This window comes from Schistocerca gregaria, chromosome 3 (assembly GCF_023897955.1).
Source record: "Schistocerca gregaria isolate iqSchGreg1 chromosome 3, iqSchGreg1.2, whole genome shotgun sequence".
Lineage (NCBI taxonomy): Eukaryota > Metazoa > Arthropoda > Insecta > Orthoptera > Acrididae > Schistocerca > Schistocerca gregaria.
The window spans coordinates 949,244,760-949,316,848 of NC_064922.1; the positions used below are offsets into that span (position 1 = coordinate 949,244,760).

General features: G+C 41.2%; 1 protein-coding gene across 1 annotated transcript; it reads left to right on the top strand.

Moving 5' to 3' along the window:
- The first annotated feature begins 10,686 nt into the window (after window positions 1-10,686).
- LOC126355891 (troponin C, isoallergen Bla g 6.0101-like) lies at window positions 10,687-46,904 on the top strand. The gene is made up of 6 exons (XM_050006396.1): window positions 10,687-10,780; window positions 16,082-16,109; window positions 20,752-20,895; window positions 26,551-26,670; window positions 31,538-31,669; window positions 46,650-46,904. The coding sequence occupies exons 1-6, from the start codon at window positions 10,778-10,780 to the stop codon at window positions 46,676-46,678; spliced, it is 456 nt and encodes a 151-aa protein (XP_049862353.1). The 5' UTR covers window positions 10,687-10,777; the 3' UTR covers window positions 46,679-46,904.
- The last annotated feature ends 25,185 nt before the right edge of the window (window positions 46,905-72,089 follow it).

A 72,089-nucleotide genomic window follows, 5' to 3' on the forward strand; every position in this document is an offset into this window, starting at 1 on the left:
GACAGAAGGAAAAGACAGGATTTGTTTCCAGTGTAACATTTGGTGCTGCACTCCAACGCAAAACTCCACTCCATATATCTTTCCTCTTATTTCAACATTTGTTCCCGCAAAAAAATCCTATCCAGGCATTCTTTTACTATTTATGTGTTCACATATTTCTTACCTAATTATTTATTTTCCATTATCTTACCTCATCATTTGTTTCTAAGTCTGTTGTCCCTAAACCCTACTTCTATGTTCATATCCTCTTTCAAAATAATTATTCTTCATTGTACACTACTTTTTTGGCCAAACCTTTGTGTTATAGCTTTTCAATGCATTTCTTCCAATTCATCACAGCTCATTCTCTTATATAGCCTACTCCCTCTTAAGCTAACTTAAATCTACTGAGCTCAGATACATATACTAGAGAACGAGTCAATGCAGCAGCACAAAACAGTTAACACAAACATCCATAACAAAAAATGAAAATTAGCAAAGCAAGCAGCAGTATATCTAAATTAGCAAAGTAAATGTAACATTACAACTAATATAAGGCAATGTGCAGCAACAAGAAAAATAAATCAGTAGTAAAACTGGCTTAACAGAGTAATACAAATTTCAACAGCACTATGCCTGGCAAACAGCAGCAGAAAATGCAATAACCTATACCTAAACATGATAAAGCTCAAACAGAAAAAATATTACAGCAAAGATAGGAAATGACTAACACCTATGTCATATCTTACCAGTAGAGTGATGCATCACAATAACTTATACTACCAAACAAGTTACCAAATCGTTGAAAAAATTATGTATGCAATTCCTGTGAAGGGAAATGTCTATTTGCGCTCCCTTCTTTTAAAGAAAGTATATCATAAATTTATTATTTAATGCACCTGTAGACAGAAAATAGTGATATTAGTACATCTATTAAATTTTATTTTAACCAATGCTGCAGTGCAACTAGAAACTAGACAGTAAACAAAATGAGCAAAAATATATATAAAGCAAAGCATGAAACGTCATTCACTATCCTTATGGCAATTCAATAAATATCAGCAATTACGAGCTCCAAAGTGTAATTATATGTCTGCAAGTATGAGTGTCGTATTTGCGGTGCTTTCTACAAAGAAATGTCAATAGCAAGGTTAATGGCCTCTTTTTTCTCCACCTGTCCCTCAGAAAGTCCCACGTTAATGACCTTCTTTTTTCAGGCGACTGTCGTGCCACTGCAGCTGGTCAGCTCCAGCGCATTACGTCAAGGTCACTTACCTTCCTTACTAAAATATGACAGCAGTTTCTGCTACAGTGACACTCGTATGTAAGAAAAAAATCACAGGTCGAAATAATACAGTAGAGATATGTAGAAACGAAATCTCATGAATTGCCATGTTGTGATACATTCACACATGTACACACATGTCACAACTCTTAAAGTACGATTCTTGGTTTCCAACATCCTTTCCACAAATCAGAGTCCCTAACCACTAGCCATCATTCCTTACCTTATTACGCATACACATATTCGTTGACACTTTTTCAATATTTCATCATAATAAATATATTGCATAATCAAATTCCTAATATATAATCATCTCATTGATCATAAACATACCTCAACAGCATAATACACATTATAATATCATCATAGCACATCAATCAAATCTCAAAATCGTTGTAGCTTCCTTCATTTAAAAAAAATGCACTCTGCTCGTTTCAATAAAGCCATCTACCTCAAATGTACTTCAAAAATCATAATCCCGTACCAAATACATCATTCAAAGCTCTCATAGTATCACAATGGTTCCGAAAAAATATGAAACGTTCACAAAGTATGGACAAAATACAATTTTGTAAGTGTGAATTCACTGACATAGTAAAAAAAAAGTTTGTCTCTTTTAAGTGATCAGATAGCTGTATAATTCTGTATTAGAGAAATATGGTATCGATGTGTAAAGTTGTATAGGCAAATACCATTTTAGCTACGGCTCCTGGCGCTTGCCACACGCTTAGTACACAAAGCAGGCGTGTGCCCCCCGAGGATTAATGTAATTATACCCTCAGTTGTTACAGATTACAGCAACAGAATGAAACGTCTCACCTAAAACCTTCTTTGTATCTTTGTAATTCAAGAATCTTTCTAAACATGTTTGAAGTACAAAAATTTAATCACTCAAATGCGTTTCCTGTAGTGCTAAACTGTGCGTCTTGCTGTAAGAAAATTTCTGTCATTACTTGACGGTAAAAATGTGCCAAGTGTCGTAGTTATCGTGCTCCGTAAGCAAAGTTCTGCAGAAGTCAATGCACTTACCTCATCATAAGCAAAAGTGAAATGCTATGCGTATGGATATCGTAGTTATTACGCTTATTGCCGTGATGAAGTAAGTACTGTACTGTAATGTATGGTTGTGCTACGAAAAAGGCTGTCTCATTGTAACTATACCATAAGAGTTACTACTAAAACATGTTTTACTTTCCAGAATAATACAGAAAAACTGTGCATATATAAAACAGATACAGCATAAAAGCACTAATATAAATTGTGTGACTCATTAGTAGCGTCGTGATATAATCGTGTAGCTGTCAAATAAACTAACTACTGTGTCATCTGGTATCTCTCAGAAAGTACTTTAAATCCAGAATGTCTTTTCAAGTAAACCAAAATGTTGTATTACAGTTTCATTATCAGTACATGCTCCAAATATGTAAGCCTTATAGTCATACATAATCGTGCAATGAACAAGCAAGAATGTACACACCATAACATTGTGTCTTCTGTTCACTATAACAATGCATTCGTAATTACTGTCTAAATAAGTTCCCTAGGTTCTTGCCTGGATAACTCCAAAACATTGTTGCATGTTAACAGTTTGAAAGTGTGATAAAGTGTACTAGTAACGTGGAGTGACTACTTTATGGCAAAGACTAAGTTAAAAAGCAGATTATCTCTCAATAAATGGTTTTACATGTGAAATGTGATGTAAACCTTTACTCTTCCTAGTACGCAGAGTTTCAACTTCAACGCAATTGTCATGTGGTACTCGTATATGTCGGATTCTGAGAGGTCCATTGTAAACTAGAAAGAATTTGTGACTCAAGTGTTTCTTCTTATGTGACAATGAATGAGCTTTAAAGAGAACTTTCTGATCAATATATAGTTTTTTGCATTTGCTTTACCGTGTAGTTTTCTCCCTTTGTCTGCAGCAGAATTTATATTTTTAATAGTCACATCAATTATGTCTTTGTGTCGAAGTTTACATGCATTCGGAATGATTCTGTTTGGTGGTTCTTCATTCTTCAGTACAAGAATAGGTTGTGAAGCAATGGAGTCATGAGGCATTTCATTCATCACGTTTTGAAATAAGTGTAAATATCTCTCCCAACACTGATGCTTTATGTGACAATAAAGTCTGCAAAGCTTATTGATTTCTTTGATAATCCGTTCAGACGAGTTTCAATGTGGTGAGTACAATGAAATAAAAACAGGTTTGATTTTATGATGCCGAAGCATGAGTGACCAAACAGCAGAGTTGAATTGCTGTGCGTTATCTGAAATGACTTTAGCAGCGTGTCCAACTTCACGTTGAATACGGACCGTCCAGTGGCTTTACGTAACGGAGTGACAGAAACCAACTATGAAGCAAGTTCAACAGCTACTAGAACGTACGAAAATCCAATCTATGTTCTGACAAGGGATCTCAAGAGATCAACAACAGCAAATTCTTTTAATTTTGAAGGAATGATAGGAAACAACGGAGGACGATGTGAGATGGTAGATAGTTTACCTTCTTGACAAAGTTTACAAATAAACAAGACTCTCCGAATTCTCTTTTCCATATTGTTAAAATAACAAGTCTTCCGAAAAATATGATAACATTTCCGTGGACTAAAACGTGCGTAGGTGAAATGAATGTATCAGATGAGCTTATTAACAAAATCGTCAGAAATGCAAAGTACCCATGGATTGTCATCAACAGTGCAACGTTTGAAGTGTATGTTGTTTCTAACCAGATAATAATGCCGAATATGTGTGTGTGTCTTTTCATGCCATTTACTTTTGATGGTGACGAAGTTTTCATAGCCCACTTTTTGAATGTAAGGAAAACCGAAATTTTTTTTCGAGGTTGCCTTCTGTGTTACTTTTCTCAAGCTCAGCCGGTGCACGTGACAGTGCGTCCGCAACAATGTTCTCCTTGACTGGAATGTAGACAATTTTCTTAAGATTCTTCCTATGAATCTCGGTTCAACATCAGTTTTTTGTTGGTTAGTTTTATGTCATTTAGCCACTATAGGAAAGTAGAAACGAAGACTTTGACATTTGCCAGTGATATCGTAATTCTGTCAGGGACTTGGAATTTCGCCCCGCTACACTCGTTCCCTCAGATATAAATTACACCGTCGCAGCTGTAGGAGCGCTCGATGGCAGAGAAAATATACAGTGTGAGTCACCTAACGTTACCGCTGGACATATTTCGTAAACCACATCAAATACTGACGAACCGATTCCACAGACCGAACGTGAGGAGAGGGGCTAGTGTAATTGTTTAATACAAACCATACAAAAATGCACCGAAGTTTGTTTTTTAACACAAACCTTCGTTTTTTTAATGGATCCACGTTAGTTTTGTCAGCACATGTGAACATATAAACAAATACGTATTCAGTGCCGTTTGTTGCATTGTAAAATGTTAATGACATCCGGAGATATTGTAACCTAAAGTTGACACTTTAAACCTCCGACGTTCAGTTGCGTGTTGTAACAAACACGGGCCACGGTCGGCGAACAGTGCCATGCGCATACTGCATCGTCACCGCTATCACCCTTTTCATGTGTCGCTACATCAGCAATTACATGGTGATGACTTTAATCATCGAGTGCAATTCTGTCAATGGGCATTAACAGAGAATGCGTTGCAGTTCTACCTGTTTACCGATGAAGCGGGTTTCACAAACCACGGGGCAGTGAATCTACGGAACATGCATTACTGGTCCGTGGAAAACCCTCACTGGCTCAGACAGGTAGAGCGACAGAGACCGTGGACCGTAAATGTATGGTGCGGAATCATTGGCAACCATCTCTTTGGTCCTCACTTCATTGCAGGGGGCCCAAACAGCTGCAACATACATCACGTTTCTACAGAACTATCTGCCAACGTTTCTCGAAAATGTCACACTCGAAACGCGTCGACGTATGTGGTATCAGCATGATGGTGCACCTGCACATTCCGCAATTAACAGTAGGCTGACCCTTGACCGGATGTTCGACGGGCGTTTCATAGGACGTGGAGGACGCATAAATTGGCCAGCCCGTTCTCCTGATCTTACACGTCTGGACTTCTTTCTGTGGGGTACGTTAAAGGAGAATGTGTACAGTGATGTGCCTACAACCCCAGAGGATATGAAACAACGTATTGTGGCAGCCTGCGGCGACATTACACCAGATGTACTGCGGCGTGTACGACATTCATTACGCCAGACATTGCAATTGTGTGCAGCAAATGATGGCCACCACATTGAACATCTATTGACCTGACATGTCGGGACACACTCTATTCCACTCCGTAATTGAAAATGGAAACCACGTGTATACGTGTACCTCACCCCTCATGGTAATGTACATGTGCGTCAGTGAAAAAGACCAATAAAAAGGTGTTAGCATGTAGGCGTAATGTGCTATTCCAGTCTCTTCTGTACCTAAGGTCCATCACCGTTGCCTTTGGATTCCTATGTAATTCGGTGCTCTCCGATACACACGATCGAACAGCGGAGGAGTGGTACTCAAGCGTCAACTTTAGGTTACTAGCCCCTCTCCTCACGTTCGGTCTGTGGAATCGATTCTTCAGTATTTGATGTGGTTTACGAAATATATCCAGCGGTAATATTAGGTGACTCACCCTGTATAAGAAAATGAAGGTACAAAAATTGTAACTTTTTTTGTAGTCTACCCGCACTTGTCTCTACAGAGCGGAAGCTTAACTTCACTTATTAGCTAGTCTTGGTCAGATTAAGACGAAAAAACTTATTCATGTGCAAACGTATTGTGGAAGTTTGTATGAAATTTGGAGGATGGAAGCAGCAACGTAAAATACATTGCAATCAATATCAAGATGGTTTTCATTTGTGTACATTAGCAATTCCTGGACGACTGCAAGATTTTGGAGCAGCTGCGACTTTTCATGCAGAAATGAAGCAAGAGATTTCTGGGGAACAAGACCTGGACGCCGCACGAGAGAAGACGTATTAAATTGGTAGTGAATGAACTCTTATCTACGCCATTTCCCCATGTTAATCACATTTTCTTATTCTATGTTCTCTTTCAAATAATTTTTGTAGTGGAAATTGGTTTGTCTTTTGCTCAGAAACGCCACGAGGACCACCCCAACAATAGCTTTTCCGAATCGCGAAGTCCGATTTGCATTTCATTCTTTCCCTTTTTCCAGGTCATTAACAATTTTAAAATCCACTTTTTACTCACCTTTTCTTCCCACATTTTCAACCTTTTCTTTTTTCCTTTTTTATTAACCACTGCACTTGGTATCGTCGGGAAAAGAGTTTATAAGGTTAATAAAACAAAGGCAATGGAATGTAGCTGAATTAAATGAGGCCATCGTCAGGAATAAGGTTACGGAATGATACACATCTGTATTTCTGGAGCAAAATATATGACGACGACCGAATCAGAGAGGAAAAACATGCGTATTTGCAGTAACAAGAAAATCGTTTCTGAACAAGAGAATTTTTTGACATCCAACAAAAAATATATATTTTATATAAGTGTGAGGAAGTATTATCCGTAAGTATTTATCCGCATTATAGACTTGTACGGAAGTGAAACGTGGAAGAGAAAGAGTTCAGGAAGAGAATAGGATCTTTTGAAATGTGGTGCTCCAGAAGAAAGGTGAAGATTAGGTCCTATAATTAATGAAGTGAAACTGAATGGAATGGGTGGTAAGAGAAATGCATGGTGTAACTTGACTTAAAGATGGAATCCGTTGACAGAATACTTCCTGCGCCATAAGGAAACAATCAGTTTGGTAACAGAGGTAAGGGTTGTGGATAAAAATTTACGAGAGAAACCCAAGCCTTGATTCCAGTAAGCTGGTTCAAAATAGTGTAGATTATAGAAGTTATCCAGAGGTGAAGAGACTCATACAGGTAGGCTGGCATGGAAAGCAGGGATGGCCGTTATCGTTGTAACGACAGTTTTCACTTATATCGATTTTTTTAAAGCCACTTTAACCTGCCTGATAAAATCGCTCAAAATAACTGGTTTCTGAAATAAACAATTCTCGGGTTTTTATTCTTACCTTTCCTGCAATAAATACGCAAATCGAACAAACAATGAAAAATTTTATCTCCCTCAGTTTCAAGATACATAGAACCAAAATATTAAATGAAATAGACAAATAAAAGAAAAATAGTTTGTTCGCCGTTCGTTGGTTTTCTTGAAAAGTAGTGAGTGGTCGTATACTACAAAAAATCAGCAGTATTCTTCCGCTGATTCTAACCTTTTGTAACGCTACTCAAAACTCTTGTTGTAATCGGGGCTCACTCCAATTTTGGCCATTAAAAATTGAGAGTGCCAAAGTGTGAAAAGTGAGGTTGAAACTCCGTGTTTTGTGTTAATTTGTCCTTTTTCAAGAACTACAAGCAGATGAAGCCACATGACGTAGGTACCGTCAGTATATCAGCTACACTCCGGTTTTATTGTAAATTATGAATTAATGGCAAAATTTTAAGTTTTCTGCTTGTATGACCACTCACGTTTGCTGTAGCTGCTCCCGTTTTTAATCTTTCAAAGCAAATGGAGCATTGTACATCGCCGACGCTGCACTTCGTGAAACACTTCTAGAGAAAGGACAATGCCACGTACCATCCAATAGGCAGCGCCACATGGTAAAAGGTACGTTATTTTTTTCAGCAATGCTGCTGAACCAATTCCTATGCCATTCGTTTGTTGCCCTTTTCTGTCTACGTTTTTATTAAAATGGCACTGATCGCTTTTCCGATTTACTGTAATAACGCAATATTTGAAAACAGTAAATATTTTACGAATAAAAATTACTTCTTTTTAAAATGTTTCATTTAAAAACCAAAAGTTTTAGCACTGCTGTTATGGCTTGTTGAATTTGGATTTGTTTCACCCAGTTATAAATTAAAAAAGTAAGAAACACCTGTTATAACCGAGACCAAACAAGTAACGAAAAATATCGGTTATCATGAACTGAAAAACCTTTGTCGGTTTTTACCAGCGGGTTTTACTCATCCCTAATTGGAGGGTTGTAACAAACCAGTCTTCAGAATGAGACCGTGGCAACAACATCTGGTCTTGTTATTTACATTCCCTTCGATACTCTCTTTCCATACACAAGGTTGGTCCATTGACAGTGACCGGATCAAATATCTCACGAAATAAGGATCAAACGAAAAAACTACAAAGAACGAAACGCGTCTAGCTTGAAGGGGGAAAGCAGATGGCGCTATGGTTGGCCCGCTAGATAGCCCTGTCATAGGTCACGCGGATATCAATTGAGTTTTTTTTAAAATAGGAACCCCATAATTTTTATTACATACTCGTGTAGTACGTAAAGAAATGTGAATGTAATTAGTTGAACCCCTTATTTCACTTTGTGATAGAATGCGCTGTAATAATGACAAACGTATAAGTACGTGGTATCATGTAACATTCCGCCAGTGCGGTCGGTATTTGCTTCGTGATACATTAGCCGTGTTAAAATGGACTGTTTACTAATTGCGGAAAAGGTCGATATCGTGTTGGTGTATGGCTACTGGGCTCAAAATGCCCAACGGGCGTGTGGTATGTATGCTGCTCGGTATCCAGGACGACATCATCCAAGTGTCCGGATACTTACGTTATTTAGGGAGCGGGAAGTGTTCAGTCACATGTGAAACGTCAACCACGACCTGAAACAAATGATGATGCCCAAGTAGGTGTTGTAGCTGCTGTCGCGGCTAATCCGCACATCAGTAGCAGACAAATTGCTCGAGAATCGGGAATCTCAAAAACGTCGGTGTTGAAAGTGCTACATGAACATCGATTGCACCCGTACCATATTTCTATGCAACAGGAATTGCATGGCGACGAATTTGAACGTCGTGTACATTTCTGCCACTGGTCACAAGAGAAATTACGGGACGATGACAGATTTTTTGCACGCGTTCTATTTAGCGACGAAGCATCATTCACCAACAGCGGTAACGTAAACCGGCATAATATGCACTATTGGGAAACAGAAAATCCACGATGGCTGCGACAAGTGGAACATCAACGACCTTGGCGGGTTAATGTATGGTGCGGCATTAAGGGAGGAAGGATAGTTGGTCCCCATTTTATCGATGGCAATCTAAATGGTGCAATGTATGCTGATTTCCTAGGTAATGTTCTACCGATGTTACTACAAGATGTTTCACTGCATGACAGAATGGCGATGTACTTCCAACATGATGGATGTCCGGCACATAGCTCGCGTGCGGTTGAAGGGGTATTGTTCTTTTTAATGGTTGTAGGGCGCAAAACTGCTACGGTCATTACCGCACAAAAAACGGTAGTGAATAGCATATTTCATGACAGGTGGATTGGTCGTCGAAGCAACCGTACCGTGGCCCGCACGTTCACCGGATCTGACGTGTCCGGATTTCTTTCTGTGCGGAAAGTTGAAGGATATTTGCTATCGTGATCCACCGACAACGCCTGACAACACGCGTCAACGCATCGTCAATACATGTGCGGACATTACAGAAGGCGAACTACTCGCTGTTCAGAGGAATGTCGTTACACGTGTTGCCAAATGCATTGAGGTTGATGGATATCATTTTGAACACTTATTGCATTAATGTGGTGTTTACAAACAATCACGCTGAAACAGCATGCGTTCTCAGAAATGATAAGTTCAGAAGGGTACATGTATCACACTGGAACAACCGAAATAAAATGATCAAACGTACCTACGTTCTGTATTTTAATTTAAAAAACCTACCTGTTACCAACTGTTCGTCTAAAACTGCGATCCATATTTTGAGACTATTACAGTGGCATCTATCACAAAGCGAAAAAAGTGGTGCAAATAAAACATTCATATTTCTTTACGCACTACATGAATATGTAATAAAAAATGGTGGTTCCTGTTTAAAAAAAAGACCAGTTGATATCCGTTTGACCTATGGCAGCGCTATCTAGCGGGCCAACGACAGCGCCACCTGGTTTCCCCCTTCAAGCTAGACAAATTTCGTTCTTTGTAGTTTTTTCGTTTGACTCTTATTTCGTGAGATATTTGGCCCGGTGACGATCAATGGAACATCCTGTATTTCAATTAGGTTGTGGCAGTAGAGACCGGAGGTATTCTACGTGGCTATTAAAATAACTTTGGATACAGGTAAACTGCTCAGCTGCATGCGGACGACTTTGTGGGCAATAGCAAGGCTAGATCTGCGGAGTGAGGAACGCTCGGAGAAGGCTCAGTCCGGAAAGCAGCAGTAGACGGTGTGTGGCGGCGCCTTCGCGCGGTCTGCACGCGGGAGGGGGAGCGACCGCGACGCGCCGTTGGCCACTTTCGCCGCCGTCAAATGTCACTCCGGCGGCCGCTAATTCGGGCGAAGGACGGGTCATAGGTACAATGCAGCCCATTGCAGCGCACGCGGACTCTTACTGCCGGTTCTCCTCCGCTAAATTGGAGCGTTGAGGAGTCGCCCGAGCCGCCCCCAGTAGTGAGACGACGCCGCAGGAGCCACCAGGACCACTGCCGCCGCCGCCGCCGCCGCCCCCGCAGCCGCCGCCATGGTACGTCTCCAGGCGGCTGACGTACCTGCCGCGGCCGTTAGCGGTTACTCGGCTGTTTACGTGGGGTTGTGGCTAGCGTTGGCATTGTATTGTAGATGCACCTATGTCTAATGACCACTCACCGTAATACGTGACTTAGTTCCGTGATAACAAAGAAGGCTGCGGTTCACAGCATGTCTACAGGGTAAACCAGAACTCCACGTACAAAATTTCGGAGGTTGTTCAGAAGAAATCCAAGGGGACCAGTGGCCCTTCACAGAAGATTGACGTAATGTGTTGCCTCATTTACCTTATTTACTAGCAACGGAAGACAGCAAAACGAAAGCTGAAATTTTAAATTTAGCATTTGAGAAATCTTTCACGCAGGAGGATCATACAAACATACCGCCGTTTGAGTCTCGTTCAGATTCCCGTATAGTGATAGACGTCCCTGGGGATGTGAATCAGCTGAATGGGTTGAAAATAAATAAATCGGCAGGGTCCTGATGGGATTCCAATTCGGTTTTACAGAGAGCACTCTACTGCATTGGCTCCTTACTTAGTTTGCATTTATCGCGAATCTCCTGCCCAACGTAAAGTCCCGAGCGACTGGAAAAAAGCGCAGGTGACGCCTGTATATAAGAAGCCTAGAAGGACGGATCCGCAAAATTACGGAACAATATAGTTAACGTCGGTTTTTTGCAGTATTCTAGAACATATTCTCAGTTCGAATATAATGAATTTCCTTGAGACAGGGAAGTTGCTGTCCATGCATGAGCACGGCTTTAGAAAGCATCGCTCCTACGAAACGCAACTCGCCCTTTTTTCACATGATATCCTTCGAACCATGAATGAAGGGTATCAGACGAATGCCATATTCCTTGACTTCCGGAAAGCGTTTGACTCGGTGCTCCACTGCACACTCCTAACTAAGGTACGAGCATATGGGATTGGTTCCCAAGTGTGTGAGTGGCTCGAAGACTTCTTAAGTAATGGAACCCAGTACGGTGTCCTCGATGGTGAGTGTTCATCGGAGGTGAGGGTAGCATCTGGAGTGCCCCAGGCAAGTGTGGTAGGTCCGCTGTTGTTTTCTATCTACATAAATGATCTTTTGGATAGAGTGGATAGCAATGTGCGGCTGTTTGCTGATGATGCTGTGGTGTACGGGAAGGTGTCGTCGTTGAGTGACTGTAGGACGATACAAGATGACTTGGACAGGATTTGTGATTGGTGTAAAGAATGGCAGCTAACTCTAAATATTGGTAAACGTAAATTAATACAGATGAATAGGAAAAAGAATCCCGTAATGTTTGAATACTCCATTAGTAGTGTAGTGCTTGACACAGTCATGTCGATTAAATATTTGGGCGTAACACTGCAGAGCGATATGAAGCGGGGCAAGCATGTAATGGCAGATGTGGAGAAGGCGGATAGTAGAATTTTGGGAAGATGTGGTTCATCTGTAAAGGAGACCGCTTATAAAACATTAATACGACTTATTCTTGACTACTGCTCGAGCGTTTGGGATCCCTATCAGATCGGATTGAGTGAGGACATAGAAGCAATTCAGAGGCGGGCTGCTAGATTTGTTACTGGTAGGTTTGATCATCACGCAAGTGTTACGGAAATGCTTCAGGAACTCGCGTGGGAGTCTCTAGAGGAAAGGAGGCGTTCATTTCGTGAATCGCTACTGAGGAAATTTAGAGGACCATCTTTTGAGGCTGACCGCACCACAATTTTACTGCCGCCATCTTACATTTCGTGGAAAGACCACAAAGATAAGATAAGAGAGATTAGGGCTCGTACAGAGGCATATAGGCAGTCATTTTTCCCTCGTTCTGTTTGGGAGTGGAACAGGGAGAGAAAATGCTAGTTGTGGTACGAGGTACTCTCCACCACGCACCCGGTGGATTGCGGAGTATGTATGTAGATATAGATGTCCACTAGAGTGACCGAGCGGTTCTAGGCACTTCAGTCTGGAACCGCGCTACTGCTACGGTCGCAGATTCGAATCCTGCCTCGGGCATAGATGTGTGTGGTGTCCTTAGGTTAGTTAGGTTTAAGTAGTTCTAAGTTCTAAGGGACTGATGACCTCAGTACTTAAGTCCCATAGTGTTCAGAGCCATTTGAACCATTTTTTGACTTAAATTGGAACAATCGCGTAGATAATGTTGTGGGTAGAGCCAACCAAAGACTGCGATTCATTGGCAGAACACTTAGAAGGTGCAACAGGTCTACTAAAGAGACTGCTTACACCACGCTTGTCCGTCCTATTCTGGAGTATTGCTGTGCGGTGTGGGATCCGCATCAGATGGGACTGATGGATGACATCGAAGAAGTACAAAGAAGGGCAGCTCGTTTTGTATTATCGCGAAGTAGGTGAGATAGTGCCACAGACATGATATATGAATTGGAGTGGCAGTCATTAAAACAAAGGCGTTTTTCGTTGCGACGGGATCTTCTCATGAAACTGCAACCCCCAGTTTTCTCCTCCGATTGCGAAAACATTCTATTGGCACCCACCGACATAGGGAGAAATGTTCATCGCGGTAACATCTACATCCATACTCCGCAAGCCACCTGACGGTGTGTGGCAGAATGTACCCTTAGTACCTCTATCGGTTCTCCCTTCTATTCCAGTCTCGTATTGTTCGTGGAAAGAAGGATTGTAGATATGCTTCTGTGTGGGCTCTAATCTCTCTGATTGTATCCTCATGGTCTCTTCGCGAGATATACGTAGGAGGGAGCAATATACTGCTTGACTCCTCGGTGAAGGTATGTTCTCGAAACTTAAACAAAAGCCCGTACCGAGCTACTGAGCGTCTCTCCTGCAGAGTCTTCCACTGGAGTTTATCTATCACCTCCGTAACGCTCTCGCGATTACCAAACGATCCTGTAACGAAGCGCGCTGCTCTCCGCTGGATCTTCTCTATCTCCATTATCAACTCTATCTGGAACGGATCCCACACTGCTGAGCAGTATTCAAGCAGTGGGCGAACAAGCGTACTGTAACCTACTTCCTTTATTTTCGGATTGCATTTCCTTAGGATTCTTCCAATGAATCTCAGTCTGGCATCTGCTTTACCCACGATCAACTTTATATTGTCATTCCATTTTAAATCACTACTAATGCCTACTCTCAGATAATTTATAGAATTAACTGCTTCCAGTTGCTGACGTGCTATTTTGTAGCTAAATGATAAGGGATCTTTCTTTCTATATATTCGCAGCGCACTACAATTGTCTACATTGAGATTCAATTGCCATTTCCTGCACCATGCGTCAATTCGCTGCAGATCCTCCTGCATTTCAGTACAATTTTCCATTGTAAGAGAAATCAGGGCTCGCATAGAAAAATTTAAGTGCTCGTTTACCCCGCGCGTCGTTCGAGAGTGGAACAGTAGAGAGACAGCCTGAAGGTGGTTCATTGAACCCTCTGCCAGGCACTTTATTGTAAATAGCAGCGTAATCACGTAGATGTAGATGGTTGGTTGGTTGATCTGCGGGAAGAGACCAAACAGCGAGGTTGTCGATCCCATTGCATAAGGGAAGGGTGGGGAAGGAAGCCGGCCGTGCCCTTTCAAGGGAACCATCCCGGCATTTGCCTGAAGTGATTTAGGGAAATTACTGAAAAGATAAATCAGGATGACCGGACGCACGTTTGAACCGTTGTCCTCCCGAATGCGAACCTCGTGTGCTAAACACTGCGACACCTCGGTCCTTTGGATTCACCTTGTATGATGTTGATGAGTGATACTTTATGTATATATACTTCTATGTAAACCAGGCTGCTTCGTCTGTGACACGACGAGGAAGTGGTAAAAAATGTTAAAGTAAAATTTTTAAATAGTTTACCGAAATTCTAGGAGCGCACAATAGTAAATTACACGAAGGCTGAAGACTGGCATGTAGCTCAATACCTGCTCGAGAAAAATAGAAATAAACAACAAAGCAAGCAGCCTTGTCTGTGTATAAACGTACAATGTCATTCGTCAACTGTTATGTGATATCTGACGTATATGAGTTCCGGCATTTATAATATATTGGTGGATTTTATAGAAACAAACTGCTGTCTACTGACACACGTAAGTTATTTCATTTCGTTTCCCCCATCGAGAGATTTTGCCTCCGTGTTAAGAACACCTTCTGTACTTTTATGTACACATTCCCGTTGACTTAAAGACTGACTTGACGCTTATTACTGGAGCGTAGAATTACAGCTTAGAAGCGATGACGAGAACATCCTAATTCTCCGTCATTTCGGAACAACGTTGTTTCTTTGTAAAACTGAGGTCCTGAATTCGTTCTGCTCCCGGACAAGGATGTTTCTCATCGAAATAGACTAAAACGTAATGCGAACAATATATTCGGTACAAACATGACAAGGCATACCCTGTAAGTTTGACTATAACCCGAAAGCTGCAATGGATTAAAATTTCACCTATTCCGCATATAAAATCAAAATAAAAAATAAAAATAAAACAGGGATCGCAATGAGGGTGAGGGTATTGTTGGGAACGTATAGGATTATTTGAAGAATCTACTATACGTAGGCTCTATGCATGAATAATTTGCTATCAAACTGAAGGAAAAATCTTATAGATTTTTTTGACCGCGTCATGTTCCTCTCCAGTTATTTATCACGATTCCTCTGCTGGGATCTTCTTCAGGATCTTCTGGCTGTAAACAATCAAACAGCCTGCGAGACAGGAACTGTTTCAGCGACTAGTCATAACGGTGTCGCTAAATAATAATTGCAGCTTATGGCCCCGTTTATGGCCGTCACATCATTGAATGAGCCGCACAATGTCCCCGCTGAAATGAAAGAACGAAATCGAACAATGTGGAAAGGAATCAACAACGTTTATATCTTTACGCATACTGTACCGTGATGTAAACAAAATCTTCTGCTGCGAAATCAGCAATACATTTGCTGTTTATCTGATGTTAAAGTACTTTAGAATATCTACATTTCTCTGTTACAACAAAACTTAATTACACAATTCTTAAAGCACTGTGACTATTTGCGCTGTCTAGGCTGATAAATACAGATAATTGTTTTTATTTTAGATTTAGTACCTTCGCTTGTCTGGCATTTCACTGGTGTCGGTACCCAGTACAGAGATCTACCACCTCAACTTACTAACTTCGTTAGTAGATTTGGCCAAGTGCTGGCAATAGAGAAACACCGAACAGTCGGAAGAGGACAACTGTGTTTAAATCAACTACATGTACTCTACAGGAAACAGTTAATGGTCATGTTAAAACCTGTTTTATCTGCCATAAACCATTTTCTAACTCAACACTTTTCTTACTTTTCAGGACGATCTTCCAGCGGAACAGATACAGCGTAAGTAGATTATTCAATTTGATTTATCTCACTGACGTATCTTTTATTTTATTTTGTTTTGTTTATATCTCTGGTCTACACTATTTAGGTTAACTTTTATAAGCAGGTTACTGCTGTCTTTAGAGAAAACCACATATCAATATATTTTTTGAAACTGTTTGTGACTGTGTCGGAAAATAAACTATTTTCGTAACATAGATTTGAACAATGACTATTGTCCCCAGTTCTTTCCGTTGACATTTTTAGTCTTGAATAAAATTTTTACTACTGTTTAAAAGTGCTTTCGTGAAAGAATGACAAATACAGTAACGTTTTTTCGATAGACGTACGAACTTGTGTGTTTTAATGTAACCCTGGGTGTTTATGAAGTTTATATTCATAGTAATAATGAACAATATTAAATTGTGATTGAGAGTCGATTGGCCGGATACCGTCAAAGTGACGTGTAAGAAAAGTACCACTAAATCTACAGCTGCCGTAGTTTGCATCTTGGTATTTCTAAATCAATTGTTACGGTAGCAGGGGGAGATTGCAAACGTACAAAATTCGTCTACGAAAAGTTACATAAGAGGGATAATTTTCACAAGCAAGGGAACTTTAAGGGTCAACCAAGCAACGTAACCGAATTTGTCCTTGAGTAGTGTGAAGCGCACGCGTAGAGAGGGCTGACCTGCACAGACCATATCGTGCTCCGTACTAGCAGATGCCCGAAAGCTATTTACTCACACAACAGCTGGTTACAAGAAAATCGTGTCAGTTTACGCTCTGTCGGGTGCGTAATGAAGACTGAAAGTGCCAACTGCGCTTAACCAACAGTTTCGTCGACGCTGGATCGTTAGAGCAGGGGTAATTTCTCAGTTCCAGCGACGTTCTTACCTCATACCGTTGGACAATTTGTGGGGCTCACACACTACAACTTCATTTTGCCCTCCTTATATGGATTTTCCTCTGTTTCCAGTTGTCCTTCATACGGTAGCTGTGCTGTTACTTTTTTTCTTCTGTCCGTGTTCTTCCCCTCTTTGTAGTTATTCCTTCGACGCGAAACCCTTCCAGACCGCGGTGTTTGTTTGCAATGACGTCACCTACACGTTGAAGCAACAAAAAACCTGTTAATACATGATGCACCTGACGAATCTCAGGAGCATTAACAACTGTATTACTTAAACAAAAATTTCGAATATCACTTAATTGTTGAACTGTTACTGAAGAATTCTTGCTGCTTTTACATAAAATCATTCAGCTCCTTTGCCTGTTACCTGGCTCTGAGTTAACAACGTTGGCATCTTTCACGTCTTTCGAGATCTTTGAAAGACTCAGAAGCTAGTGTTCCCTCTTATCACGTCTACTTTATCAGTTGTAAACAAATTGGTCTGCAAACATACGTATATGAAACTGCACCAAACAGTTATTTGCGTCTTTCCCAGACAATATGTATACGGACCGTTTCTAGTTACTTTATGTAAAAGTGAAAATCTTTCTGTTACCATCACACTACCGCATGTTCCAAAGAATTCGTAGTTCAGTGATGCACACTGGTTTATAACGCCTTGTTGCGGTTCAGTATTTGTCCTCTACTGGTTTAATTCAAACACTGAAAAAATATCAGTGTTGTTTAAATGATGCATTCGTCACTTCATGGAATGTTACAAATCTAAATTCAGTAAACCTCTGGAAAATATACCAGAAAAAAGGAGAGTTCCAACAATGATGTTATAACGGCTGAAACCAGCAAACACATTTTTTGTTTTATTAAGATGTGTAAGGTTAAAAATAAGGTCTCATTTGTGGCCCGGTCACACTCGCTTGAAATTGATACTGATTTCTAAAGCACAAGTGTATCTCCCTATATCCGAACGGTGTCCGATGAAATTTGCACAACGCTGCACTACGACGCTAACCAATGTTGAGATGTACTTCTAACAGAGGACAATTTCCAGGTCGTACTTTTTCCAATATAGTAAGTCTGTAGATCATCATCCCAATTTAATTCATTTAAATGCATCTAAAACAATTTCTCCGTAAGATATTTCTCATTTTCGTCTTCCTATGCAGGCCACTTAGTTCACCAAACTCATTCAATAACACAGCCTAACAAACGCTATTTCTTTGATTTCTTTTTGTTACGTAATATCTTAATATGGTGTTTTGGGGACTGAATCCATATATGAATTCTTCCTTTCTTTCTCTCTTTCCGAACAGTTTTGTTAGAGCGTAGCTCCCTTATAAGCTAGGAAGATAGTAAAACACATGTAACAGAAATGATATGTAATTTAATTTCAAATGTCAACAAAGGTTTTATTGAAATAAAAACAGGAAAAACGGTCTTTATTACATGGGAATTTTGTGTCCATCAGCTTATATTTCATTTCTCTCTTCTTGTTAAAGCCCCTAACACAGCTTTTTCTCCGATGAATGGCCTGTGGCATGTAACGGTGAAGTGACCAACAACGATACACCATCACATTGTATTGATATTCCATCGGCCGTGGTACCATCTTACCATTACTCCGACGTCTTCAAGAAAGCGCTCACCTAGATTCCGAGGTTTCAGGGACAAGGGCAAGGTGGCTGTTGAAAAAGGGAAAAGTGAGGCGCATCAAACAGCCTAGTTTGTTGAATATTTCGAGGGTGTTGGCTACAGCAGAAAAATACTGTGCATCCTTCTCATCGCCTAAGAGTGATGCTGAAACCTCCCTCTCGCTCACTTTTTCTCAAAGTTGGAATTGGACATCATTTTACGAACTCCAGGGACAACAAACACTGTTTCTTTCAGTTTCGTTTCTCCTACGTGAGGTAACTCCTCGAAGACGTACTTGAAACATTCTGTGTCTTTCGGTAAGCCTCCCGCGAACTGTTTCATTAGGAGCAGCTTAATGTATAGATGTGTTAATAGAATTTTTTTCGGATCCACAAGATTCTAGGAATTTTCAAGTATACTAACATTTATAACCTGTGTCATTGAAATATTCCATATTATTGCTAACTGAAATAGTATATGAAATAAATGTATTAAAATCGCTAAAAATATAATTTTTAAATATTGTATTAAGTGTAAAAAAAGGTGGCGGTAAGGGACTTTTCTTGTCATCTTAGGATTCAACACACTAAAAATCTCAAGAATTAGCATGTCTCATTGAAAAAGGTATTTCATCATTGGGCTGTTTTATTTTCAACAAAGACACTTGTACGCTACACGTAAAGACATTACGACAACGGTGAATAATTAATCGTTTGGATCTGCAGTTCTTGTCTTTCTTTCCGTATTTGTCGTTAAGTTATTGGATATAGGTCCCCCTTTCATGCAAAAACTGTGTTTTTTTCTTGTTACTCAAAACATGTTTCGATATCGTAACCTGCAAACCAAACGATGTAAATATGAATTTCATCGGCAAGTTAACGCATCCCTTGATTTTTAGCAAAAACGTGAATTTAGTGTGGCAAAATGTTTTGCGTATATATTTGTTACTACTCACGTTTTGTTGTGACTATACATCTTTTACGTTCTGAGGAAAGTGCACACACATATTAACATATTTTGTGTAATTTCGTTCTTAAAAATGCCTTTTCACTTCGTAAAACGCGTTGAACACTATGTTGTTGTGTTTCCTAACCCCGTCAGCGTTCGTTTTTGCCACATCAAAGTCATGTGATTTCAAAAAAATTAAGAAATTGATGGAGATGAAATTCACTTTATGTCGTTTAGTTTGCAAGTGGCAAGCTATCAGTGAAGAACGCCATACAGATGGTCCTGCAAAATGATATAATGTAAAACCACGGTAAGAAGAGAAACGAACAAAGACTTTCTTTAGGCGTCTCTTTGTAAGGTCAGTTATAACCTAAAACATGTTCATTTTTACAGGTTCCAATAAACAAAACCCATTGAGGGTAGGTGCCGAAACATGTTTGGGTAACAAGGAAAAACAGTGTTTTTGCATAAAAGGCGGACCTACATCCAAGGCGAATAGCTTAAAAGTGTACATTGTTAAACAAAATATTGTTGCCTTTCTGGGACCAACAAAAATTGTCCTCGTAATTTAGAATGGTTTTTGCCTTTTTCATGTGTGTCATCCCTAACGGTGGAGAAATGTATTCAGCCCAACAATGTGCAAGTGACAGCTGTTGGAGCTAAAACGGCGGCAGTGTGTTATCATGATGTCAGTTGTTGTTGTTGTTGTTGTTGTTGTCCAGAGACTGGATTGATGCAGCTCTCCATACTACTCTATCCTGTGCAAGCTTCTTCATCTCCCAGTACCTACTGCAACCTACATCCTTCTGAATCTGCTTAGCGTATTTATCTCTTGGTCTCCCTCTACGATTTTTACCTTCCACGCTGCCTTCCAATACTAAATTGGTGATGACATGATGTCAGTGAGCGAGGAGAATGGGAGGAATTGCCATTAGCATCCAAATAATTGAAACCTGTCAATTAGAGGGGTTACTCTTTCGTTGAATACATGAGTTTTTTATCTCGTAAAATTATTCCCCTAAAAGCAATAGCTTTTTGGGTGCTCCTTCTTATCCAGTCCTTGAAGTACTGTAGATGTTTAGATAAGGCCAGTGTAAATAACATTGCAGTTATACCTGGTTGATGTTGTGGTGAAAAAGGAAAAGTGAATTAACGTGTGTTATTTTTTTGCGCCAGTGCTGAAGAAGGCGTTCGACGCCTTCGACCACGACAAGAAGGGCTACATCACCACCGACATCGTGCGCACCATCCTGGACATGCTGGGGCTCAAGCTGGACGCGGACACGCTCAAGGACATCATCGACGAGGTCGACGTCGACGGTCAGTCATCACCGGCGCACTCGGCCTATTCACAAAATATCGATGCATCGAGACGCCGGTACTTCTTTGCAAAAAAACATCGATCTATATTGGCGTCATTACTCCCACAGTATCGATATCGAAATATAAAATATAGAGTACCGATATTTTTATTTTGTCTTACATTTTCTTCGCGAATTTCGGTAAATATTTGAACTTTTGCTTTTTTTTAAAAATTGTAGTACAACATAACTTTACTTTCACTTTCACTGCGTGAAGAAGTCTTACTACTTTTTGAGCTTTCATCACTGTCATTCTTTCTCTTTGACTATGTGAAGCAAGTGTAGAAAGAAGAAGATTGTACTAGGGGCGGAGGTGTCAATGGAATAACAAGATATCCGATGTGAAGAAATAGCGCACCAGTAAAAAATTAATTTTTGACGCAACTAGTGCACCTTTTCTTCACATCGACGTTCTTCAAAAACAGTTACTGAAATTGATGGAAAAAAGTCTACTGGTCTTTGCGGTGGGCGGAGACATGTGAGCGGAAATGCTGACGTAATCTCCGCTCGGCGCTACCAACAGAAACTTCAACGTTTAACCTCACCACGCAGTTTTGCGGCTGCTAGGTCACTGGCGTTGGTACAAATAAAAAATAAGAAAAAGAAAGGAGTGAGTCGACACGAAGTGTTCCGGACAAATCCGATGTATGACGAACCCGAACGACGGACCCGTCAGACCCCTTTTATTGTGCCACTTACATGCAGTTAGCAATGTTAGCAAAGTGGTTATCGCGAGGTGTCAACATACATCGTCTTGTTTTCAATTCTTGCTCTAAGGGGGCTAAGGACAGATGTGGGTCTCATGTACAGAATATCTAATAATAAATCAATACTTGAATATAGGCCTACAATTCTAAAACTGGCAGTATACACCGTCTGATCAAAGAAACCCGCCAGGGTAGCCGAGAGCGCTAACGCGCTGCTTCCTGGACTCGGGTAGGCGCGCCAGCCCCAGGTCGAATCCGCCCGGCGGATTAAGGACGAGGGCCGGTGTGTCGGCCAGCCTGGATGTGGTTTTTAGGCGGTTTTCCACATCCAACTAGGTGAATACCGGGCTGGTCCCCACGGCCCACCTCAGTTACACGAGTCACAGACATTTGACACACGTACACACTATTTCACGATTTACACTAGACGTAGACAGCTGGGGTACACTGATTCCGTCCCGGGGGGTACAGGGTGGCGGCAGGAAGGGCATCCGGCCATCCCTAACACTAACACTGCCACATCCGTTGTAACCACGCCGACCCTGCGGGACTATGGTGTAAGCGAAAGAAAGACACTATGAGGTCAAAAGTATCCGGACATCTGGCTGAAAATGGCTTAGAAGTTGGTGGCGCCATCCACCCTTAGCCTTCACGACAGCTTCCACTCTCGCAACCATACGTTCAATCAGATGCTGGATGGTTTCTAGGGGAATGGCAGTCCATTCTTCACGGAGTGCTGCACTGAGGAGAGGTATCGATGTCGGTCGGTGAGGCCTTGCAGGAAGCCCGTATTCTAAAACATCCTAAAGGTGTTCTATAGAATTCAGGTCAGGACTGTGCAGGCCAGTCCATTACAGAGATGTTATTGTCGTGTTACCACTCCGCCACAGACCGCGCATTATGAACAGGCACTCGATCATGTTGAAAGATGCTGTCACCATCGCTGAATAGCTCGTCGACAGTGGAAAGCAAGAAGGTGCTTAAAACTTCAATGCCGGCCTGTGATGTGATAGTGCCACGCAAAACAAGAAGAGGTGCAGGCCCCCTCCATGAAAAACACGACCACACCATAACATCACCGCGTCAGAATTTTACTGTCGGCACTACACACGCTGGCAGGTGATGGTCACCGGGCACTTGTCATACCCACACCCTGCCACATTGTGTACCGTGATTCGTCACTCCACACAGCGTTTTTCCACTTTTCAATCGTCCAATGTTTACCCTGCTTACACCGAGCGAGGCGTCTTTTGACATTTATCGACGTGATGTGTGGCTTATGAGCAGCCGCTCGACCATGAAATCCAAGTTTTCTCACCTCCCGCCTAACTGTCACAGTATTTACAGTGGATCCTGATGCAGTTTGGAATCCCTGCTTGGTGGTCTGGATAGATGTGTGCCTCTTCAACTGTCGGCGGTCTCTGTCAGTCAATAGAAGAGGTGGACCGTACGCTTTTGTGCTGTACGTGTCCCTTCACGTTTGCACTTCACTATCACATCGGAAGCAGTGGACCTAGGAATGTTTAGGAGTGTGGAAATCGCACGTACAGACGTATGAGACAAGTGACACCGAATCACGTGACGACGTTCGAAGTCCGTGAGTTCCGGATTATCGAGACTGGACCGAGAGTGGAAACGTGACACCTGGTCGGAAGAATCACGTTTCCTGCTTCAGTAGGTCGATGACCGTGTACGGATAGAACATCGTCGTTCGATCGGCTGCTCGAGACATGTGCCACGCCACGGACGTAGGCCGAGGGGACAGTATTACATTACGGCGCTTGGCTTCAAGGGTCCTGTTGTAGTAATCGAAGTTACCGTGACTGCTACGGATTACGTCTATATTCAGGCACGCATTTCTCGTTGTCTTCGCATATTTTTGTCCAACCCCTTAGTCCTATTTACTGCAGTTGTAGTTGAATCCGCATTTATGTTGTATAAAGCAGGGTCACGAGGAAATACGTTTTACCGAAGTGCTATAGGTCTGTCTTCATCCTTCATGTGACAACGGAGGCTGGCACGAGAGCAGTTTACGTCACAATAGGCGATTCCGGCCACCTTGTTTGAGTTTTAGCGCAATTTATTGAGACACTATAGAACTGGAGATTGGCACAAAAATTAAACCCAGCGGAGTTTCATTGAACTGTCATTTTAGCTGCCTTGGGATGGTGACCTAGTACTTTGTGAACTGCGCTATTAAATGTGAGCACGGTCATGTTCCCAGAGGAAGCCTCAAATAAGCTAGCTGATTTTTCAACTTAAGGAAGCACTAGGTAATCTGATATGGCAGGGAGTCATATAAACAAATGAAGTCTCTGAAGATAAGAGTATTTATAGATGAGTCATATGATGCTCAAAAACACTACTTCTGACAGGTCTCAATACGACATCGCAACAATTCTTCTTGTCATTGAAGAGACTTCAATGATACTCTTCAATGACTCGTTTACCCCATCATCGAACACAACACTGAAACAAAAAGACAACACATTTCAGATTTTTCACTTTTCAACAAATATAGATTACAATATCCCTCGCATTCATGTTCATTTACGTTCCCTTAATAAAGCATTGCAATCTATGTGGAAACTACAGGAACACGCGTGATGTAAATGGTGATTTAAATATACAGTGTGGTCAGAAACACTTTGAAAAGCTGGTAACTGGTACAGGTGTTGCCGCGTGGGTTATGGTAGAAATAACTGCTCAGAAGCGACAAAGAAGCTGGTATAAGTATCCGTATCCAAATACACATATATCTAAACAGGCAGATCCGGCACTGCGGTTCGCAACGCCTATATGAGACAACAAGTGTCTGCTGCACTTGTCAGATCGGTTACTGCTGCTACACTGGCAGGTTATCAAGATTTAAGTGAGTCTGAACGTGATGTTATAGTGGGCGCATGAGCTATGGGACACGGCATCTCCTAGGTAGCGGTGAAGTGGGGATTTTCCCATACGACCCTTTTACGAGTGTACCGGTAAAACATCAAATCTCTGCCAGAAAAAGATCCTGCAAGAACGAGACCAACGACGACTGAAGAGAATCGTTCGATGTACCAGAAGTGCTACCATTCGGCAAATTGCTGCAGACTTCAGTCCTGGGTCATCAACAAGTGTCAATGTCCGAACCATTCAACGAAACATCGTCGATATGGGCTTTCAGAACCGAAGGCCCACTCATGTACTCTGGATGACTGCACGACACGAAGGTTTACGCCTCGCCTGGGACCGTCAACACCGACATTTGACTGTTGATGACTGAAAACTTGTTGTCTGGTCGGACGAGTCTTGCATCAAATTGTATCGAGCGGATGGACGTTTACGGATATGGAGACAACCTCATGAACCCATGGACGTTGCATCTCAGCAGGGGCTGTTCAAGCTGGTGGGGGCTCTTTAATGGTGCTGACATGTGCAGTAGGAGTTATGTGAGACCTCTGATACGTCTAGATACGACCCTGACAGGCGACATGTGCGTAAGCGTCCTGTCTGATTACTGCATACATTCATGTTCATTGTGCATTTCGACGGACTTGGGCAACTCCAGCAGGCCAATGCGAGACCCCACACGTCCAGAATTGCTACTGAGTGGCTCCAGGATCACTGCTCTGACGTTAAACACTTCCATTGGCCACCACACTTCCCAGATATGAGCATTATTGCATCTGGAATGCCTTGCAAAGTGCTGTTCAGAAGAGATCTCAACCATCTCGTACGCTTGCGGATTTATGGACTGCCCTGCAGGATTCATGGTGACAGATCCATCCAGAAGTACTTCAGACATTAGTCTAGTCCATGCTGCGTCGTGTTGCGGCACTTCTGCGTGCTCATTGGGCCTCTATCGATATTAGGCAGGTGTACCAGTGTCTTTGGCTCTTCAGTGTATTAACAAAAACAATTTGACACGTTGCGCCTATTGCGATTTAATTAACATTGAAGATAGGCAGCTCGTAGCGCGAGCAAATTCAAGGGACACGCCAGACACGGTGTCGCCAAACGTGTTCTTCGGTTGGCTTCCTAAAACCGAACAAGAGAGCGATAAAAGAAATTGGAGGTCGGACGGTAGAATGGGTCGAAACCGAGCTAAAATGTGCGCTGTCTCGTGCGCTATCATCTACTCTATGAGAACAACTGACGCTATTTGTATCTGGCGGCCAGTAGAATTTCCGCGTACAACGGCCTGGTTGGCTAACTTCAATGTTAACTAATTAGGAAACGGCGCAATGTGTCGAATTTTTTTCTTAACAACTACTTCTCAGTGCAGCCTACCCTGCAACACCCTAACAACCTTTTGAAATTGTTTCCGACCACCATGTATAATGCCTTTACCTCGAAATGTGTGAAATATGTATTTATAGTCTGTCTGCTTTCTCGACGACAGTCTACAGCTAACGAAAAATTGCTTCGAATTGACCCTATACTGCTCTGCTACGGTGAAAAATGTAATTAAAATTCTACTCAGGAAATAAAAACCTAAAATCTTGGGAAACAGTGTTATATTCTGCTTCGTCTACTATCCTCTTTCTAGTTATAACAGCTGGTCATCTGATAAATCTATTCTACCATCATTCATGATGTCAACAGTGGGAACGTGGCGAAGCAGCTGCGTCGCGCACTATTCAGGTGATGGACATTACGAGCTCAGTTTTAAATATAAATTTCTTGTGACATGTCTAGACTAATTGTATTGACTCTTTTGTCTCTTTGGCTACTACTCTAGACGTAAAAACGTCACAGATACCAAAGTCGGTAATTTCAGATATTAAAATGGGTGTCTTGTTACGGATATTTGTTAACATCGACCCTACATAACGTATAACATATGTACTCGAGAACGTCCTTATGTACGGTTTCGCATGATTGAAATTACTTACGTTTGCCAGCAAGACGTTGGTTTGTTTCAGGTTCCGGTCAGCTGGAGTTTGAGGAGTTCGTGATCCTGGCCTCCAGGTTCCTGGTTGAGGAGGATGCTGAGGCGATGCAACAGGAGCTCCGAGAGGCCTTCCGTTTGTACGACAAGGAAGGTGAGAGGCGGAGGGAGATAATAGCGCTTCCTCTACCGAGTCGCAGTTAACAGTGTTACACTGTGTTACGCAACTAGTGAATCACTACCACAATAATATTAAATTGACTGCGTATGTATTCTAAACATGTCATTCGGTAACGGTGCTTTAATGACCCTACCGCGTAACTGTATGGTGAGTCCACGTCTTCATTCTGTTGCAGACTTTGTCACAGACTGTACAGTAACGTAATTGTAGTGTTTTGTACATAACAATTAAAATATTATCCGATGGTAAAATAAATTTCTTATTCAGTTTTTCATGTTATTCGAAAAATTAATCTGCCATTTAATGTCATATGTGTATCTTACATTTATCGAAAGATCATGCTGGTCATATAAGAAGAAAGCGTTAGTTTGCCTAATTTAGTGAACCAGTTATTTACAGTGTGCTGTAGTGATTCGCAGGAGAGCTGCATGGACATTTGATAGATTACATACACCGTGACAATTATTGAACTATATGAAATAAAATGGCCACGACGTGTGAACGGTTCCGGTTAGGACGTTCACAGTGCGCGGTTGGGCGCGGGGCATGATGGGAGTTACTAAGCACATGCGCACGGGCCTTGTCGTCGGCCATTTGCATTTGGATGCGTTCGTCAATACGGAGGATTGTCGCATTTGGGGGACTGTGAATCCTGATTTCGCCATCGAGAAGTCTCTTCGCCCTCAACGGGTGACTGTGTGGTGCGAAATGTCTAGTCACAGAATAATCTGTGCGGTGTTCCTTGACGGCACGGTGGCTACGGAACGGTACGTGAAGGTGTAGGAAGATGATTTCATCCTCATTGCCCAAAGTGACCATGATTTCGACAAGATGTGGTTCACGCAAGAAGGAGCTCGACCCCATCGAAGCAGGAGAGGGTCTCATGTCCTGGAGGAGCACTTTGGGGAGCGCATTCTGGATCTGGAGTACGCAGAGGCCACTGGCATGGGCCTGGATTGGCTGCCATATTCTATGGGTCTGAACACATGTAACTCCTTTTTGTGGAACTCTTCTGTAAACAATGTGCACAGCAACAAGGCTAAAACCATTGCTGAGCTGAAAACAGCCATTCAGAGGGACACCTACAGCATCGATTTTCCGGCACTTCAGCAGGTCATGCAGAATTTCGCTATTCGTCTGCGTCGCGTCGCCAATGGTGGCAGGCACATCGAACATGTCACAACCTAAATTCCAATATTTGTAGTGACGTTTAAATGTTGAGAAAAGTGTGAGCACGCCGTAGTTTGTAACTTTTTTTTCATATAGTTCAATAATTGTAACCCTGTACATAGGCAGCTTTTACGCCTTCTACTGCAGTCATACTAAGTAAGAGTTGAGTTCGGATGTAACCCATACCATGATGGCATGAATATGAATCCGATTTTCTGTTATGCAAAATACAAACACTTAAATCATATTTACAGCTGTTATGAGTTTGAATACTACTTTTTGCACAGAGAACGACTATAACAATGGAGTTACTTAAAATGTGCACTTCAATCGGAGATGTTGGTGTTGTTGTTGTCTTCAGTCCTGAGACTGGTTTGATGCAGCTCTCCATGCTACTGTATCCTGTGCAAGCTGCTTCATCTCCCAGTACCTACTGCAACCTACATCCTTCTGAATCTGCTTAGTGTCTTCATCTCTTGGTCTCCCTCTACGATTTTTACCTTCCACGCTGCCCTCCAATGCTAAATTTGTGATCCCTTGATGCCTCAAAACATGTCCTACCAACCGATCCCTTCTTCTAGTCAAGTTGTGCCACAAACTTCTCTTCTCCCCAATCCTATTCAATACCTCCTCATTAGATACGTGATCTATCCATCTTATCTTCAGTATTCTTCTGTAGCACCACATTTCGAAAGCTTCTATTCTCTTCTTGTCCAAACTAGTTATCGTCCATGTTTCACTTCCATACATGGCTACACTCCAAACAAATACTTTCAGAAACGACTTCCTGATACATAAATCTATATTCGATGTCAACAAATTTCTCTTCTTCAGAAACGCTTTCCTTGCCATTGCCAGTCTACATTTTATATCCTCTCTACTTCGACCATCATCAGTTATTTTACTTCCTAAATAGCAAAACTCCTTTACTACTTTAAGTGTCTCATTTCCTAATCTAATTCCCTCAGCATCACCCGATTTAATTTGACTACATTCCATTATCCTCGTTTTGCTTTTGTTAATGTTCATCTTATATCCTCCTTTCAAGACACTGTCCATTCCGTTCAACTGCTCTTCCAAGTCCTTTGCCGTCTCTGACAGAATTACAATGTCATCGGCGAACCTCAAAGTTTTTACTTCGTCTCCATGAATTTTAATACCTACTCCAAATTTTTCTTTTGTTTCCTTTACTGCTTGCTCAATATACAGATTGAATAACATCGGGGAGAGGCTACAACCCTGTCTCACTCCTTTCCCAACCACTGCTTCCCTTTCATGCCCCTCGACTCTTATGACTGCCATCTGGTTTCTGTACAAATTATAAATAGCCTTTCGCTCCCTGTATTTTACCCCTGCCCCCTTTAGAATTTGAAAAAGAGTATTCCAGTCAACATTGTCAAAAGCTTTCTCTAAGTCTACAAATGCTAGAAACGTAGGTTTGCCTTTTCTTAATCTTTCTTCTAAGATAAGTCGTAAGGTCAGTATTGCCTCACGTGTTCCAACATTTCGACGGAATCCAAACTGATCCTCCCCGAGGTCTGCATCTACCAGTTTTTCCATTCGACTGTAAAGAATTCGCGTTAGTATTTTGCAGCCGTGGCTTATTAAACTGATAGTTCGGTAATTTTCACATCTGTCAGCACCTGCTTTCTTTGGGATTGGAATTATTATATTCTTCTTGAAGTCTGAGGGTATTTCGCCTGTCTCATACATCTTGCTCACCAGCTGGTAGAGTTTTCTCAGGACTGGTTGCCCAAGGCCGTCAGTAGTTCTAATGGAATGTTGTCTACTCCGGGGGCCTTGTTTCGACTCAGGTCTTTCAGTGCTCTGTCAAACTCTTCACGCAGTATCTTATCTCCCATTTCGTCTTCATCTACATCCTCTTCCATTTCCATAATATTGTCCTCAAGTACATCACCCTTGTATAAACCTTCTATATACTCCTTCCACCTTTCTGCCTTCCCTTCTTTGCTTAGAACTGGGCTGCCATCTGAGATCTTGATATTCATACACTTGGTTCTCTTCTCTCCAAAGGTCTCTTTAATTTTCCTGTAGGCACTATCTATCTTACCCCTAGTGAGATAAGCTTCTACATCCTTACATTTGTCCTCTAGCCATTCCTGTTTAGCCATTTTGCACTTCCTGTCGATCTCATTTTTGAGACGTTTGTATTCCTTTTTGCCTGCTTCATTTACTGCATTTTTATATTTTCTCCTTTCATCAATTAAATTCAATATTTCTTCTGTTACCCAAGGATTTCTAGCAGCCCTCGTCTTTGTACCTACTTTATCCTCTGCTGCCTTCACTACTACATCCCTCAGAGCTACCCATTCTTCTTCTACTGTATTTCTTTCCCCTATTCCTGTCAATTGTTCCCTTATGCTCTCCCTGAAACTCTGTACAACCTCTGGTTCTTTCAGTTTATCCAGGTCCCATCTCCTTAAGTTCCCACCTTTTTGCAGTTTCTTCAGTTTTAATCTACAGGTCATAACCAATAGATTTTGGTCAGAGTCCACATCTGCCCCTGGAAATGTCTTACAATTTAAAACCTGGTTCCTAAATCTCTGTCTTACCATTATATAATCTATCTGATACCTTTTAGTATCTCCAGGGTTCTTCCACGTATACAACCTTCTTTCATGATTCTTAAACCAAGTGTTAGCTATGATTAAGTTGTGCTCTGTGCAAAATTCTACTAGGCGGCTTCCTCTTTCATTTCTTAGCCCCAATCCATATTCACCTACTATGTTTCCTTCTCTCCCTTTTCCTACACTCGAATTCCAGTCACCCATTACTATTAAATTTTCGTCTCCCTTCACTATCTGAATAATTTCTTTTATTTCATCGTACATTTCTTCAATTTCTTCATCATCTGCAGAGCTAGTTGGCATATAAACTTGTACTACTGTAGTAGGTGTGGGCTTCGTATCTATCTTGGCCACAATAATGCGTTCACTATGCTGTTTGTAGTAGCTTACCCGCATTCCTATTTTCCTATTCATTATTAAACCTACTCCTGCATTACCCCTATTTGATTGTGTGTTTATAACCCTGTAGTCACCTGACCAGAAGTCTTGTTCCTCCTGCCACCGAACTTCACTAATTCCCACTATATCTAACTTTAACCTATCCATTTCCATTTTTAAATTTTCTAACCTACCTGCCCGATTAAGGGATCTGACATTCCACGCTCCGATCCGTAGAACGCCAGTTTTCTTTCTCCTGATAACGACATCCTCCTGAGTAGTCCCCGCCCGGAGATCCGAATGGGGGACTATTTTACCTCCGGAATATTTTACCCAAGAGGATGCCATCATCATTTAATCATACAGTAAAGCTGCATGTCCTCGGGAAAAATTACGGCTGTAGTTTCCCCTTGCTTTCAGCCGTTCGCAGTACCAGCACAGCAAGGCCGAGATACCGTACTAAAATTATTTACGTGTAGCGATATTGCTGTTATTATTAATGCCTTTGTTACGGTAACTGTTGTCATTATCAGTGTTATCAGTATTAAAAGCGTGACTAAGGCTTTTCTGAAAATTCTGTTTTCCCTTCTCTCACACCACAGCATGTGTGTGTCGGCAGTCAGTCATTGCCAGGCTCGCATAACGCTTTAGAAACCGACAACCATGCAGTGGAGCGCTCATGTCACAAGGTGTGTCCGTTGCAGGTAACGGGTACATCACGACAGGTGTTCTGCGGGAGATCCTGCGAGAGCTGGACGACAAGATCACCGAGGAGGAACTCGACATGATGATCGAGGAAATCGACTCGGACGGCTCCGGGACCGTAGACTTTGATGGTAAGTCGGTTCAATTCCTTGTAGCCAACTGCGATAACATGTCATACTGAATAAGCCATGGTATTAGACGTAGTACAACAAGATCGTATTTTGCATTACATTTCCTCCGTCTCCTTCGGCTCCAGTCTCATTTGAGCTTATACAGAGGGTGGAAAAAAAATTTGGACAAGTCAAAAATACAACACATAATCGTTCCTAATTCCGTGCAGGAAAACAATTGGCATTCAAAAATGTTTCAGTAGTCTCCGAATGGAAAAATTAGTTCCTGTATAGTTTTGAAAGGAATCTTACACCATTCTTGCTGAAAAATAATGACATATTTAGGTGTATAGTGACCACACACCATTCTCTCCAATGTAGACATAAAAGCTCAATAATATTGAGGTCTGGTGACTGTCTTGGCCAGAGGATGTGCGAAAATTCATCCTCGTGTTTACAAAACCGGGCCTGGAAGAAGTGTGTTTGTGAGCAAGAACCCTAATGTGTTCGAAGACAGCATCATCATTGGGGAACGAACATTGTACCACGGAATGGACCTGATCACCCAAATTGTTCACACAATCGTTGGCAGTAATGAGGCCTTGCTGAATAACCGAGCAACCATGGGGCCCATGGAGTAGTACGATATGGCTGCCCAAATGGTCACCGAATCCCCCATCATGGTTTCACTCTTCAGGCCTGCATGTCAGAAGTGAACTCGGCCCCAAATTGGAAACGGTGTCAAACAAGACTCATCCGAACAAATGACTTTCCTCCAGTTCTCCATAGTATAGGTTTTAAGTCTTCGGCAGCACGTTTCCCTGTTACGGGAATTTGTACCTCTGATGTGTGGTTGTGGTACTGAAGCGGACCCTGTAGTTCCCAGCTTATGAAGCTCAGTTCGTGTTGTTTTAGTGCTGACGGGTTGCGACATTCAGCTCTGCGGTGATTTTCGCAGCTATCATTCTCTCATTTTTCGTCAGTCTTCTTTAACGACCGTACGTCACGATCATCCATCACACACTTTCCTTCCTCGTTAAGACTTAGCGGATGGCGTTTCCCCGCTTTCCCTGTATGTATGTATGAAAAAAATTGAGTACAGTGTCCCTTGAAGCACCAAATAACTTGGTTACGGAAGCATCCAACATACTAGCAGCAGCAATTTGCTTACGTTTGAATTGACTTAGCTGCGACATAATGCACTCACGACTACACAGAACACTGTTCCGAACCCCACTGACACTTGTGAGTATTAAGGACTCTGCACAGGTGCCGTTCGTGGTCAAATAGAACAGCGCTACCTGCAGACTTGGTTACCAACTGTGTTTATGTTCAAGCACGTACTTCTCACACCGTTTCCATATTTTTGTTGAGATACTCCAGTAATGTATCTCTCTGCAATACATAATGTTGAGAACACAATATGGTTGTTCTTACTGACGTGTTCACCTCATATGGAAATTTTTAGAGAATAAATTAACTTTTGAGTTTTCTTAGCTTGTGATGCATTCCGTTATATGTCACATATATTCTAGAAATTTGGTTTCTACATTGCCACTATGGACTGACAGCAATAATTTGTATGTGTGCTATGGAATTATACATTGCAGAATTTTACAAATTTGAGCACGTTCGATATTTTAATTGGTGTTCTCTGCAACAGCTGTTTTTAGTGTTTTTCTTCCTCTTTCAATTTATGATGTATTTTAATTTCTTACTACTTCCATTGCAATTGCTAAAACCAATAATTGCAGTTTGTAATAAGGAATAACTTTTGTAATCTACTTGAAAAGCTGTAACATGAAAGATCTGTTATAAAAGGGAAGGCAAGAGTTCTGTAAATAAGGAATACATCAAATCAAAGAATCATGAGCTACAGGCACTGTCTACATCGGTGGAGGATGGTTTTTCTCATTCTCTCAGTGACGTAAGGCTTTCGTAGAACAGTGATATCATTGTCTCATAATCTGAAAAAAATGAAATCAGCATTTAAATAATTAGGCCACAGTCTTGATTGCAGAATCAATGTAGTAGACCTCCTTCACCGCGTTTCATTGTGTTCACTATCATCAGAGTCTTTGGTAGATTGAAATGACACACAAAAATAGCAGTCGAAAACAGATGAAAACCGGCTTCAACATAATGAGGCTTTATGAAGTCCATCTTTTGCTTGAGAAGAGATATTAAGATATCCTTGACGTGTGAAAAGAAATCGAAGATGAGAATAGAAATGACAGATCAATGTATCAGGAAATAAATCTTCAAGGAGCAGACATGCAGTTATTTGCTTGATATAGACGCAGAAGCGACCTTGACAGAATTAGACACGTCCATGCAGAGAGGCCACACTGTCAATGCAGTAGCTGCAAAAGCGGGGCGTGAACCGTCTCCGGTTACCTCACTGGTATGAACATTGCTCACGAAAGGCAATGACTTCGGTTTTGAGTCCGGGCCTGCAAGTTCAAGAAGTAAAATTTTGTTTCCCCAGGCGAAAAGCGATTGCCACGACAGTCTCCTAAAGTCGCCCTCAAGAGACGAATGCTATGAGTGACCGCCTTTCATCCGATACTCGGTTTCTCTGTTGGACCTGACACTCATCAGCGCAAACTGTTCTCGCAGTTGGAGATCGTTTCCTCAGTATTGACCATAGCAGTTACGACAGTTTACCGTTTACCACAAGGGCTCAGGGAATGAGGAAAGTCGGGTCCGATGGTCTAACGATAAAGTACATTTTGGAAGCCGGAAGGTAGCGGGATCAAATCCTGATTACACATGCAATATTTTACTTTGCGTTTGACCTAGTCATTACTTCTCAACGATGTGAACATTCACCAGGAAAGACACGTGGTTCGGATTCTACATTATACTGTAGGTCCACTTTCTTCAGTAAGACGATTGGGGTAGGTTAGAGACGCGCAAGCCGCCGAAATGGCGTCCAATTGAAATACACACTAGTTGGTTGAGCCATATGGAATTATTATTGGGGTATGAAGTGGTCACCACAAGAAGTCATACGATGCCGAGGCATCCTCAGTTCGTGAACTTGCAGAACAAATGGAAGGAAGGACGCAGTTTAAAGAAAACTGGAGAGTTCGGCTGAAACTGTGGCAAAGTCACAGATCACTTTGAGAAATGTAACTGAAAGGAATGGGAATTCAAAGAAGTGCACACTTAGCAATCTGCAAAAAGTGTCAACGGCCGACAAAGTGCAGTGCACCCTTTCCAAGGCTCCATTGTGATCTATCTTTTACGTGTACTAAAACGCATAGATTTACTATTTTTCTGTATTTAAAACAAATTGTGGGTCGCACTAAATCCTCAGGGCACAGGATACGTTTTTCCAATTTTAGCAGGTTATGAGTAATTCATGCAGATTATTGCTATGGGCAACTTAGTCATTTTCCTGGTGGTTGTTTTGAACATCACAGTATTTTCGTAGAAACGATCCTATTCGGTGAAAGAACGAACGGAATTTATTATGTCGGGACAGTAAGGTCGTAAGGTGTAAACACTATTTCAGATGGCCAAGGATCGAGGGACAGAACCGCCGTAAGCTTTCCAAAGGAAGCCGCCTGACATTCATTGAATTGATCGTTGGGAACCACCGAAAACCCAAATCAGTTTAACATAACTGCAAACGCTGCTTCTCTCGAACTGCGTCCACCGCCGCAAATAGTGCTCTACCCCTCTCTACGTCCTATCAGAGTGTCTTTGTTCCTTCATAACTGAAAACTGTGCCAAATGGTTACGTATCGTTGGTCGACGCTTTAATTTTGTGCTTCAACCTCAGTGGCACATCGCTGCTTCCATATATCGGAAGTATCGCCATTGGTAAAAAAAACCTATTAAATAACAGAATAAAACACATATTTTTCTTCAACAATTATCAGCTCAAAGGTAAGTCTGAAGTCCATAGTGTAGGGTGTTACGGTGTTACACAGTGAATATACGGATTTTATGGCTTTGTAGTATTTATTACATTCAACTAACAGTTATAAATAACATATCATATTAAAGAGAAACTCACGACAGTTTTCATTCCAAGTCTTCGATGTGAGCACAATTTATAGCACATCGAGTCGATAGCCGAGTTCTTCCCAAACATTGATCAGTGTGTCATGACCCTTTATGGACTCCCAGCATTAAAATTCTCGTGGCGTCAGATTGTGTGTGAACGTGGAGGTTGTGCAGAGCAGACTCTGTCATCCGGCCACTTGGGGCCAGTTTAGAGGTAGCGGATGACGCCGTTCAACCGAGCTACGCCAGTGGGCAGGCTCACCACGCTGCTGCCGTATAAAGTTCTGCACTTCAGATTCTTCCAATTGAGGAAAGAGCAACAGCTGTAGCGCGTCAAGACGAAAAACACCAGTTACTGTTGCTTCACCGGAAAAGGAAGGGCCATAAACTTTACACCGGGGTTTGGCACATCCCCAACATTCGATTCAGGAAAGTCTCGTTGCAATTGTACCATCTCGTGCGGATTGCATGATCCCTAAACGCGCACATTATAAGACTCAGCGATCCAGGAGATCTTCCTCGTCATGCAGCAAAATTTCGATTGCGAAGTAAGTAGCAGGTAAACTGTAGCCTGTAGGCTTTAGAGCTTGTAGCAAATGCAAACGTTACGCACATAGTTGTAGGCGTCTCTTTAAAAGTCTGCACACAGACATCAGTGACATTGCTAATTCACGAGTAGCCTTCCGAACTGATGTATTATGGATACACATGGAAGATTCTCATTTGTTCAACACTTTCTTCAGTCACGCTTGGTTGCTCCATAGTCTTCCCTTTGTGCACAGGTACACAAGCAACACGGTTGGAATTGCTCTTTTATCTGTTGTGTTATTTATAATTGTAATTTGAATGTAATAAATGCTAGATAGCCTTAAAACTCTCATATTCATTTTGAAAAACCCTGTACTTTATGAGACATGACGTCGGTATGTCCGTCTAAAATGAGATCCGAAACAATGTTGCATGAGGTCTCTCGCGAATTTCTACGAACGTATTTTCTTTAAGAGCCAGTGATACAGTTCCACTTGTCTGCTGACTTCCGTGCGTGACAGGTCGGCTGCAGGTACTAGGTCATTAACTAACTGATTCCTGTAGACTGAATGCCTTTAGCTCATAACATGCATCCACGTAACGTTTCGGTTACATTTCTATTTCACACTACATATAATTCTGACAACACATTGATCGCCTTTGTAGTATTCTGACTTGTTTTATACCAAATACAAGAAAAACAATTACTCATGTCGATTCCAATTAAACCTATACTGACATTTATTTTAATACATCAGTACATAGTGACATAATACGCTTTGTCGGGGACTGCTCAATTACGCCTGATGTGTAGTAATTTGCATAGGTTGTATTGAATTACTGTTATTACATCTCATATCAATGATATTGTATTATTACTGACGACGCTGGATGGTGATATGATCCAGTGCAAGTAAAAACCTAAATTTTAATTACAACTGAATTACTTAACATACCACAATTAAAATATTAATTACTTCACCAACATTCATCAAAGGAAGATTTTAATGCAAGAAACATTCGTTACACACAAAATGCAAGTGAATCAGAAAATTATTCTGGCTGATTTAAATTTTAGGGGAAAAGTAGTTGTTTTTAATTTTCTTAGCAAATTTTGTAAATCACATGTTTTCTTGCCAAAAGATCTACCATACTGCGAAGTATATAATATAAAATCGTTATTTACTTATTTATATTTTATATTTACATCTGATATTCATTCATAAATGTCACCTGATATGCCTTTTGACACATACATCTGTCTTGTTGTTATTGTCTTCAGAACAAAGACTGGTCTGATACAACTCACTGTCCTACTGTGTTCTGTGCAAGTCTCTTCATCTCTGTACAATTACTCCAACCTACATCCATTTACTGTTCATTGTAATCATGTCTTGTCCTACCTCTACAATTGTAATCAGTCAGACTTCCCTCCTACACTAAATTAAAATTTTCTTAATGCCTAAGAAAGTGTTTTGTCAATCTATATCTCCTTATATTCAAGTTCTGACATACATTTGTTATTTCTCCAGTTCAATACACTATCTGTTCATTACTTATTCGATCGACAATTCCAATCTTTTGCATTTATCTATGTCTCCGTATTTAAAAACCTTGTATTATTTTCTTGTGTGTTCAGTCTCTCGTCTGCGTTTCACTATCATGTAAGGCTACATTCTAGACAAATAAAAGACTTCTTAACACTTTAATTTCCATACTAAACATTAACAAATTTCTGTTTTCTTGAAAAGATTTTCTAGCAACTGCCAGACTGCATTTCCCCCTTTGCTTCTGTTCTCTTCAGCGAAATTCATCTACTACATTTATCGTCTCATTTCCAGACTAATTCTTTCACCATCACGTGATTTACGTAGACAAATTCCTCTACCTGCTTCACTTTTCTTGGCGAATTCCTTAGCTTTCGCTCAACTACTGCCTGCTTTTCGATTCCTGTATTTCACCTCTCATAATTTTAGAATTTCAAAGAGTATATGCTAGTCAGTAACGTCTAAAGGTGTTCCAAAGCTGCAAATGTTATACATGTGGTTATGCCTTTTTTATTCAGTCTTGTAACTGTCAGGATTGTCTCGTGTCTTCCCACATTTATCAGGATCCCAAACCGATTTTCCTCCAGGTGTCACGGCTAACAGCGGTTCCATTCTTTTGCAGGTAATTCGTGTGGGTAGTCTGCAAACATTCCATATTAAAATTATGGTTCTGTAATACTCAGCACCTGCTTTTTGTGGCATTGGCATTTTCAAATTCCTCTTGAAGTCTGAGGGGATTCCGCCTATCTGATAAATTTTCTGCACCAACCAGAACAGATTCTCGTAAGGATCAAAGTAATCCCGAAGGAACGTCGTGTAGCCCAGATGCCTTGTTTTGAATTAGGTCCTTCAGTGCTGTCAAATTCGTATCGCAGTATCGAATCTCCCATCACATCTCCATTTGCTCTTCCCTTTCATAATATTGAATTTAAGTTTCTTTCAGTCATGCAGCCGTTCTACATATTTTATCCATATTTCAGCTTTCGCTTCTTCATTTAGTACTGGGTTGTCACGTCAGTTGGAATTCATTCTGCTGCTTCTCCGTCCTCAGAACATTTATATAATTTTCCTGTGCGCTGTATCTATTTGTCTCATTGTCATGCACGCTTCAACAGTTCTCCGTATTTCCTCCAGCTGTTTCTTCCTCGCTATTTTGTACTTTCTGTCAGTCTCTGTTTTAGAGGTCTGTATTCCCTTATTCCCTCTTAGCTTACTGCATTTCCATATTTTCTCCTTTCATCAACAACGTTTTTTCTCTCAGGATTTCTATTAATCTTTTATTCTCCCAGTTTAGTTGTCTAGTGCTTCCACTATTTCATCTCTCAAAACTACCCATTAATTTGTTTAATTTCCTTTACCTCTATCACTCAGGCTACCTTAGGAACGCTCAGAGCATCTAGTCCTTTCAGCTCAGCCAGGTCTTTAATTCCCTACCTTCATGCAGTTTCTTTAGCTTTAATCTGCCCTGTAAAATAATTAACTATGGTCAGAGTATACATTTTCTGACGGTAATCCGATTGCTAAATCTGTCTCAACTATATAATGTTACTAAAATCATCCGGTGTTTTTAGATCTCTTCCACTATTCTTTCATGAGTCTTAATTCATGTATTAGCAATGATTATTTGCGCTCTTCGCAGAATTCTGTCGTACGAAACCCCTGTCATTCACTTCCTCCTGTCCGTGATCTCTTTCTAGTTTTCCTGTCTCCATTTATCTACTATCCAATTATGTCACAAATAAGTGTTTATGTCCCTTAAAGCACCGAATACTGTCGTTTTATATAACAGTGATACTTTTAAATTAGAACAGCTTCAGAAAGAGGTAGCAGTTGGCGCTGACCTGCCTTGCAAATCAGACGTTTGTCTGCTATCGCCTGTTGCTATTGTTTCAGAATTTTACGTTGGTAACATGTTAGTTATTTTGCCTTGTAAAATGTGTGATTGTTGTTTCTTTTGTTTACAAGATATAAACACGTTCACGGTGTGCGTTGAAACTTATGAGATGACACTAAAAAAAAAATCGTTTACGTACAGCGAACCTTGAACTACGCAGCTGATCAAAAAATAATAAGGGTATTTTCAGCTGTTCAGCAGATGGGAATTTTTCCAATCGTGACGTTTACAAGATATATTTCAAAACGGTTTAAACTGAAGAAATTGTAAAAAGGTGGGAATTTAAGGAGATGGGACCTGGATAAACTGACTAAACCAGAGGTTGTACAGAGTTTCAGGTAGAGCATAAGGGAAAAATTGACAGGAATGGGGGAAAGAAATACAGTAGAAGAAGAATGGGTAGCTCTGAGGGATGAAGTAGTGAAGGAAGCAGAGGATCAAGTAGGAAAAAAACGAGGGCTAGTAGAAATCCTTGGGTAACAGAAGAAATATTTAATTTAATTGATGAAAGGAGAAAATATAAAAACGCAGTAAATGAAGCAGGCAAAAAGGAATACAAACGTCTCAAAAATGAGATAGACAGGAAGTGTAAAATGGCTAAGCCGGGATGGCTAGAGGACAGATGTAAGGATGTAGAGGCTTATCTCACTAGGGGTAGGATAAATAGTGCCTACAGGAAAATTAAAGAGACCTTTGGGGAGAAGAGAGCCACTTGTATGAATATCAAGAGCTCAGATGGAAACCCAGTTTTAAGCAAAGAAGGGAAAGCAGAAAGGTGATAGGAGTATATGGAGGGTCTATACAAGGGCGATGTACTCGAGGACAATATTATTGAAATGGAAGAGCATGAAGATGAAGATGAAATGGGAGATACGATACTGCGTGAAGAGTTTGACAGAGCACTGAAAGATCTGAGTAGAAACAAGGCCCCCGGAGTAGACAACATTCCATTAGAACTACTGACGGCCTTGGGAGAGACAGTCCTGACAAAACTCTACCATCTGGTGAGCAAGATGTATAAGACAGGCGAAATATCCGCAGACTTAAAGAAGAATATAATAATTCCAATCCCAAAGAAAGCAGGTGTTGACAGATGTGAAAATTACCGAAATATCAGTTTAATAAGTCACAGCTGAAAAATACTAACTTGACCAGAATATTTTCTTTCCAAATTTGGTAAAATACAGGAAGCGAAAGGCTATTTACAATCTGTACAGAAACCAGATGGCAATTATAAGAGTCGAGGGGCATGAAACGAAAGCAGTGGTTGGGAAGGGAGTGAGACAGGGTTGTATCCTCTCCCCGATGTTATTCAATCTGTATATTGAGCAAGCAGTAAAGGAAACAAAAGAAAAATTCGGAGTAGGTATTATAGTCTATGGAGAAGAAATAAAAAGTTTGAGGTTCGCCGATGACGTCGTAATTCTGTCAGAGACAGCAAAGGACTTGGAAGAGCAGTTGAACTGAATGGACAGTGTCTTGAAAGGCGGATATAATATGAACATCAACAAAAGCAAAACGAGTATAATGGAATGTAGTCGAATTAAGTCGGGTGATGCTGAGGGAATTAGATTAGGAAACGAGGCACTTAAAGTAGTAAAGGAGTTTTGCTATTTGGGGAGCAAAGTAATTGATGATGGTCGAAGTAGAGAGGATATAAAATGTAGACTGGCAATGGCAAGGAAAGCTTTTCAGAAGAAGAGAAATTTGTTAACATCGTGTATAGATTTAAGTGTCAGGAAGTCATTTCTGAAAGTATTTGTATGGAGTGTAGTCATGTATGGAAGTGAAACATGTACGATAAATAGTTTGGACAAGAAGAGAATAGAAGCTTTCGAAATGTGATGCTACAGAAGAATGCTGAAAATTAGATGGGCAGATCACATAACTAATGAGGAGGTTTTGAATAGAATTGGGGAGAAGAGGAGTTTGTGGCACAACTTGACAAGAAGAAGGGACCGGTTGGTTGGACATGTTCTGAGGCATCAAGGGATCACAAATTTAGCATTGGAGGGCAGCGTGGAAGGTAAAAATCGTAGAGGGAGACCAAGAGATGAAGACACTAAGCAGATTCAGAAGGATGTAGGTTGCAGTAAGTACTGGGAGATGAAGAAGCTTGCACAGGATAGAGTAGCATGGAGAGCTGCATCAAACCAGTCGCAGGACTTAAGACAACAAAAACAACAACGTTTCAAAATACAGGGTGGTCTATAAGTCTCTTCCTGATAATAAATATGTATAAGGCAGAAAATATTATACATAGACATACATGGACATATATCTTTTATGTTGAAGTGCAGGTAAAATATACACGTTTTTTGTACAAGCACACAGTTAATAATTACTGTCGTGTGCTCCTTTCGTTTCCCGAAGGATATCCAGGCCACATTCCAATTACACCCATGTACTGGTCAATAACTCCTAAGGAATGGATGTTATGATGTCAGTAATTCGGCACCGTAATTCTGCGATGTCGTCCACTGATGTCTGGTAAACCTGGTCCTTGACAGAGCCCCAAAGGAAGAAATCTGGTGTTATATCCGATGATGGTGGAGGCCAGTTGATAAGACCACCATGTCCGATATACTCGTATTGTTAGCAATTAGGCACTAACTTCTAACGCCCAACGAGGTAGCGCACCATCTAGTTGGAGAATTAAGCCCGGAATGTCCTGAATCTGTGACAAATCAAACAAACAAAAAAATGGTTCAAATGGCTCTGAGCACTATGGGACTTAAATTCCGAGGTCACCAGTCCCCTAGAGCTTAGAACTACTTAAACCTAACTAACCTAAGGAAATCACACACATCCATGCCCGGGGCAGGATTCGAACCTGCGAGCGTAGCGGTCACGCGGTTCCAGACTGTAGCGCCTAGAACCGTTCGGCTACTCCGGCCGACCACAACAAACAACTGCAACACATCGTTTCACTAAAGAAAAAAGGTGTTGTGATTTTATTGTGGACACAAGGTAAGACTGAGCCACACGTTCAGCTTAGATCTATCTGTGGCGGTCTCAAGCACAGCGTGTGGATTCTCGGAACCCTGATTGTGTCAAGTAAAATGTGGCCTCACCCGATGAAAGGAAACAGTCATCATCTTCGTCTCAGCCAGCATGACACAGCAAACTAGTAACGAAAACTGTGTTCCGCTGGTTGAAGCGGCTGCACCACCTAGATTTTGTACGAACTGAAAAGAAGTTGTTTATATAGGATGCGGTGCACTGATTTCTTCGTAAGCTCGAATTCACTTGAGGCTCTGCGGATTGACTTCTTGGGACTTCTCACGAAGGCTTTTCTCACTGTATGAATTTTCTGGGTAGTAGGCGCTGGCCACCAGTTCTGGGGAGATCTCAGACGTTCCCTGTTTTCTGAAACTTCGCATACCACATTTTCAAGATTTTAATATCTGCTGACTGTCTGTGGTATACCGTCTGGAATGTTCTCGACCGCTTTTGGGTGATTGTGTCTCGTGGCAACAGAGGACACATGGGGCATTTTTGGTTTGAGTACATATTGTTCGCAAATGGCGTCCGATTCCGCTGTTGTTACGTCACCGAGCCCTGTAAGAAACGAAGTAACAGAATTTACGTATGAACACAAAAACTTGAATATGTCACAAGCAATTCAAGATAAAAATTATTTGTCCGTGTGTCATATTTTATGTCTTATGAAAGTTTGTAATCAGGGAGAGACTTCTGTGAGACCCGGTAAGTCTGAAAGTACGTCACAACTGGCGAAGAGCTTCACAAGGTATGCTGCTTGGACAAAACCAGAGAGCAGATAAAGGACTTTTATTTTATGTCATACAGCGTAGTCCTAATTAATTACTCTAGCCACCCTTGTCTTTGGCAGCACGAGACTGCAACCGAAGTCTGAATGTAAATTTCTGCCTGTATATCCCATAGACACCTGTACACATAAGAAAAACTGTAGGAATCAGTAGCTATAATGCATGACACTGTTTTCAGATACAGACGGGGAAGGAAGTTGATGACTTTCAGTTCTGTTACGAACATTACTAACCTTTTGGTATGTTGTGGTCTACTCCAGGGAAAGCTTTGCATATCTTCTAGCATATGGCATGGAACTGTTTTACTCCCTTCCGTTAATGTTGGTATTCGTAGATTTACTTACTCTCTGACACAAATGTGAGTGATGTTTAAAGAACAAAACAAAAAACGTAAAAATTTACTTCGCTCACATTTTGTACTGCCGTTTATAAGTAGTATTTCTGTCGGGCAATGAAATACCTACTTCTGGAAGACAGCGCGCCCATTTCGTGGTCTGGAAGGTTTTGCGAAGGCATTACTTATAGGAAAGACGACGAACAGATGGATTTACTCGAATGTGCTACCTTTCCGGACCAACTCGCGGAGGTGATGATCGCATTGGAAACAGGTTGCCCGTCGAAACTGGACACGTGACGGCAGAGCAATTTACGGCAATATCACTTGAATTTTTACGTCGTTACATTCATTTTAATTACAGTTGAACCGGCCGCGACATTTATAGCAGCAGGAATAATTTTGATGGAGCCAAGGAAGTTACGGTTATTGCAGTTCTGAGATGAAACATCGGTGTTTGTTGGGGCTTCGTCAAATGGAAGGTCGGAGCGCGCTTTTTGACAGGCTTCATCATTTGTTCCGATATTTCATGTTGGTGTTATACACGCCCAACAGTTAAAACTTTTCCGTAAATGTGGCTAACTTCGTACAGCTGAAATCTTTTAGTTTCATGAAACAGTAGCTCACATGGTTTTTTGTTCTACAGATCTATAACTGTTTGATGCATGTTCCGTGTGGTCTTTCAGCGTTTCTTCTTCTTCAAGTAAAGTGCGCGTCCCTATTACGAGTTTTTGTATTCTGGGATATTTTATGAAGTAGTTCAGACACTGAGTTGAAAACCTGAAGAAGTAAAAGTACACTGAGCCCATGTCGTACTTCCTCACTGCTCGTTGTACACTGCCTCAAAGGCAGTCAATCACAGCTATTATTTTATACATTTTATTACTTACTTTTCTATGTTAAAAAAAATATTTCACCGTATTTAGTCACGTAAGTAACTTACAGCTACTTTGTGGGTAAATGATAAGCATAGCGACCAATAAACATGAGTTTGCTACCTTGTTCAATAGTATTTGTTCAGACAATTAGCTCAAATCGTTCCGATGAGGCCTCTTTTAAGGTTGTTACTTTGGCGTTCGCTTTAGCGAATTTTGAGACTGTGTGTTCCTCTACTCGTGGTTCTATAGCAGTAACCAAAAATCCAAGACAAAGCTTATGACTGCGTTCTATACAAATGTCTGATTCCCGGCTGGAAAAGTGCGACGAAATAATTTTGTTTTCGAACAATTTCCCCCTGAGCAAACAATTTTTCTTCTTTTATACCCAGCCGCGTTTCGCTGAAGTTATAGCATCTTCAGTCGATTTTTATACATAGTTTCTATTGAATAATATAATTTCTAAAGTAAAGTATTGAGGAACAGTGTGCGCACAATTGACCAACTCTTCCTTACACTCCAAATAACTTTGTGCGTGTTCTACACTGTTCTGCCGCAGCCGTTGATAGTTTAGTTATATGCAAACAACATCCCGGCGGCTGTGACGATATACTTCGTAACAGCAGCTGAGGCGGTCCATAACGTATAATAATTAATACGGCGTAGACTCGAGTATTCTTACAGTTGTAGTCTGGCCACACCCATGTCCATATACAAATGCCGTGCATAGCACTACAATTAAATGTCGACAGACACTTTTATCTGAAAATGTTCCTCAGACACTAATTTCTGTGACAACATTTATTCACAATACAATGTGTTTGGATAAAAGGAAGGCCACGTTTGATATTTTATTTTTTCGCCGGAAATTACAGACGCCTTTTTTGATATTGTATTGTCTCGTTCAGAACGTGATGATTTGTTTCTTCTGGCACCTCTCAAAATCATATCCGACAGACACAGAACAATTATTTTAGAATTTTCTAGAGCGCCTTGGCGCCTGCTGCGTGCAACGAAAGTTAGTGTTTCTTCAAAATTCTTGGTTCAAATGGCTCGGAGCATTATGGGACTTAACATCTATGGTCATCAGTCCCCTAGAACTTAGAACTACTTAAACCTAACTAACCTAAGGACATCACACACATCCATGGCCGAGGCAGGATTCGAACCTGCGACCGTAGCGGTCGCGCGGTTCCAGACTGAAGCGCCTAGAACCGCTCGGCCACTTCGGGCGGCACTGTTAACCTGCCAGACGTAATGGAACCAAGGCGCGCACCTTTTTCATATGTGACTGCCGAATGCTGGTAAGATATAGAACGGCTCGTCATAAAATAAGAGGAGAAAATTCTGCGCCTGGTTGGATTCGTGGATTCTATTCCTGACAGGCTCGTTGTCTGTGTAGCAGGTGGCACTTCCAGAACTGAACGTATGTCTCGGATTCGGATAAGGAAGGCGCTATGAGATTACCAGACAACTGACTGTAAGTAATACCTTCAGTGAGTTCAATATTTAACTATACCGTGAAATCCTTCAATAATGTTTTACGTTACACACAGCTTAGGCATAAAAATTACCCTGTGGTTCAGTAAGGAATTTTCCTCATTCTTGTTTTTAATTACAATAGTACGTTAGCTAAAACGACTTGTTGCGGTTTTCGTCTAAGGAGCCTATTGTGAGAGATTTGCAGTGTATTATTTCATTTCTGTATTGCTACATCACTGCAGGCTAGCTGTACCAGCTTAGCAGCCAGTGCTGCCCAAGTTAAATGCTCCAGTAAAGCTCTTGTCCCGTATGTCGATGTACGCTTAACGCACAGCGAAGACCCTACCATTATTATCTTACTTAGCACTCGAGATAGCTTGGCTCCAGTCGCACGTGATACGGAAATCCATATGAGGTTCCAGCAATCGCGGAAGAATACGTAGTGCAATGTTTACATCAGGTTTACTCCTATGATGAGCGGATTATAGTGGAGAGCGCGGCACTATTGCTCATGTTTTTGTGCCTTGTTGCAGAGTTCATGGAGGTGATGACCGGAGAGTAGGGGGTGCTGGAGGCGCTGCGGGCAGCGCCAATCACGTCAAGCCGATTCAAGACCCGACCCGCCTGCCAGTGGCTCGGCCCCCCCCGCGTCGCTGCCGCCTCCTTCTCAACACTTGGTTTTGGACGCCATCTGAGCCTCTTAGCTACCTCTTCTGCGGTGAACACGGTGCCCCGGTGTACAGCTGTATTACTCACAACATTATTAAAATAAATTTTGTAAATTTAAATTGCTCTTAGTTTCATTTCTTGACCAAATTGGGTGAGGCTTCGAGTTTGGGTATTGTCAGCAGTTTTATTTGGAAAAATATTCTGGCAGATTGTTTGGAGGACTCGACAATAAAATGGACATGTGTGTGCTGGGATTACACTGCAATCTAGTTAACGATACACACGGTGAACCAAAATTCCGCCGACAAAATTTCGTAGGTTACTCAGAGATGTTTTCTGACTACATTGCCTGACAAAAATCGTGAAGCAGACAGAAGACATGGTCGGATGCCAATGTACACTACTGGCCATTAAAATTGCTACACCAAGAACAAATGCACATGATAAACGGGTATTCATTGGACAAGTATATTATACTAGAACTGACATCTGATTACATTTTCACGCAAGAGATCCTGAGAAATCAGTTCCCAGAACCACCACCTCTGGCCGTAATAACGGCCTTGATACGCCTGGGCATTGAGTCAAATAGAGCTTGGATGGTGTGTGCCGGTGCAGCTGCCCATGCAGCTTCAACACGATACCACAGCTCATCAAGAGTAGTGACTGGCGTATTGTGACGAGCCAGTTGCTCCTCCACCATTGACCAGACATTTTCGATTGGTGAGAGATCTGGAGAATGTGCTGGCCAGGAGAGCAGTCGAACATTTTCTGTATCCAGAAAGGCCGTCAATGCGAACAAGAGGTGACCGAGACGTGTAACCAATGGCACACCATACCGTCAAGCCGGGTGATACGCCAGTATGGCGATGAATACACGCTTCCAATGTGCGTTCACCGCGATGTCGCCAAACGCGGATGCGACGATCATGATGCTGTAAACAGAACCTGGATTCATCCGAAAAATGATGTTTTGCCATTTGTGCACTTAGGCTCGTCGTCGAGTACACCATATCAGGCGCTCCTGTCTGTAATGCAGCGTCAAGAGTAACCGCAGCCATGGTCTCCGAGCAGATACTCCATGTTGCTGCAAACGTCGTCGAACTGTTGGTGCAGATGGTTCTTGTCTTGCAAACGTCCTATCTGTCGACTCTAGACGTGGCTGCACGATCCGTTACAGCCGTGCGGATAAGATGCCTGTCATCTGGACTGCTACTGATACGAGGCCGTTGGGATCCAGCACGGCGTTCCTGAGCCCACCGATTCCATATTCTGCTAACAGTCATTGGATCTCGACCATCGCGAGCAGCAATGTCGCCAAACGATTAACAGCAATCGCTATATGCTACAATCCGACCTTTATCAAAGTCGGAAACGTGATGGTACGCATTTCTCCTCCTTACACGAGGCATCACACGAGGCATCACAATAACGTTTTAACATGCAACGCCGGTTAACTGCTGTTTGCGTATGAGGAATCGGTTGGAAACTTTCCTCATGTCAGCACGTTGAAGGTGTCGCCACCGGCGCCAACCTTGCGCGAATGCTCTGAAAAGCTAATCATTTCCATATTACAGCATCTTGTTCCTGTCGGTTAAATTTCACGTCTATAGCACGTCATCTTCGTAGTGTAGCAATTTTAATGGCCAGTAGTGTAACTTTTTACATGTACGCACCATCAACGTATATAGAAATGATTTAGAGTTGCAACTGTCTGTGAAACATAGAACAGCCACCTGAATGCGTTAGTGTTGTTCTTGTATAACGTTGGTATCAAACCTGGTAGGGCTTATAAGCAGAGGCGACAGCGTCAGTCTTTCAGGTATCCCTGTGAGGGAGGAGTCGGAGAGGCTGCAACTTGCCGCCTGACAGAATATGACAGGAGCCTGATGGTGGGTCTTGATGCGGAGGACAGGTCGAGCCGTGCATATCGTTTTGTGGGACCTCTGGATGTGAGAGTGGTCCGATGTCGTACTGCGCGGGAAATTGCTGTTGTGGCTAAAACACTTCTCATTACGAGAGATTCATCGTAGTATGTGACTGATGTAGGTTTTGCAGCGGAATAATTAGCTTTAAACTGTGGAATGTCCTCCACCAATGAAGCCCATTAGGGAATATATACTGCAGATTTGCCTGGATTTCGGACGTGATGAAAACTTGGAAGTTAAAATACAATTTTTCAACACGATGACGAATCCTCTCAACAGAAAATGCATTTTCCGTAAGCACTTACAAAGGTGTTTCACACATACACCGTTTTCAACCAGCATGTCTGACAAGACAGCAACTGTTACAGACTTTGCGTCACTACATTGGCCAAACTGCGACTGACTTCCAGTGCTTTGCTCCGCTCAAAATACTTCCTACGTTAACAATGTATGTTCTTTGGTCTATTCCCAAAAACAATTCCATTTACTGAATTATAACGGGAAGTTAATCATTTTCAACCCACTGTTCGTGGGATTTTTAAGACAATAAATGATGGTTCATTCTGAATACATATCTAAATACTGCTCATTTGACTTTCGTGTGGAAATTGGTCTATGAAGTGACGATAGCTATCGTAAAGTCATTACTTACATCTTGATTTCATGTTGAAATGCATTACAGACATTAATTGAGGTACAGTGCAAATTGCCAAAACGGAATTTCAGATTAAAGTTGTGTATAATAATTTCGTAGTATCAAAATGACTGAAAATTAATAGTGTTTACATCAGAATATTCGAGAATCGTTAGCTAAAATTTTAATTACAACGGATGTAATTGATTTTTCGTTAATGATACGATACATAAAGCGCACAAGTCACGTTAAATACATCAGACGACTCATAAATGTTCCAAAATTCTGCTTTTAGCGATGTTGGAATTGACGAATTTTGCTAATTAATTATTGGTTTAATACGAACGTAGATATTTCTCGTGATATTCCTATGGGGGATGTAATAATACAACCACGAGAATGAAATTATAAATTTTGTTGAAATATACGACAGTATATTAACTCGCAACATCAGGTTTTCTAACTAATTATAACTTTCTGTTAATAACAGTTAAACGATTTGAAATAAAGTTAACGATGTTGATTCGGTGTATTAATGAACCATACAGTTTAATTTGCTAACAGAAATTACGGAAAGCCATACTTTCTGATTTTTATCCATTGCATATACTGTGAATCGGGTAATACACAATCTGCTAAACTTTTAGTAGCATTCATTAAGTAACCTGTGACTACTCCTGTTACAATTGGTACTTTGCAAATCACGTTTAACTGCCTGTCAGAGGTTTCGTCGAACCATCTTCACAATTCTCTATTATTCCAACCTGTATAGGGCGCAGAAAGAACGAACACCTACATCTTTCAATGTGAGCTATGATTTCCCTTGTTTTATTATGATGATCGTTTCTCCATACGTATTCCGACAACAGCAAAATACACTCCTGGAAATTGAAATAAGAACACCGTGAATTCATTGTCCCAGGAAGGGGAAACTTTATTGACACATTCCTGGGGTCAGATACATCACATGATCACACTGACAGAACCACAGGCACATAGACACAGGCAACAAAGCATGCACAATGTCGGCACTAGTACAGTGTATATCCACCTTTCGCACCAATGCAGGCTGCTATTCTCCCATGGAGACGATCGTAGAGATGCCGGATGTAGTCCTGTGGAACGGCTTGCCATGCCATTTCCACCTGGCGCCTCAGTTGGACCAGCATTCGTGCTGGACGTGCAGACCGCGTGAGACGACGCCTCATCCAGTCACAAACATGCTCAATGGGGGACAGATCCGGATGATCTTTCTGGCCAGGGTAGTTGACTTACACCTTCTAGAGCACGTTGGGTGGCACGGGATACACGCGGACGTGCATTGACCTGTTGGAACAGCAAGTTCCCTTGCCGGTCTAGGAATGGTAGAACGATGGGTTAGATGACGGTTTGGATGTACCGTGCACTATTCAGAGTCCCCTCGACGATCACCAGAGGTGTACGGCCAGTGTAGGAGATCGTTCCCCACACCATGATGCCGGGTGTTGGCCCTGTGTGCCTCGGTCGTATGCAGTGCTGATTGTGGCGCTCACCTGCACGGCGCCAAACACGCATACGACCATCATTGGCACCAAGGCAGAAGCGACTCTCATCGCTGAAGACGACACGTCTCCATCTGTCACTCCATTCACGCCTGTCGCGACACCACTGGAGGCAGGCTGCACGATGTTGGGGCGTGAGCGGAAGACGGCCTAACGGTGTGCGGGACCGTAGCCCAGCTTCATGGAGACGGTTGCGAATCGTCCTCGCCGATACCCCAGGAGCCACAGTATCCCTAATTTACTGGGAAGTGGCGGTGCGGTCCCCTACGGCACTGCGTAGGATCCTACGATCTTGGCGTGCATCCGTGCGTCACTGCGGTCCGGTCCCAGGTCGACGGGCACGTGCACTTTCCGCCGACCACTGGCGACAACATCGATGTACTGTGGAGACCTCATACCCCACGTGTTGAGCAATTCGGCGGTACGTCCACCCGGCCTCCTGCATGCCCACTATACGCCCTCGCTCAAAGTCCGTCAACTGCACATACGGTTCACGTCCACGCTGTCGCGGCATGCTACCAGTGTTAAAGACTGCGATGGAGCTCCGTATGCGACGGCAAACTGGCTGACACTGACGGCGGCGGTGCACAAATGCTGCGCAGCTAGCGCCATTCGACGGCCAACACCGCGGTTCCTGGTGTGTCCGCTGTACCGTGCGTGTGATCATTGCTTATACAGCCCTCTCGCAGTGTCCGGAGCAAGTCTGGTGGATCTGACACACCGGTGTCAATGTGTTCTTTTTTCCATTTCCAGGAGTGTAGTTTTCCATTCGGAGGATTGAAATTTCATGAGAAGGACCCACCGATGTCCAAGCCAAATCCTGCTTCATGTCCATGGCATTCTCTCCCCTACTTCTCGATAATTCCTACCTGTAGGTTAAAACTGAAGAAACTGCAAAAAGGTGGGAACTTAAGGACATGGGACCTGGATAAACTGAAAGAACCAGAGGTTGCACAGAGTTTCAAGGAGAGCATAAGGGAACAATTGACAGCAATGGGGGAAAGAAATACGGTGGAAGAAGAATGGGTAGCACTGAGGGATGAAGTAGTGAAGGCAGCAGAGGATAAAGTAGGTACAAAGACGAGGGCTGCTAGAAATCCTTGGGTAACAGAAGAAATATTGAATTTAATTGATGAAAGGAGAAAATATAAAAATGCAGTAAATGAAGCAGGCAAAAAGGAATACAAACGTCTAAAAAATGAGATCGACAGGAAGTGCAAAATGGCTAAGCAGGGATGGCTAGAGGACAAATGTAAGGATATAGATACTGCCTACAGGAAAATTAAAGAGACCTTTGGAGAGAAGAGAACCACGTGTATGAATATCAAGAGCTGAAATGGCAACCCAGTTCTAAGCAAAGAAGGGAAGGCAGAAAGGTGGAAGGAGTATATAGAAGGTTTATACAAGGGCGATGTGCTTGAGGACAATATTATGGAAATGGAAGAGGATGTAGATGAAGACGAAATGGGAGGTAAGATACTGCGTGAAGAGTTTGACACAGCACTGAAAGACCTGAGTCGAAACAAGGCCCCCGGAGTAGACAACATTCCATTAGAACTACTGACGGCCTTGGGAGAGCCAGTCATGGCAAAACTCTACCATCTGGTGAGCAAGATGTATGAGACAGGCGAAATACCCCCAGACTTCAAGAATAATACAATAATTCCAATCCCAAAGAAAGCAGGTGTTGACAGATGTGACAATTACCGAACAATCAGTTTAATAAGCCACAGCTGCAAAATACTAACACGAATTCTTTACAGACGAATGGAAAAACTAGTAGACGCCGACCTCGGGGAAGATCAATTTGGATTCCGTAGAAATGTTGGAACACGTGAGGCAATACTGACCTTACGACTTATCTTAGAAGAAAGATTAAGAAAAGGCAAACCTACGTTTCTAGCATTTGTAGACTTAGAGAAAGCTTTTGACATGTTGACTGGAATACTCTCTTTCGAATTCTGAAGGTGGCAGGGGTAAAATACAGGGAGCGAAAGGCTACTTACAATTTGTACAGAAACCAGATGGCAGTTACTATAGTCGAGGGTCATAAAAGGGAAGCAGTGGTTGGGAAAGGAGTGAGACAGGGTTGCAGCCTCTCCCCTATGTTATTCAATCTGTATATTGAGCAAGCAGTAAAGGAAACAAAAGAAAAATTTGGAGTAGGTATTAAAATTCATGGAGAAGAAGTAAAAACTTTGAGGTTCGCCGATGTCATTGTAATTCTGTCAGAGACGGCAAAGGACTTGGAAGAGCAGGTGAAAGGAATGGACAGTGTCTTGAAAAAAGAATATAAGATGAACATCAACAAAAGCGAAACGAGGATAATGGAATGTAGTCAAATTAAATCGGTTGATGCTGAGGGAATTAGATTATGAGTTTTGCTATTTAGGGAGTAAAATAACTGATGATGGTCGAAGTAGAGAGGATATAAAATGTAGACTGGCAATGGCAAGGAAAGCTTTTCTGAAGAAGAGAAATTTGTTAATATCGAATATAGATTTATGTATCAGGAAGTCGTTTCTGAAAGTATTTGTTTGGAGTGTAGCCTTGTATGGAAGTGAAACATGGACGATAACTAGTTTGGACAAGAAGAGAATAGAAGCTTTCGAAATGTGGTGCTACAGAAGAAGGGATCACAAATTTAGCATTGGAGTGCAGCGTAGAGGGTAAAAATCGTAGAGGGAGACCAAGAGATGAATACACTAAGCAGGTTCAGAAGGAAGTAGATTGCAGTAAGTACTGGGAGATGAAGCGGCTTGCACAGGATAGAGTAGCATGGAGAGTTGCATCAAACCAGTCTCAGGACTGAAGACAACAACAACAACAACTTACATACAACTACAACAGAAATTTACTCTAAAGCAAACTATATACTGAATAATGTTTCTCAGTTGTGGCGAATTTTACACTAACAAAACATATATAAAATGCAATAAAATGCTAAAGCAAATAAATTTGGTAAATACACAGACCATACATTAACTGCACTCAAATGTACATAAAATTCCTCCCTTATAGTGTGAATAGTCTGCTCTTCATTTGGCGGTATATTGCACCGTAAATGGCTTCTGAGTGTACCCTGTTTATGCAAATTATTGCTGTTAGATGTTGGGGCATCTTTTTACTGGCGATGACTGGGTAGATCTGTCTCCACTCGTTCAGATATCAGAAATGGCATCACAGTTTGAGGAGCAAGGGCCCTATGCCCTTACTATGCATGGACGTCTGAAGCTCTAGTTTGGTGATTCTGACAGTACCATTGATCTGGGACCTGAACTTCAGGTATTAAGTCTTTGGATACGGAGATGCAGCCCATTCTCGTCCAGATATTAAAGTTAAAGCAGTGTTTCTTGAGCCAGAATCAGGTCATCCACATGAAGAAGCGTCCAGGTATGTGGTGAACAAATGTCAGCTGTTGCTGTGTCCTTACTAGAGCCGGGCTAACTCGTTTAGCATTAGTGATCGTTCGTTTTTGGGAAATGTGGAGTACCTACAACTATTACTTCTGCATGATAGATTCATTGGCTGCCTTACATAGACAGGTGTTTACTACGATTAGCTTAGCAGAATGCATCATTAGAAAGTATTACGTTTGTCGGCTGACACGACTGGCTATTGAACGAAAGACAGTAAAGGCAGGCGAGAGCAGGCTGATCGGAACTACGGATTATGGAACTTGCTTACGACCCAGCACTGACCATCGCGGCCGTCCTTCCGAGGTGTGCTTCTGATCGTAGCAAGTACCTGTTTCTTCGTTTTCCGTTCGTTTGTAGAAAATGATAGGCCCCATATACTCGCGTCTGCTTTAGTAGCATGAAACAGCTGAAAGTTAAACGTCATATATCAGTTCAACAATAATAGTTTTCTTTTAAAATGTGTGGTTGTGTAAATTAGCTACACATGAAAAGTGTCATACTATCTGCGTGTGAAGTGAAGATTTACAAAATTACGACTTCCGACACAAGAACAAAGATATTGCGTACTAAAGTTAGAAGTTTTGTATCAGTAACGGTGCCAACTACATAAATATAGTCAGGGATCGTCGAAACTCTCAAGCGAAGATTAACAACGCTCTTTTTTTCGGAAGCCATCGAGGCATAGCATACATCATTTCTTTGAAGATCTCTACAATCGAAAAAGGTAATAAGTTTTTGATCTGTCACAAGCTGAAAGGGGCGCCAAGATGTGCCATCAGCCATCATTTCTTTGAGATAGAGGACTTCCGAGAGGTCGCAAGCAGCCATTAACGGACGAGAGTGAAACGAATACGAAATTCAACAATGTACTAAATACGTATTAATGAACTTAAAATAGAAATGTTACATACAAATGTATTTGAAAATAAGAGACAATTAAAGTTCACTAGGAAAAGGGCAGTAACTATCCATGAAACTCGCGTTGAATGGCTCTTTAGTTTCACCATTAGTTTCTTTCTCAACAGCATAAAATACGACCACTTTTAGAGATGCGCGTGTTTTAATTGGAAATATTTTGGAAAAATATCTCTCATACTTTTTTGAAGGTATAAACGTATGATATGATTATATTGATAATTTGAGATAGCTATTTAAAAGCGGCAAACTATCTTGTCGAAGAAACATCTCATGGACTATCGTTTCTTGCTACAAGACATCCATCATGCAAGATGGGTGGTGAAATACATATACAGGTATGTACTGAAAACGTTTATGTTGCGTAATCAAGTTGTATTACGACCAGAAGAAGAAACTGCATATTGTTCCATTAGTATTTTCCTTACTGGTATGTGCGTCGAAACATAATCATGTGCCGCTTCAGAAGCCAGAGATCCATATTTGGCTTTCAGGATTCTTTCAAATCACTTCCACTTTTCACACTGATACGAAATTATGCACAATTATTTTTTTGCGCAAAGAAACCAAACTAGGGTGTACTAAAAAAAGCCAAACTTGAAAAATATGAGGAACCCTAAGTCTCACAAGATGCCTCGGTCTTTTTGTTCAATTCAGTGAACCGTCTGTTTGGACACTTTCGTTCGCCAACCACCGACCTCTCGTCGTAACAGGGGATGGGTGACAGCTCTGATGAACACCGCTAGCAACGTCAAAAGGAGGAGAGATTCCACGTGGGCTCCAAACTACACGGGTGGTATGATTAACAACTGTGAACGTATCACATTTTAGTACACGCTTGTTGCAATAAATTTTTAACGGATATTGAAACAGTCTGCCTGGAGTCTCACTACATAGCTGATACCTTCCCACTCTGCCAACCATGGCAGGTTTTCGGTTCCACGTCGTGAAACGAATAGTTGATCCGGAATATTAAGTCTGCTGTTGTGTCAATCGGAGTAATGTACGCCACACTCATAACATGATCCCAAAGCAAAAGAGTAACGGGCGTAAATCAGGAATATGCGTCAGCCACCCAGCAGAGCCTGCTCGCCTTAACCAGCCTCCACCAAAGTCGTGTATTTTAATGTCTGACTAAAATAACTAGAATCCGTAACGTAAGCTTCATCATCGCACCTGTGGCTAATGTTGAGCAGTTACCATACTGAGCAAGTACGTATTTCACCAATTCTACGCAATGTTCTAGATGTGGTGGTCCTAGTACCTGAAGTTATGAACACGGTTATGTTTGTAGGTCTTATTCACACGATTGCCACCAAATGATTAATTACGCTGTGCGTGAATTCACTGCTACAGACAATCTCACTTCATTCTGCTGCAATCCAACTTGCCATTCTGCGAAATCACTGCTGGATGTACCATTTGTGAGTGGGTGTGAGCCGAATGAACTACCGTGAAATGTGTGACGACACTTCCTGTGGGAACTGGGCTTTGCAACAATGTTACAGCGCCTGGGTGCATGATGGACGACGTAAAGGTGAATCCACTTGAACTTCTCGTTTGATGACAGAGAGAAAGGGAAAAATGATCTACGTTGTGGTACTAGTACACATTATGCAGACTGTTGTGTTGTAAAGCCACCTCAACATATTTGGAGAAGGACGTAATACCGTAGTGACTTGTGAATCAAAACTCTTTTCCGCAGTGACGCAAATATATGCTATTTACAAATCGGGTTGCTATGACAAGTGAATTGTAAAAACGTCATTTAGGAGCACATTTGGTGCAAACCACCTGTGGTTCCATAATTAATTCTAAAATCAAGTAATATTCTGCAGGACATTTAGTCTTCAACTGAGGACAATAATACTTTTCCACGAGATCAATCTTTAGGATGTTCAAAGTGTGTACCAAGTTTCAACAAAATGACGGAAGCTCGAAATTTAGTGTGGACGTCAATACGAGATGCTTTTAATACTTTCCACAATGAAATATTGTCTCACAATATGGTAGAAAACCCAAAGAGATTCTGGTCGTATGTAAAGTACACTAGTGTCAAAAACCAGTCAATACCATCACTGCGCGACAGCAATGGAAATGTTAACCGATGGTGGTGCCACTAAAGCGGAGTTACTAAACACAGTTTTCCGTAATTCCTTCAAGAAAGAAGTAAATATTCCAGAATTCGAAACCAGAACAGCTGTTAGCACGAGTGACATAAAAGTAGATATATTAGATGTTGCGAAACAACTCAAATCACTTCAAGGCAAGTCTTCCGGTCCAGATGGTATACCAATCAGGTTCCTCTCAGAGTATGCAGACACAATAGCGCCTTTATTTAGCAATCATATACAACCGCTTACTTGAAGGTCTGTTCCTAAAGACTGGAAAGTAACGCAGGTCACACCAATATTCAAGAAACGGAATAGGAGTAACACATTGAATTACAGACCAATATCGCAGACATCAATTTGCTGTAGGATTTTGGAGCCTATACTGTACTCGAACATGATGAATCACCTTGAAGAAAAGCACTTACTGACACATAACCAACACGGTTTCAGAAAATATCGTTCTCGTGCAACACAGATAGCTCTTTATTCTCATGAAGTAATGAGTGCTGTCGACAAGGGATCTCAAATCGTTTCCATATTCCCAGATTTCCAGAAGGCTTTTGATATCGTTCCTCAAAAGCGACTATTAATCAAATTGCATGCATATGGAGTATCGTCTCAGTTGTGTGACTTGATTCGTGATTTCTCTCAGATAGCTCACAGTTCGTAGTGATAGACGGTAAATCATCTAACAAGCAGAAGTGATATCTGGCGTTCCGCAAGGTAGTGTCATAGGCCCTCTGCTGTTCCTGATTTATATAAATGATCTAGGTGATAATCGGAATAGCTCCCTTAGATTGTTTGCAAATGACGCTGTAATTGACCGTCTAGTAAAATCATCAGCCGATCAATTCCAATTACAAAATGATTTAGAGAAAATTTCTGTATTGTGCGAAAAGTGGCAATTGGCACTAAAAGCACTAAACAAAGGAAAGTACGAGGTCATCCACATGGGTACTAAGAGAATCCGATAAATTTTGGGTATAAGATAAATCGCACAAATCTAAGGGCTCTCAATTCGACTAAATACCTGTTGTTGTTGTTGTCTTCAGTCCTGAGACTGGTTTGATGCAGCTCTCCATGCTACTTTATCCTGTGCAAGCTTCTTCATCTCTCAGTACCTACTTCAACATACAACCTTGTGAATCTGCTTAGTGTATTCATCTCTTGGTCTCCCTCTACGATTTTTACCCTCCACGCTGACCTCCAATACTAAAGTGGTGGTTCCTTGATGCCTCAGAATATGCCCTATCAACCGATCCCTTCTTCTAGTCAAGTTGTGCCACAAATTTCTCTTCTCTCCAATTCTACTTAATATCTTCTCATTAGTTATGTGACCTACCCACCTAATCTTCAACATTCTTCTGTAGCACCACATTTCTCTTCTTGTCCAAACTATTTATCGTCCATGTTTGACTTCCATAAATGGGTACACTCCATACAAATACTTTCAGAAACGACTTCCTGACACTTAAATCAATACTCTAAGTCAACAAATTTCTCTTTTTCAGAAACGCTTTTCTTGTCATTACCAGTCTACATATTATATCGTCTCTACTTCGACCATCATCAGTTATTTTGCTCCCCAAATAGCAAAACTCGTTTACTACTTTAAGTGTCTCATTTCCTAATATATTTCCCTCTGCATCACCCGACTTAATTCGACTACATTCCATTATCCTCGTTTTGCTTTTGTTGATGTTCATCTTATATCCTCCTTTCAAGACACTGTCCATTCCGTTCAACTGCTCTTCCAAGTCCTTTGTTGTCTCTGACAGAATTACAATGTCATCGGCGAACCTCAAAGTTTTTATTTCTTCTCCATGGATTTTAATACTTACTCCGCATTTTTCTTTTGTTTCCTGTACTGCTTGCTCAATATACAGATTGAATAACATCGGGGAGAGGCTAAAACCCTGTCTCACTCCCTTCCCAATCACTGCTTCCCTTTCATGTCCCTCGACTCCTATATATCTAGGAATTACAATTACAAGCAACTTACGTTGAAAACACCACATAGATAATATTGTGGGGAAGGCGAAACAAAGACTGCGATTTTTGGCAGAGCACTTAGAAATGCGACAAACATGCTAAAGAGACAGCCTACATTACACTTGTCCGTCCTCTGCTGGAATATTGCTGCGCCGTGTGGGATCCTTACCAGGTAGGATTGACGGAGTACGTTGAAAAAGTGCAGAGAAGGGCAGCTCGTTTCATGTTATCGTGCAATATGGGTGAAAGTGTCACTGATACGATAGGCAAGTTGGGGTGGCAGTCACTGAAAGAAAGGCGGTTTTCTTTGCGGCGAGATTTCAATCACCAACTTTCTCTTCCGAATGCCTAAATATTTTGTTGGTATCCACCTACATAGGGAGAAATGATCATCTTAACAAAATAAGAGAAATCAGAGCTCGAACGGAAAGATTTAGGTGTTACTTTTTCCCGCGCGCCATTCGAGAGTGGAATGATGGGGAAGTAGTATGAAAATGGTTTGATGAACCCTCTGTCAGGCACTTAAGTGTGAATTGCTGAGTAACCATGTAGATGTAGATGTAGAAATACTGCGCTTGAACCCTGTAAAACGTATTACCACTCTCGTTGTTTTGCGGGTATATAATTCGTTCCTCCTTCCAGCACGTGATCGTAGATTTGTTCTGCAGTTACACACTCTTCCATCCCAATAACGACCTCACACATCATTCATATGAATGACGTACTGGCATCTGACACTCCAGTTATCCGTCTGTTAAGTTAACTGTCGTATTTCGGCTTTAATATACCACGATAGTCATCTTCCCGCAGAAGATTTGAAGTCGTAATTGATGTCATTCTCATTTGAAATTTATGTAAATCGTGTATTGAAACTCGTTTTTCATTATGTACAACTGTTATCCGAGATGCTTAACTGCGGGTAGCTAATTGCGCTTCAAATTTGACCGATTACTCTCTCAGAAACTTAAATATCTGAAATTAAATCGCTGATAGCCCAGCGGTCTAAGGTGCTGCAGTCATGGACTGTGCGGCTGGTCCCGGCGGAGGTTCGAGTCCTCCCTCGGGCATGGATGTGTATGTTTGTTCTTAGGATTATTTAGGTTCAGTAATGTGTAAGCTTAGCGACTGATGACCTTAGGAGTTAAGTCCCGTAAGATTTCACACACATTTGAACATTTTTTGAACAATTCGCCGATACTTATCGAGAAACATATTTAATTCGTAATGAAAATCGTAGCCAAAAGTCTACAACAGTTTAATATCTGTAAACGTATACTATTCTGCATTGTTTTCTTGAAGCAGTAATTTTTGTGCAAACATTTCCAAAAATGCATAATTTTTGTATGATCAGCTCTAGAAACAAAACAAACATTCACATTGTAGTCAGTTTCATTAGTATAATTAGAAAGCACTGAAATATTCTAGTAGCTACTAGAAGTACATAAAGCGCAATGGTCTTTGATACGAAACACATTTAAACCCTTGCCAAGTCTAATGGAGAAATATGACATTCCACCTTAACCCGGCAGCGCAGATTTCCTTGGGGATTGTCATTAATGTCCAGGTGGTGGGTCATCCAACAGTCGCAGCAAAATCTCTATAGTTAATGTATTTTTACATCGTGATTCCTTCTTAGTTGTACAAAAGAGTTTCATGCACAAAAAGTTTGATGTTCACAATTCGTATATGTACCAAATATGAGCTTTGTAAATGGAGATGTATGTTGTAAACACCCTCCTCTCTGTACAATGCACTGTAGTAGTTGTAAACGTAAGAGGAACTGTGCCAGCACATATAAATGGTATGTTTAATATACGTTAACATAGGCCAGTTTTAATGCTATTAATTACCTGTTATCTACATGACATGTGTATTACGTCTTTATGTGCCATTTATAACTTTAACTTGTAATTTTTGTATTATGTCCCTTTAAAATTATATTTGTAACAGCATATATGTTTTTTTTAGATTTTTATGTGTTAGCGGCCGAAAAAGCTGTGGATATATGCCATCGTTTAATGATGTTTGTGTGTTCTGTATTACATAGCTTTACAAAATATTTCATGAGGTAGTTTCAACGCAAGAGCATAACGATAGAGCTCCGACTCGATCAACAAGAAATGGTATATCTTGGTGTTTAATCTTAGAATGCATCTGACCAGACTGTTTACTTCGCACAGCAAACTTACTCTATTTTATATAAAACGGCATGTCGTAAGTTGAATCTGTTAGTTTATCTTATTGTATGGTGGTTTAAAACATTGCATTTTCACTTTTCTGAAGATTCTCGCTTTGGTCGAGTGAACCGTGTCAAAATAAAGAAAAAGCTACATGCGATTTACTGCGGTTTTACATTTTTAACATGTCACTGAATTTGCCTTACCGAAATCTCCTATTTTGGTGACAAAAATAGCATAGTTCCATTAAAGAAAGTTGATGCATGTAGTTCTGTAATTAATGAAGTTGGTAGAACGCATTGCTGCTTGTTTCATCAGTTACTATTCACTGTTCGCCTAGGTGAAAACAATTACAGATGTCTTCGACATACGTTTAGGTGATGAATTTTATTAAAGTAACAACCTGTTACACTCAGTGAGGGTCTAGCACTGCTGATGGACCTTTGTGTACGTTGATATCAGCTAATTTCGTAGTTAAGATCCAAATAGAAGTGGTACGTAGTAGTATGAATAATATTCGCATATTTCACCATGAAAATTGGTTCTTAGAATTTTGTTCTTTCTTCTTCTTCTTCTTCTCCTTCTTCGTGGTATTATGATTATTATTATTAGCGTTAGGTGGCAGGCGTCTCTTTTGGGGTGTCTCTGGGACTGAGATTCAGAAATATTTGTCTGGTACTGTTTTATGAGATACCTAGCCTACCAACATTTACGCTCTTCCAGGAAGACGCTCAACGTTCCATGTCCGTACGAAATCGGATGCACATTTTAACAGTGCATACATAACAAGAGTTTTATAAAAATTCTCTTTCATTGGGAAAAATACATATTTTTTTCTAAGCATTCGATAGAATTCCTAGCCATTATACAGAATAACCAGTACCACAATTTACGCAAAATGTGAAAAGGGTGCAAGATGAACACAAGAAGCATTTATTAATTAATATCCATTTGAAATTGAAAAAACAAAACCACTAAATAAAGCAAATGATATTCTTATCGGAAAACAATAAAACCAGAAATCTACATCTACATCTACATCCATACTCCGCAAGCCACCTGACGGTGTGTGGCGGAGACTGAAATGGAAATGAGACTGAAGTACTTGTTACACTAAGCAGTCACTTTTCTTCATGACAAAAAAAAAAAAAAAAAAAAAAAAAAAAAAAAAAAAAAAAAAATCAGTTTACATTTGGGCGATTTTATCTCTTTATATGACCTACAAACATTGACGAAGGATAAAGAAGCTCATGTAGATAGAGCATGAATATGGTGAAGGGTAGAAATGTTTACGGGAAGAAAAAGTAATGTAGGATAGGTTTCAAATTAATTCCCATTATTATTAAATACGCCACCATGGGAAGTTCTCAAGTAAGGCACATATATTCTCCAAGTGACTACGTGGAAACACCCTGACGGGAAAAAAAACGCCCTAAAAAAAAAGTTAATGTAGAGTAATGAAATTTCGGGAGTACATTTGTCTAGGTAACATATTTTAGTGATTCAAACTGCAAGATCACAGGTTAATATGAAGCGCTAGATAAGGCATTGCAAATGTGAAATGCTGGTACATTAATACCAGGCGTAAACATCAGAATGTTGGCTGACAGCATGCAAACGCGCATACAGTGTGTTGCAAAGATGCCGGATGTCAGTTTGTGAGATGGAGGTCCGTGCCTCTTGCACTTGGTCGGTCACTAAAGAGACGGTTCATGCTGTTTGTGGATGACGCTGGAGTTGTGTGATGATGTCACGTACGTACTCGATTGAAGACGGATCAGGTGATCGAGCAGGCCAAGGAAACATTTCAACATTCTGTAGAGCATGTCGGGTTAGAACAGCGGTATGTGGGCTAGCGTTATCCTATTGGAAAACACCTCCTACAGTGCTATTCGTGAATGGCAGCACAACATGTCAAAGCACCAGACTGACGAATACGTTTGCAGTCATGGTGCGTGGGACGGCCGCTAGAGTACTCCTGCTGTCATACTAAATCGCACCCCAGACCATAACTCCAAGTGTAGGTCCAGTGTGTTTCTAGCAAGCAGACAGACCTTCCACTCATGTAACAGAATTGAGAGTTTGTGAGAGTAAAAGGGGATTTTTTGGGGAATGTGTGGCAGCAATTTGAGAAGCATTTGGCTCTACAGTGACACAACAAAGTTACAAATCGGTTACTTCGAGGACAGCTGCGAGACAAACGCCCTGCAGGGTGTATTCCGTTGGTCCCAAACCACCACCATTAGCGACTTCAGTTGGTCAAGCGAGAGTTGAAGGGCAGGGTGGAGGTCTGTTCTGTTTTCTGATGGAAACTGTTTCTGCCTCGGTGCAGTGTGATGGTTCGTTTATGTCGCGCAATTCCTTCACAGAGTTGCGATATTTTTCTATGGAGTTCAAATGGTTCAAATAGCTCTGAGCACAATGGGACTTAACTTCTAAGGTCATCAGACTCCTATAACTTAGAACTACTTAAACCTAACTAACCTAAGGACATCACACACATCCATACCCGAGGCAGGATTCGAACCTGCGACCTCAGCGGTCGCGCGGTTCCAGACTGTAGCGCCTAGAACCGTTCGGCCACTTCGGCCGGCTCTATGAGAGTACCTTACCACATAGTCTTAAAAAGTCCCCATTTATTCTCAGAACCTCGTAATACTATAAAGTAATACCGTTCTGAGAGTGGGAAGGTAACGTGAAACACGGATGACTCAATGGAAGAGCGATATTGATGCCTGTATATTAGACAAAGTCTAGATCAGAACAAAGAGCTTTAACCTAGCGTAGAATAAGAACACAGCTGCAAAGCTGAAATATCTTGTAACATAGTCTTACGCCAATGTAGTGGTAGCAAGCAACGTTCTCACCAGAAATCCTAAATAACGCAGCGTGGGATTGCTCATCAGAATCATACACAATACACTAACGTCTATACTAAACACGTGCAGGCGCCTGCCACACGACGAACCAGCGCAAGAGTTAGCATGTGAGTCTACCGTCCGAATAGAAGTAAAAGCTTTGTTGCATACTCACATGGGCCATGCGAACTCAGATACCAACAATCAAACCACCTGATTGTAGGCACTTCAAAGTACTGAGTGAAGATATGCTTCACTATACAACTGGAGATGTGAGTTCCCTAGCAGACGAAAACAGTGAATAGTTTTTGAGACGCGCTGGTGAACTGAAAATAATGTACAAATAAATAATACAAAAGACGATTCTAACAGATGAAACTTCGCACAGGACAATGAAAGCTTCTCAACGTGCATATGCGATTATTAATCACAAACACTTGAGCCACTTAAATCTGAACGCTGTTTCTCAGTGACTTCTTATAATACCTTTTGCACTGGATTCTTATAATAATCTTCTAACTGTTATTCTTCCCCCTTCCCGTGGATCGCACAGGACAATGAAAGCTTCTCAACGTGCAAATGCGATTATTAATCACAAACACTTGAGCCACTTAAATCTGAACGCTGTTTCTCAGTGACTTCTTATAATACCTTTTGCACTGGATTCATATAATAATCTTCTACCTGTTATTCTTCCCCCTTCCCGTGGATATTTATTCCACTTTTAATATTCACAATATTCAATATGACTTTCTTGAACTCGGTATTATGCCTAACTCTCCTCACGACGTGACGTACTGCCTTACTCTTCCACAATCGATTTCCCTTTCTCAGCTGGCTGGAGAAACTTTCGCGCGCTTGAATTGCGAGACTCGCCAACACGATAACGCTCAACGAATATCAGTCTCCGGTACAACTGATAGGTATTCTTATACGTTGAAAATTTATGCCGGGCCAGCTGATGTACTTAGATAGCCTAGTGGTATGGTGTCTGGTCGTCAAAAGCAGGAAATCCGACCACAAATTTTCAGTTCGGATGCACGAGATACGCAATGGCGGAACGACTGATGATAGCTTCTCCACGAAAATGCTACTGTCTGGACTCACTTTGCTATCTCCGACTGCACTGGAAGTCGTCATTTACTGGAACACACCGAACGAGGTGGCGTAGTGGTTAGCAACTGGACTCGCATTCGGGAGGATGACGGTTCAATTCCGCGTCCGGCCGTCCTGATTTAGGTTTTCCGTGCTTTCCCTAAATCGCTCCAGGCAAATGCCGGGTTGGTTCCTTTGAATGGGCACGGCTAACTTCCTTCCCCATTCTTCCCTAATCCGAGGAGACCGACGATCTCAATGTTTGGTCTCTTCCCCCTAACAACCCAACCAACCTATTTACTGAAACAACATACTGCTCGTTGCGTGGCCTACACTACGAGCAGTCTGTTGATGGGTACCTTGACGGAGCGAGTGCTGCCGGCTGAGTGGTCCGTGACCAGCAACAGCCGCCTCTAAATAGAGTGGCCCCACCGATGCAGTTCACTGGCGCGTCTCATGGCTGTACTCCAGGTATTGACCAAACTCATTGCATAGCTTCCGGCTGACGCTTTCTCAATGGGGCGAAGTGGACATTAATCTATCTAAACTTAGAGCTGCAGGCCGTTCTTCTACAGAAATAGGAGACAATAAACTGTACGACGCCTCCACACACACACCATTGAACATTCCTGGCACGTATGGCGATGTTTTTGTCATGAATTGTCGCAGTAACTGGTAAGAAGGAATAGATGGGGACTTTGAGTGATAAAAAGATGATAAAGGCAGATGTGACAGCGGTCTGCCGAACGTCGTTGACGAGCACAAACATCTCTCCTGTATATTCCGGGACTCTCGTATTACAGCATTTTTAAAAATCCGCAAGCTTCCTTTTTACTGCCTGTTTGTCCCATATATCTCGTCATTGATCATTGTTGATAACTAAAATTCCATGACCGCATATCTCGAAAAGTCTTTGTATAGTAATCGATTCTATTACTGACATAGTCTTTTTTCTATTCTTGCTTCTATGGAAAGAAGATAGGTTGGTTCAAGGGAACGCGAAGCGCTGAGAGCGAAGGACATGGCCTACAAGTCTATGGGGGCCGACAGTGGAAGAATGTTTACTTGTTTCTCTGGTCACTACAGTCAACTCGATGGATGGTCTCTCCTCGTACCGATCAGCAGCTATAACATAAATAAGACACGGAAATAACAAGGACTTTCGACAGCCGGTTATAGAGACTTTCGTGTTCAAATACATTTGTTACATTTTTTTTAATTTCTCAGTTGCTCACACAACGTGAGTCAATTGTTAAAATTAGATTACATGTTGTAACCTCCCCACAAAATAAAATAATATGAATAATATTCACAGTGTAGCCTCCCAACAGTAAAAAATATAACCATAACATTGACATTTAGCGTAATCTACGAACAGATAAATTCCCTAACCTACTAATAATACAAAGTGACTAGCCTCTCAATTAAGCTTTCTGGCAGATTTTAAATGACGTTATAAGTCGTCGAATACGTTTCTCCATGTTCGCAAAATAACAGTTCTGTCTCAGAATATAAAAACATTTTCTGTGTAACTTCTGCGTAACTTCAACGAGTATACCAAATTAATTTGTTAACAAGTTCGTCAGGAATGCATAGTAACCAATTGTTGCTGTCAGGGTGAGAGCGGCGAAACAGAAAAGTTATTGCGTACAGTGTAATGGTTTCTGATTGTAACATTATTCCTATCTTGCCAAAGGTGTTTAATTTCTTTCCACACGTTGTCTTTGCTCTACTCTTGTGCTATGTCTCGTAATGATGCCGAAATAAAATTTTCGAATGAAACTTGTTGAATATACATGACGCTGAAATTTGCTTGGCAAAAGTTGGTTGCGAAGTCTTGCTGATTGTTGCTGAGAGAACGGGACAGTGCGTCTGCTACAACATTTTGTGTACCGGGAATGTGAACAATTGTAAAATTAAATTCCTGTAAATAAAGTTTCCATCTGCTTAACCTGTCATGTGTAAATTTAGCTGAAAGTAGAAACTGTATAGCTATATGATCTGTGTAAACGGTAGTATGTCTTCCATAAAGAAAATGCCTAAATCTCGTGAATGCCCATACAACACGCCTAAAGCTGTTAGAACTGTCGGTGGCAATGGAAAAATTTCTGGTAGGATCTGGGTGTGACAAAAATGGTGCGTTCAACAAAGCTTGTTTCAGATTGACAAATTCAGACTGCGCTTGGCTATCCCAGGACCAAATAGTGTTTTTACCCGTCAGTTGGCATAATCTAGGGGTGTCTAAAGCAGAGTAATGAATAAATTTACGGAAAAAGTTAATTAACCCCAGAAAGCTGCGTAGTTGTTTCTTCGTCGTTGGAACAGTAATGTCACGTAAAGCTTGAAGCTTTTCCGGGTCAGGCGCAATGCCTTCTGCTGAAATTACATGTCCAAGAAATCTTACAGAAGTCTTGCCAAAGTGTGATTTGCTAAGATTAATTGTGAGTCCTTGTGCACGAAAAGTTTGCAACAGTTGTTCAAGAATCAGATTGTGTTCAGACAAGTTAGCTTCTGCGATAAGGATGTCGTCTACATATGTAGTGATTCTGTCGGAAGTATAGTATTCAAACCGCGAATAAATGCTTCTGAAGAAATTGTTAAACCGAAAGGTAATTTGCAAAATTGATATCAATCACCAAAACAGAGAAAAGCTGTGTACTTTCTGCAGTTCGGATGGAGCTGAATTTGCCAAAATCCCGATTTCAAATCTAATGTGGAATAAACAGCAGTACCATGAAATTTCTGTAGAAGTTCTTCTAGTGTTTGTGGGCGCTCTGTTTCATTAATAATAATGTCATTGATGTGACGTGAATCAAGTACGAGGCGAAGTGATCCATCTTTTTCTTAACAATATGGAGCGGGTTTATGTACGGACTAACTGCCGGTTCAATAATACCTTGGTCAAGCATAGCTTGCAATTCTTTCTTAACTTGTTCTCTGTGAATATAAGGAATAGGGTAATGTTTGGCTTTAAATGTGTCGTGCTGTTTAACTTGAAATTCATACATGAAACCTGACATAGTAGCATGGATGTTGTCAAAAACTGGAGCTTGCTGTAAAAGAATTTTGCGTAGTTGCGTACGTTCGTCGTCTGTATTTGCACGACTCTGTTTAACCGCAGCAGAAATCATTTGTATAACGTCACATTCGGCTTCGTCTGGTGTATTAGAGTTGTGTACGTACGTATCTGTGAACAATGTGCAATGACAACCCGTGTTACGCGATGTAGAAAACACCTCTGTTCGATTAATTGCCCGTTCATCTGCAGATAAAGCGTGCTGAAATTCTAATGCCAGTTGTACATTCTCATCCTTTAACATTAAATAGGAATTTTGAAAGTCAATAATTGCGTCATGTTGTACCAGAAAATTCGTACCTAAAGTAACTTCTGTTGTCAATAAGGGAACAATCCAAAAATTTGAGTGAAACGTATGACCTGCAATACAAAATGATAAGTGTGTCTGTAACTTTACATCTACTCCTATACTACATACTGCTCCTTTTACTTTAGTTCTGCCTAAAGGTAACGTAGGATAAATATTCTCTTTGTTACGTTCGTTGAAGGTTTCATCATTTATAACTGACATAGGTGATCCAGAAACGATTACTGCTGAAAATCTGGATGATCCAATCTTTACTTTAATGACAGGGTGGGAAATGGTTTTTTGAATAACTGGTTTTTCATGCAAAAGAGTGTCTCGAATGTCGTCAAAAGTAATAACATTTTCGTGAACAAGATTCTCTGTGTCAAAAGTATTGCTTGCGTTGCTGTAAGATGCAACCTGTACTGTATGTAGTCAAATTGTTTTTGACGTACTGTTATTTGCGGGAGGATGCTGTAGCATTCCAACTATTTGTACTTTTCTGCTATTTCGTCCTGACGCATTAGGTTCGGGATGATACCTACTGTCTGGTTCATTCATGATAATCTGTTGTTACGGATCATTCTGCTGCTGGTAAGACCGACTATTACGCTGAAAACTGTGGTCATTACTTTTACGTCTGTCATAATAATCACTGCTATACGGCGCATTGCGATACGAGCTGAAATGGTGTGTTTTCTGTATGTAGTGATTTCCTTGTTGGTGGGCGTTAGTATTTGGTGGAGCCGACGCTATACGTGTAGGCGGTGAAACATTAAAGCTTGGTTGACCTTGCAAACCACATTGTTGGTTAGGTATGTTAACCGGCTGGTTTTGTTGCTGTTGTGGGGAAAAGCGTCTATTGTTACCAAAATGTGTTTCCTGTTGCTGATAAATTTGAGGATACTGATGATTAAAATTTTGTCTGTTATTAAAGTTCTGGTGGTTATCGTTCCTGGAGCGTCTATTACCTTTGCTATTGAAATAGCGTGGCTGATCGTAATTACTGTATGTTGGTTGGCCTTGGTTATCATGTGAAAAATTTTTGTTTATGAAAGAATAATCTGACTGCTGAACTTCCAAAAGCTGTAACAGATCTCTAAATGCCGAAATATTTTCTTTCTGCAGTCCTGTTAAAAGTGATACTCTTAACGATCGTGGCAATTTAGAAATACATAATTGGATAATTGCTGATTCACTGTATGGCTCACTTAAGTATTGGTTTTGTTGTACCATGTGTTCAAAAAATTGCGTGACAGTGAGAAAATTTGAGTTCTCTTAATTCGGTAAGCTAATTAATTGATCCTTGATTCCGCGCTGTGTCGTCTTCGACCAATACGCTGGCAGAAAAGCAATCTGAAATTTTTCTACCGAATAACACTGTCTCGCGATCGGTCTCATACGATTGCCAGTTCGCCTTCCAAAAAACTGCAAATAAATTCAAGTTTGTGTGTTACGGGCCAAGTTGGTGGAAAAGCAAAGCTAAATTGTTGTATCCAATCCAAGAGGTGAATCTGCGTTCTGTCATTCTTAAATACCTTAAATCTTCTCACGGATAGAAAGTGCTTATAATCAAAATTATCGTCTCTGTATGTCTGAGCAGGTTCAGGATTCTATGATAATCTGTTTGTCTGTGACTGTTCGGAATCTAAGTCATGTATACTCTAAATTACCTAAATTACATTGGCTGTGTGAATGTGACAAATGTTCACAATGTGGCGTATGCTCTGACGTGTTAGAGGCTGAAACATTTTTCATTTCTGTCACTTTATAAAGGAGTAAATGTATAGAGGAGCGGTAGTTAGTATGTACAATTCTTTGAATAGGTTTCTCATGAATTTACATCACAAAAGAGTCTTGTTACATGCTTCTGCTCTCTAACAAATTCCTGTCGGTTTGTGGAGTTACTGCAAAATATGATACCGTATGACGGAAAAGAGTCACGGTAAGCATAAGATGCCAGGTTTTTATCTCTCTATTGTCACCCATTCTAAGAAAATGCGATTAAATTTCCTTTAAACATCGCTTAAAATTATGGTCATGTACCTGAAAACCATATCAAATGTTTGTAGACTTATCGTTGGCTGAGACAAGAAATCGATGACTGAGTGGATTGATGCAGTTTACACTGACGGTCAGTAAACCTGTTAAAAGGCAAATATGTACAAAGGCCATGTGACATATCTATTATGAGTAGCCAAGAGCAGTATGTCAGCCAATTAAAGACATTTTCGCACACCACTGTTTTCTGTTTATTTTTACACTTCTAAGTGTGTATTGTGGTTTGTGTTTTGTAGTGTCGTCAACATGACATTGCCACTGATTTGTCTCTGATCTACACTTCTTTTAATTTTAGTTAGCCGTATGTATGTAATTCTATGTAATACTGTGTAAGAGTAGTGAAATAATAATGGAAAGGTACTTTTTTTGGTGGGAGAGGAGGAAGACATAACGAGTGTCATAAGTATACAGTAGTGTGATGGAGTGTGAGTTGGAGGAGAAGGTAAGGAACAAGAAGAAGTTAAATTGGGGGGTGGGGATTGAGAGAGGATGAAGGATTGAAAAGGCTCATTTCTTTGTCCTGTAATTTCTTCAGTTATTTTATATAGTGTCTGGTTTCCAATATTTATTTCGTCATTGAGCAACTGTTTATTTTGTGTTACTGATTTGTATATTTAGAAATTTTCTTGGAAAGAGGGGAATTGTCTGTCTTTACAGATTCTTACGGTGTTCATTTCTCTTTCGATATTTTTTGATTTATGGTATTCTTGTTTTAGATGCTCTGCAAATGTTGAATGGTTTGTACCATATTTAAATCTTCTGACATGTTCTTTATATCTTGTCTCTAATGTCCTGCCAGTCATTCCAATGCATATTTTTCAGAATATCGTCAGCTGTGTAAAACATGAAAAATGCGTAGTACTGCAGAGCAACTAAAATTTAGATTACAAGTATCAGTGCGTCATGAAGAAAAACACCAAAGACTTGCTAGCAGTCGCCATTTCCCGATGTAGCGGACAAACCAAGAGGAAATCACCGTAAGTGGAAACTGGTTTTCGATTTTAAAGACACAGACCACAGATGATGCTTTACCTCAATGAAGCGAAACGCGTCTAGAGTAAAAAACACGCATTTTCTTGTAATTGCAACGACAGAACGAAAATCCCCTCGGATATTGTAAAGCAACTACGGACAATATGGACACACAAACGAACAATTTATCTTACAATCAAATCTTGAAACAAATATTGAAGAGCGTAATCATACAT

Bases quoted from the DNA above. Each gene is read 5' to 3' on its own strand.
- LOC126355891 (XM_050006396.1), top strand. The intron at 26,671-31,537 runs GTGAGAGGCGGA...TGTCCGTTGCAG, and splicing joins CCGTTTGTACGACAAGGAAG to GTAACGGGTACATCACGACA. The intron at 31,670-46,649 runs GTAAGTCGGTTC...GCCTTGTTGCAG, and splicing joins CGGGACCGTAGACTTTGATG to AGTTCATGGAGGTGATGACC.